This window comes from Corvus kubaryi, unplaced genomic scaffold (assembly GCF_017639235.1).
Source record: "Corvus kubaryi isolate FWS band 111438036 unplaced genomic scaffold, C.kubaryi_AGA036_p1.0 37265, whole genome shotgun sequence".
Classification (NCBI taxonomy): domain Eukaryota; kingdom Metazoa; phylum Chordata; class Aves; order Passeriformes; family Corvidae; genus Corvus; species Corvus kubaryi.
The window spans coordinates 3,093,922-3,165,659 of NW_024581080.1; the positions used below are offsets into that span (position 1 = coordinate 3,093,922).

The 71,738-nt window shown below is 48.8% G+C and overlaps 1 protein-coding gene across 3 annotated transcripts; it reads right to left on the reverse strand.

Annotated features, from left to right (window-relative positions):
* Positions 1-12,431: 12,431 nt before the first annotated feature.
* On the reverse strand, positions 12,432-60,547 carry ZMAT4 (zinc finger matrin-type 4). Of its 3 annotated transcripts, XM_042024940.1 has the most exons (7): positions 60,391-60,547; positions 44,471-44,572; positions 33,470-33,559; positions 28,710-28,866; positions 23,145-23,372; positions 17,624-17,720; positions 12,432-12,877 (listed from the first exon to the last, which is right to left on the reverse strand). In XM_042024940.1, the coding sequence occupies exons 2-7, from the start codon at positions 44,570-44,572 to the stop codon at positions 12,862-12,864; spliced, it is 690 nt and encodes a 229-aa protein (XP_041880874.1). In that variant the 5' UTR covers positions 60,391-60,547; the 3' UTR covers positions 12,432-12,861. The 3 variants fall into 3 exon arrangements, with proteins under 3 accessions (XP_041880874.1, XP_041880875.1, XP_041880876.1); XM_042024941.1 differs by lacking the exon at positions 33,470-33,559; XM_042024942.1 differs by lacking the exon at positions 23,145-23,372.
* Between the last annotated feature and the right edge of the window lie 11,191 nt (positions 60,548-71,738).

Here is a 71,738-nt window from a genome sequence, read left to right on the forward strand (position 1 = left end):
GACACCTTCAGAAACAGCTACACTGGGTGGTGGCTTGAACGGTCTCAAGGCCTTACAGCTAAAAAAGCTTTCATGACCGTAAAAGCTCTCGGTAGCTGCCCTTAAATCCTTTCACAACTTAATGGCATTAGAAGGTGGCTGAGTTATCACAGAATCCCAAAATTATTTGGGTTGGAAGGGACCTTAAAGCTCATCTAATTCCACCCCCCAGCCACGGGCAGGGACACCTTCCACTAGAGCAGTCACTGGCAGGGATCTCGGGCACGGAACAGGGGCCATGTGTTGGTGAGGCTCCTCTGCGCTGCCTTGGGGCTGCAGGTGGAAGTGTGACCCACCCCAGAAAGCATCCCCAGCCTGGACTGCATCACCTGGCTGCCACCACGCTGTCCCTGGCATGTCTCTCCAGCCCCAACAGTGAGAGATTTCCATCTGTTCCTTGGGCACTGCACCAGCTCTTGCCTTGCATGTGACACTAATTATCAGCATGGACTGATAAGCATCATTAGAACTGGGGAAGTAACAAGGTATCACAAGTGACTCCTTATTAAATTAGTACAATTCTTAACCTTTGATGTGGACAGTTTTCTAGAATTGGTAATTGACTTTGTCTAAACATGTCAGAATTTGACCAGCCAGCACTACACCTCTGGAAATTATCAGGAGCAATCCCCACTGGACGTGCACATCCTGGTCTCCTCACCCATAAGGTATGAGCAGGAAAGACAAATGATGGACAAAATAGCTCTTTGACTCCCTCTTTTGTGCTTCTCCACAGTCCAGAGACATCTCCCCAGGGAACAAACTCACTTGCAAGCAGATGAGAGCAATGGGGAGACATACAGGGCTGCAGGAGTCTGTCCCTGAAGAGGTTTTGCAGCTGAAGGAAATTAAAGCAGGGGAAAAGTTGCAGCTAATAAAAGAGCTGAAGCTCCCAGTGTCAAAATCCCACAACCATACAGCTGAGTGACAGGCAGTGTTCATCCTATTTAGGAGAACCACAGACAAATTTGTTTTCCTGCCTTAAAGTATATTGACTTTACAAAAACACTTTTCCTTTTAGTAACTACAGGGGTGTTAAATTCAGTGAAGTAGAAGGTGAGGAGGGCTCAGGCAGCAGCAGGACACCAGCAGAGCAATCACATCAGGCTGGAGGGCACAGCTGAACTCCATTTTCCATTCTGTATGTGTCCAGTTTTTGTCAAGTTTGAGGGCTTGCACCCTCCTGCTGAGCCCCTGAATGCCAAATGAGATACAGAGAAGCTGGGTCTCTGGTTTTAGTCCTGTCAGGCCCATCCAGAGTCCTGACTACCACAAGGAAGTTTCCCAAGAGATCCTGGATATTCTGCTGAGGAAGGGCTCAATGCAGTAACTTAAATGGATGCTCTTTTCCCAGCACTTGCTGAGATTTTATTCCTCAATAACTATTTTTTAATAACAATTTCACACTTCTCCATGGAAAATGCACTATTTCAGTGAAGCAGCCATACCTTCCTAACTGTCTGCAACAACCAGCCTGAGTCATCACGATGTAATTCGTGGGATAAATCACTAATGCAGTAGATGATCTTATGGAATAATTTTGGAGCAGGCACTCTGAGGTTACCAAGCCCAAGATGTGATCAGCAACACTGACATGTGGCCCATTTTTCACATGGCAGAAATATAACATTTGGTGTAAACCAGGAGGAGGTGAGCGATAACAGACGAGTGCAGCCTTCAGCAGCGGCCCCTGTGTGAGGCAGGGCATCGACTCCAACACGATGAGAAAATGAAGAAGGATGACACCTCTTTGTCATCGATCCTATCTATCAGCAATAGCTGCAGGTCACTCCATCCTCCCCAGCTGCCACCTCGCTCATGGCATGGGCTCACAGGGTCTGCACAGGAGGGGATCAGCAGCCTCAGGGAGGTGCATCCTACAGCCACACACTTATGGCCACAAGGGACATTTGAGGTGGGGATAACACATTTACCTTTATAACCCCAGGTGCAAGGGGAGCAGCTCCACATTCACACAGAGCTGGGCTTCCTGCCAAAACACCCCATGACACCAGGAGTGATCCTGAGTGCTGCCTTGTCATCCAATTCCAACTCCGGAATTCAGTTGGATAACTGGAGCCTGGAGCTCCTTCATGAACACACTCAATTCACTTCACCCCAAATCCTCTGTGATCTGCTCTCACTTGGTCTGACCACATGAACTGAAACCTGGACTTGTGATGGAGCCCAGATTAGAAAGCCAGTCCTTTGTGAGATAGAAGGTGGTGTTTGGGGTTTTTTTAAAATCTATTTCAAGTTACAGTTCATGCACTGTGGTTTAATTGCATTTGCCCTCCAGCCTTCCCATTAAAAATAAAACAGAAACCAGCACTTCCAGGATGGAAATGAGAATGAGAAAAAGCCCTTTTAGAGAGGGAAATGCTGTGTTTGGAGAGGAAGAATTATTATTGCCACAGGTATAATAAAGAGGGAAGGAGTCTGTGTCATATCCAGGGGCCAAATCCAAGTTATTCAGACCTTTCAAAACGAGGTCACACTGTTGCTGGAGGCAAAATGAGAACTGCAGGTTATGGCAGAGCTCAAAGATTGATCTGTTTTACCTGAAATTCTGAGATGCAATGGTAAAAGCCCTGAGCTGGAAAGAATTCAATTCATGATTTTAGGGAACTTCCCCTGAAATTCTGTTCCATGACATCACTGACACTAAACAAGGGCAGTCATCAGGAACGCTCAGGGAAAGCTGGACCCCAAGGCAAGAGCCACAGGGGGACTTCAGGAGGATACAGCAGGGAAACTTTCATCCCAGCACCCTCCCCAGGCTCCAGAAGGAGGAGGAACAAGGAAGCTCAGACCTGCCCAGAGGTTTTCCAGCTCAAATGGCCAAGCCCCATCACCTCTCCATCAGGAAGCCCAGGGCAGGAGGGACACTTCCCAGCCCAGCTGGGGTGCCTTGGGGCAGCCAGGAGCTGTCCTGCCACTCTTCACTCAGGGCTAGTTCTCTTGCTTCATACACTAAGAAATAGTTGTGACTCAAAATCTTGGAGGCTTATGGCCCTGAATATTAACCACTACATTCCCTGCTGACCGGAATATTAAAAAAATTCTGATTGTACCTTCAGAAAATTACATCACACTTTCTGTAGTGCTATGAACAGAAGATATTTTCATAAGAAAACCAGGAGGGAAGACACCCATTCTTGCTATATGAATAATATGTATCACCCCAAACCCAGACCTTGGCAGAGAGAAGTAAGTCACCCTGCACAGACTCAGAATAGTCTCATACAAATGACCTTCTCATCACTCTCAGTCTTTTGCTCTATATCCAGTTGTTCTCTCATTAACTTGGGACTTCTCTGCGCTGCTGCGGCAATCACCCAGAGGGACGTCCCATCCCACCACAGGGCTCTTCCCACGCTCCAGTTTGGCTGATCCACAGAGGACCCCCAGCTCCTCTGGGAGAAGGTCTCCAAAGCAAAGGGAAGGCTCCCAAACCTCCAGGTCCCACCACAGTGGGACATAGCTACATCCTCCCACCCAGGCCTTCCTCGCTGCTGCGTGATGACAAGGGCATTGGCAGTGCCTGGAGAACAGACAGCTGCTCCCCAAACTGGATTCTCATCAGCAAAGTGTGCTTAATTAACAGAGGAGGTTTAATTAGCTGATATTTCTAAGGAGCTCTGAGAGCCTGAGGTGAAAGACTCCAGATAACTGAAAAATGTTCTTGTGCTTCACCAGCAGAGGTTCATCACCATCAGCTCTCCACGCTGCTCTCCCCTCCCCATGTTATGACATCTCTCTAATGCAGAGATCTCCCCTCCCACTCTCCTGCTCAGCCTCAGCTCCTTCTCCAAAAGCCATCTTCCTGCAGGGATGGTGCCTGGTGCTGACACAGCCCTACAGAGGGCAGGGGACAGGGCTGGGGCTTCTGTGGAGGACCAGGCTGTGTGGCTCGGCGATGAGGGAGCTCCCTGGGTGCTGGGGGGCTCAACGAGCACCACAGCAAGGACACACTGACACGTGTCACCAGGTTTTGCACTCTGGTAACAGATCTCCAGGCTGGTTTGGTTTTGGGTTGGATTTTCGTGCTGCCACTAGTATGTGCTGAAGTCATGGGGAGCTTTTAAGGCAAACTCACCAAGTTTATCTCATGATGTGAAGCATTTGTTCCTCCCACACTTCCCCTCACTCCCAGCTCCCGCCCAGATGGGCTTTGCCTCAGCCCACTTGTCTGTTAAGGAGGCACCAGGCTTGGCAGGAGGAACAAAACACAGCAGCTTTCCACACAGCAGGATAGAGGCATTTGGAAGCAAGGGGGAACAGGGAGCATGAGTTTTAATGGATTGAAGAGGCACAGAGCAAACCAGGGTGCAGAAACTCATTTTCCTGCGTGGACAAGTTTTAGACTGTAGATTTACAAACTTTGATGCCTAAAAACTAGTAAGCATTAATGTTGCTTTCTCACACCCCAGCTCACCTCAGTGAAAAAGCAGCAGCTACTTTTTTTTGAGTAGAGGCTTTCCTGCCTCTACTCAAGCACTATCCCAAGTCCACACACAGCAGAGACATGACCCATGGGCAGGGAATATTGCTGGGAACCCACTTGAGTAAAAACCAAAACATCACTGAAATAAACATGCCAAAAGCAGGACCCTGCTTTTGGAGGAGCAGTAAGCAGTATGTGTTGGCAAACAGATACGGTCAGACGGAAAACAAACAAGATAATTTACTAAACATTAAAGACATCTCAGCAAAGCACTTCCACCAGAAGGAGACAGACATAGAGAACCAGCTGTAAGGACAGTCTGAAACCTGCAGGTTTGCCGTTTAAGGTACTTCTCCTGCAAAATGCACGTGCAGACATACCTGGACCTTTTCAGCTCATCACGTCACCTGCCTGTCGCACCAGGGAGCACAGCAATACCTGTGACAGTTACTGCCACTGCAACCTCGATAAATCTGCTGCATCACTCTCACCTGACTTGTCACACAAGTAGGTCAATTTACTGCAAGTGATTAACAACAGGGAACCGGGCTGCAAGGTAGCGTGGATTGCTCCAGCACACCAGTCCCCCATCTTACAGTCTGGAGACAAGCGCTGCTCCAGTCAGAGCAGGAGGCCAGCTCGCTCCACAGGTTACACACGAGTCACCCACAGAACAGACCAACCTGCAGGAGCTGGGAGAGATGAGAGGGGACCTGATCTTCTGCTTCTGCTGCAGTAGGATTTCCCTAGCCATCCCCTAACTCTGCCTTAATTAACTCCAGGTGTTGCCAGCGGTGCTCTCCTGACTGAGCCAGAGTGCCTGGCTGCAGTTCTGTGGCAGTGACTTACGGTGAGGACAGACAAGAAATACTCCACACAGGAGTTTCCAGAGGGCTGATCCAGTGTCTTTCCAGCAGAAGCCCAGCAGAATTGCCTGTGCCAACTGGAGCCTCCAAGTGCCTGGCAGACATTCTGCTGCCTGTTCAGGGGGATAAGCCAGTTAATGAGCATTTCTTTGTACAGCCGTGACCAACGTGGCAACCCCTGCAAGTGCTGTGTTCTCACTCCTGAGTGAAAGCAGAGACTGACTTTACAAGGCCACCACTCACAACAGTTCTGGCAGAGATTTTGGCTGATTGGGATTGTAAATACCATTGCAGCTATTACAGCAGTGTTAAACATGCAAAACAATTTTCATAGTTTTAAAGCAAAAGCTGCTGAGGTGGCTCGTATGAGTGGTTTGTGCATGGTGCCTGCACGCCGAAGTCATTTGGGCTTTGTGATCTCACTGGTCCAGCCTGGGGCACTCTGTGGTAGGTGCACTCACACAAATGGTGCACTCCCACCCAGCACAGCTGTGTGCAGAGCAAGGAAACGCCCCCCAAGAGGCAGGGAGAGGACCCCTGCTCTGCCTGTACATCTACTGCAGGTGGCAGAAACTGCTCTGAAGCTCAGACAGCCTCTGCTAGACAATAGGAACAGGAATGTTACGAGCTCATGAGCAGGGAACTACTAAGTATCCCCAAAGTCTGCTATTTTTGGTTGAGGCATGGTTAAACGCTAGCACAGACAGCACATAAAAACCAGCACATTTTGCACTCTGGATTCATTCTCTGGCTGATGTTTTCTTTACACAAGTCACCCAAGCTAGTATGCGGGAGGCATAAAAGCACTGTTTCTTCTTTGCTGGTTATCAAATGGAATTGGAGAGGCCAGGGACACTCTGGGTACACGCTGAGGTGGAGAAGCCAGAGCAGTGAATCTGCATCCTGCAGGAAACAAATGAGTTCAACAGTTCTGCAGCAGATCAGGCAAAGAGCCACCCCTGTCAGCCCCGCTGGGTCAGTATCACCCTGCCCAGTGCCAGTCTGGGTCAAAGTTTCAGGGACTGTGTCCTCCAGCATCTGTGTTGCCTGTATGACAGCACTAGCAACAATACGTTGAATTGCCACAGAGTCTTTCACGACCAAGCCAACCGCCCTGCAGACACCCAGGTGTGGCATTTGCTGCGCTCTGGAAGTCAGCAAGTGAAAAAACGTGCAAAGTACAAATGCAACCGTGGGGGGAACTGCCTGGCCAAGAAAACTGAGGAAAAGTTTGAGGGGAGAACACCCGGGAGATACTTAATGACCCAGACTGACAGTCTGATACAGCACCAGAGATAACGGCACCTCCAGCCCCCAGGGGTGGCCTGCTGGGGTGTGAAGCTCAGCAATGGCACAGGCAGAGCTATGTCATCTGTGCTCTGTCACAGGAATAAATCTTCCCAAGGGGCCAAATGACTTAATAAGCCTTGGGTCCTTCTCAGCAGCAAATGGGAGGGACTTGCTCTGGGGACCAGCATCATCCCCAAGGGCACTGCTCAGCAGGAAGGAGACAGCAGTATCCTGGTGACACACTGAGGGGCAGAGGAGCCACAGAGCATCCCTCTGCAAACTGGATATATTCTTTAACTGCGTGTTTAATTAAATAGAATACTCGTGTTTTATATTAAACTCACACAGCAGCTGACTATTTAAAACACATATATTGAAGCCCGCCAAAAGGGAATGGCTCCAAAGCTGTTCTCTAGATTGACTTTCAAGAGAAAATGCTCCTAAATGTCTCTGAGGCCTTTCTAAACGCCCCTCCTGGGACAGGAGCCTGGTGTTGCTATGCAGAGAAATGGATCTGAACCATTGTGTATGAATTTTAAATATTACTTTATTTCTCACCATGAATATACTGAGGCAACTGGCAAAGAGGGGAGGCAGGGCCAGGCGGGCTGTCAGTACGTTTGCCACGGTGCTCTCAGTGCTGAGAGGGTGATGGATTATTTCCTGAGCTCCATTTGCTATTCCCAGCACTGCTTTCCCTCTCCCCTCGCAGTGGCTGCCAGCCCTGTGCAGGTCCGGCTGCTGCAGGAGCCACCGCTCCCACTCCCCGCAGAGCTGGGGTAGATGCAGGGGATATGGGCTCCTGTGTTAAGAGGAAACCTCAGAGAGAAGCAGGTGCGAGAGGGAAGGACTGGTGTGACCCAAACAGGCATCCCACTGTGCCAGAGCCTCTCTGAGGTGAACAGGGTTTGGCTGGGGGAAAAGAGACGCAACTGAAATAAGTCCTCGAAAACCCAAAATTAATCCAACTATATAGCACAGTTTAAAATAATTTATTTTTAACACTCCTATTGCAATGCATGTCTATGTTTGTGCTCGCTTTAGAACTGGCACAGACAAAAATATCCTGTTCTCAGAACAGAAATCACCACGCTGGGCATTTTCACATACAAATGCACGATGCTGAATGGCAACAGAGGCTTGAGCAAACCCCCAAACACAACCCACAACATGTGCAATCACAGCTGGCAACTGGCAGTTCCAAATTTCTGTCCAGTGCAAAACAACAAATTTATTTCAAACCCTGTGAAATTAGGTGATGATTGTAACACCATTTAAACTTCTCAAATTTGAAATAATAGATTAGGTTTATACTACTAAATTTTACAGGGACTTACTACCTTTTCCCCCAAACTGTCCAATTTGTTGCCATAATTACGTTAAATTGAAGCTGAATTTTTTTCTAGTCTAGATCTAGCTGGAAGCTTGTTGTTCCTATTCCAGATCCAAAGAAGAATCTGTTGCCCTAATGCCTGTCTGGTCTCTAAATCTATTGGATACTCTAATTTCACTATAAACCTAATTATCCTATAGTCTTAGATCCTCACTATTACAACACTAATAGTAAATTACATAGAACTAATTAGAAGTTTGAAATAACCACCTCAACTGTGCCAGGGAGAAGCTGCAGACAGGATACTTGGAGAGGAAAACAACCTTTGGGCACAAGAGCAGAGACTGATTTCACCTTCCTGTTTCCAGAGCCCGTAGGTACTTACTGGTCAGCAGCCATAAATGCTCAGGACAAGAGAGTGAGGGGTTTGGGGTTTTTATAATTAGCTTTGCCTTTTTGCTGAGAGCCATTTTAACGCATCACTGCACTGCTGAACTAGAAATCTGCATTAGAAAGTGAACCAGGGTGGCAGCAATCGAGATACCATTCCCATGGTTCAGAGGTGCATGATGGCAGCTGGACTCTGGACAGACCTTTCCAAATCTGCAGCTGCCTAAACCTGCAGAAACACCAAAGGCAGCACCTGAGCAGCCTGTGCCTCATGCCACTTCTGAGGGAAGAATCCACAGTGGTTCCTGTTACAACCAGAGCGCTGCTCCTGGCAGCCCCAACCAAAACACCCAGAGGCACAAACCTCTCCATCTTTGTGCTCTGCGAGGCCAAACATCAGGCAGCATCCTCACAGCATCCATTCGAGGGTCCCACCCATCCCTGGCACTGCACCATCGTGGTTTTGGCACTAGCAAAGATGCTTTTCCATTACTTAATCCTGTGCTCCTGCTGAGTTCCACATTCCCTAACACAGTAATCATTTCCTCATTAGGAGAAGCTATTGAATTGGTAGCATCGAGCAGTGGGTGAATTGAGGTTGTTTGTCTGTTAAGACCAACACTGTTAATAAATGTGTGAGTGCAGCACTCCCCTCGCTGCAGCAGGGCTTGCTCTTCCTCCAGCTCCTTTCGTGGAGCTGGGCTGAGGCAGTGCTTTTTCCTTGGGTTTTTTTCTTTGCGTTTTCTATTTCTGTAGCTCTCCTTTACTCAGGGTTTGCTTTGAGCCATTCCACGAGCTCTCTCTCATCCCATTTCTCCTGTGCATCCTCCGTGGAACAGCAGCCGTGCTCCATCAGCCTCCTGTGCCATTGGCACCTCCGTGGCCCAGCCTCTGGCACTGAGATGGATGGTGAAGTCAACACCTGTGGAGCTGTGAAAGGCTGGAACCTGGAGAGCGAGCAGCGCCATGGTTCATTACAGCATGTTAATTATTCTTCTGGGTCAGCTGCAAAAAATGGCTCCCAGAGCAGGGCCACCTTTTGCCATTTTACAAGTCAAAACCACTGAACAAAACTGCTGTATTTAGCTTGGAGCTGTCACAACAGGCACAAAATCCTGTCCTAGTCTCCTGTTAAATGATCCTTGTTCTAATAGAATAAAAGGAGTTTAATGAATGCATCCATATGAGCCATTAAGAGCAAAATAAAGGCAGAGATAAAGGAAGATAGAGACAAAGAATGGACGATCCTCAGACATGTTTTCTGCCAATGTCATTCTTTACATAATAGATGCAGTTTCTTTCTTTCCTCAGATAGGAAGATGGGCTTGACACCATCTCATCAACAGCAGCTGTAATAACAGCTCCTTGCTATTAACATGCAAATTGAAATGCACACACTGATTAAAAACATGTTAGACAAAGGCTTTTGTCAGAGACCTGCAAGTGGGCGACAGGGCTCAATTAGGGAGCAGTGGCCCACTACAAAATTTTTCATGAAGTCTCACACTTGAGCCCAGTGCAGTAACTTCAGCAGGGAACAAACACACTGTAATGAACATCTGCTCTCTGTCTCTTGCCATCTCGAACGTTCAACCCCTAAACTGGGTCCTGCTTGTCTCCAGACTTGCTCCAGCCCTGGGGATTCTCCACAGCCTCTTGCTTTGGGAGAGGGCTAGCAGCTGGCCAGGTCAATGACCTCAGACAGGTGCAGGAAGCTGCCAGCACAGCCCAGAGGAAGAATCAGACTTCCACATACTTAATTTGAAGATTATGGAAGGTGGTTTTAAAGGCCAGGACTTGCTAATTAAGTTGATGCAATAGGAACTTAACAAAGGAAGCACCACTTACGTACCAGGAGCATTCTTCTCCCATGATTAATCTCTGCATGAAGCTGCATGTCTCAGGGCAGCCTCATGTTACACCCTGTTGCCATAGAGCTCCATTGCCTCCACACAAGGAGCCAGATAAAACCACGTATTGTTTGTGTTGAGCTGTGTCTGAGCATAAAACACCACTGAAAGTCAGTGTCCTGCCCCTGAAACACAACCTGACACACTCGCACCAGAACCTAGAGAGCTGCATTAGTATGGGCTACAAACTCTAATGAAACACATCTAAAACATTACAGTTTCAGTGTTGGCAGCCACATTTGCAGCTGTCTCCCACTGCCACCAGTATTCCAGTCAGCACTGTCTGTAAAGTGAGTCGGGGGAGAGACCCAACCAGACTGATGATAAATTATTGAGATTTACTTTCTTTACAGACTATCTTGCACAGAATTTTAAGCCAGAAAAACATTTGGCCAAAACAGACAAAATCAAATTGTTACGTATAGATGTTCTGCATAAAAAATGCTGAGAGTGTTTCTGGTTTTTTTTTTTTCTCTTAAGAAAATATACGCAAATGTTTTCACCCTTCAGATTAAAGTAACCATGGGGGATGCAATGGTTGCACTGAGCCATTTTCAAAGCTCTCTAATACAGCTGCTCACACATTTCAGCCTCGGGTCATTGGACCAGGCTTGACATCAGAGATCCGGTGGCACTTCTACAGGGATCACTGACTTACCATGAGGAGATTTGTCTTTTTATTTGTCTTGCTTTGAAGGCCTAATGAACTTAGGAAAAGCAAGAGATTAGAAGGATTTAGGGACCAAAGCATGATTGACTGGACCAGGACAATATCAGCAACAAATGGAAACATTGCACTGCTCTGTCACTCCAGGCAGAAGTTGGAGAGACAGGGAGATGTGATGGGGCACCTCAGCTGCCTCTTGCTCGCCAGGGCTGGGCGGTGTGGGGTGGGATGTGGGAATCCCGTTGGCAGTGCTGCCCCTCCTGCTCTGCAGTGCCACAAGAAACACCATCTACCTGAGAGCTGCCAGAGTGCCACCAACTCTAGGCCAGGCTGGAGACCCAAGGGAGAACAGCCAGCCTAGCATGGGCTGGGAGCGGAGTCTGGGTCCAACCCAGCTCACTGCAGAGCTGTCTTCACACCTGCCTGGGGAAATAAATTGTGTTTGTGCTGTAATTAATTTGCTGCAATTAGCTTGTAGTGATTACGAGAGCACATAGAAGATTTTTGGGTTTGTCTCCTGACAAAAATGCCTCTGCAGCACCCTGGATGCTGCTGGCGGAGGGTTCCTTTGGGGAAAGGAGGCTCAGAGAAGTCAGGCCTGAACCCACATGACTGATGTGCCCTATTTCTGTAAATCATTCTCTCTGTAAAGAGGCAGTTTAGCTTCGGGAACACTGGCGGCTTGTGTTATTACCCAAAACACAATAAATGAAACCGCCCCACAGCTATGAAACCCAAGGAGATGTTTACTCATCTGTGAAAAACCCATTCTCCTCCACACATGAAAGGCATCGATGCAAGAGCACAAATTAATCACACAGAGCTTCTGCAGTGGCTCTAACCGTCCCCACAGAGTGAAAGAGGTGATGCTGCAGCTTGCCCGAGCTGTCCCTTCACAGGACTGGAGGCTCAAGTACAGCCCAGGGGGCTGAGGCTGCTGACCAGGGGAGCTCTGGGCAGCCCCTGGGATACAGAACAGTGAAGGCCTCTCCTCCGACTCGGCTCCTTCTCTCTGCTCAGATCCCCAAACCAGGCAGAGGGAGCGAGCTGCTGCTGGCTGGTGCACGGCAGAGTCAGAGCTGGACTCAGTGCAGGGATAACTCCGTGTCTCCGCTGCCTCTCTGCAGGTGCACAGGTAACCAAGCTTACCTGCATGGGATGGCCTGGCCAGCTCAGCCTCTGCCATGGCTCTGGTCCCACCGTGCTTCCTGCAGCTCTCCAGGAGGGCTGTGTCTCCCAGAAATGGCTGGTGCACAGAGCAGTGTCCGACCTCAGGCTTGCAGCAAAGTCAATAAAGCAAACAGCTTCTGTTGAGCCTGCAGGAATCCTACCAGCAGGAAAAAGAATTCACACTTTCTTTTCAGTGTTCCTTACTCACGGAACCATTTGTTTCTCTAGAGACAAAGAGGGAAGGAAGAAACTCATCCATTACACAATCCCCACGATTCACTGCTGTTGCTCTTTATGTGTTGACACAAACCATGCTGGAGAAGGTGAAGAAAGTGTGTTTATTTCTGACTGAAGACTGATTACATCACTATCATGGATAATGTAGTAGAATAATCTTATACTCTTGGGAGAAATCTAAGAATAAATATGAAAAAGTAAAATAGTTTGTTTCCACTGTCCCTGAAGATGACTGATGAGCAAGTGTTGTATTTACAGGATAGTTATCATACTCTAGACTCTGTGCTGAATAAATATTGTCTTGAAAGGGTAAAAAAATCCATTGAAATATTTTAACTCACCACAAAATTAAAAAAAAAAAATCCATGTATGTGTCCAAAGCGAAGGTTAGTTACATGTTAATTATTGAATCCACACAGGATCACTGTCCAAGAAAGCCTCTTCTCCTGCTGACCCGCTCCCCCTCCACAGAAGCAGCATTAGTGCTTGTCCTCTTCTCCGCTGACGAGCTACTATTGGTTCTTCAGGCTGCAAGACAGAAATGATGCCCGAGTCAGGCTCCATCCTGGTGGCTCCCATTCCGCTCCAGAGCTCTGCCTGGGGACCCGGCACCGGGAAAATCTGCAGCTCTCCACAGAATGACTAAAGGAATGTTCTATGTGAGCCACCAGGAGACTGCCATTCTGAAAAAATATATCAATAAACTCTCTCTACCTAAAGCATATTTACAATTTTAAGGACAGTCTTGTGTTTTATGAAAGAAAACCACCATAGCAATTTGGAAAAAGTCTCATTTCTTTAGGTCCTCAATTTGAATTTAAGAGCCTCACAAATCCTGCCCAACTTGCCTCCTCCATGGCCCAGTGCAGCTCAGCTGATGAAGAATTCCTCACCGGAACTGGCGTTGGCAAGCTCAGGTTTGTGCTTTGAGCAATTAGCCCAATATTTAGGTTTTACATTAAAATAATTAATCCATACATCCAACACCACAACACAATGCTGTATGGGCTGTTCTGGGGCTTTCAAATTATGATCAAAACAGAAGATATCAGAGATATCTTTATTTTCACTTACATTAAAAGGGAAGGGAGACAATTTAAATCTATAATGAGCGGAAGTATTACATTCTCTCTCTTCACAGGCAGTGTAATTATTCAGCTGCTCTCTGGAACTGAAACTATGACAAATTAAAATGCCTGTCAATTCCATCTACCTTTTGTAACTATTCATCTTCTGGAGTTGTTAGTGCTCTAAAGGCTTCTTTAGGCATAAGCCACTATATATTTCAAAAAGCACATAGAAATGTTACCATTACCAAGTGTTACTGTTACCGCGGCCACCAAGGTAGGAACAAAATCATATGGCTTGGGTGTAAAGTACATGATACAACTCATTTACTCTAATTTCCAGAAATTTAGTAGAAATCTTATATCAAAGAATGCCTTCCTTCTCAGTGAGGATGTGCAGGAGGAGCTCAACCTTCTGGCACCGGGGACAGGGCTGGAAACATCCAGGAGAAACAGAAATAACATTTGGCACTAAATCTGACCCAAGTGGAGCGGGGCCAGACAGCCCCAGAGCCTCCCCTGCTGCCACCCATGTGTTGGCTGTGCCAGACACACAGATCCCGGGACATGCTTCAGCCACAACAGGCTGTCAATATTTGTTCACACTTTCTTAAATAGATGGGAAAAGCGATGTAAACGCAACCACGGGAAAGGGTGACATTTCTCCAGGCACGATATTTACAATATTTTGATTAGCTCATTCCTGAATAGCCATGCAGCTTATGTTGATAAATTGTTCCAATTAGACATCTGTGTTCTCAGCCTGAAAATAGAAAAGAAAAGAAAAAAGAAAAGAAAAGAAAAGAAAAGAAAAGAAAAGAAAAGAAAAGAAAAGAAAAGAGGAAAGAGCCTGCTCAGGCCCAAGCTTGCTGTCTCTGCTCCTCAACAGGACATCAACTATCTGGGCTTCCACAGGGCACAGCCCAAAGTCAAGGCTAAGAGTTGTGCAGGAAAGGCTGCAGAGCCACCTCCCCTACTGGATGTGACCATTCTTAACCCCTCAGAATTAATTTTGACCATTGAATTGGTTTTATCCCAATGATGGCTGCAGGATTGGGTCCCCTCACTGCAAAAATCCTGAAATTATCCAGGAAGCCTGAGTCTGAAAGGGAAACCCTTATGTGTATTAGCATCTATGAAAGTGTAAATGAGTAGTTATAAAACCCTGGAATACATTTCTGAGCTCTAGATGTGGCAGAGAGGTCTGGCTGATCAAAGAGACAAAATGAAGGCAAGAAGATAAAATTCTTCTTTATGGAAGTGGGAATCGTTATCCCCACACAGTCAGACTCTTAATTACTAGGGCTGGATCTCAGCCTTCCGTCGCTGCCAGCCTGAGCAGCGGAGGACAGCTCTCAGCTCACAGCTCTCAGCTCTCAGCTCACAGCTCTCAGCTCTTGCTCTCAGCTCTTGCTCTCAGCTCTCAGCGCACAGCTCTCAGCTCTCAGCTCTCGCTCTCCAGCACATTATTGCAGCGGCTGACAGACCCACAGCTGCCCAGGGATGATACTCACCCCAAATGTGGGTCTGGGCTCTCTGCTCTGTGAAAAGCACCTCTGATCTTTCTACCCACATGCCCAGAGGAGGTACTTCAGACCCAGATCCAGGCCCTCTGGAGTATCTTCCCTAAAGGCAGCTATTTTCTCCGGGCCGCAGTGATGACCCAGCACCCGTTCCCAGCCTGTCCCCAACCCCTCCCCAGGAAGTGCTTTTTGCAAAGCCCCAGGGTAACATTCTGCACAAGCATTGCTTTGACCCCAGAAACTGAATATCCTGTCTCCTTTTACAACTATCTGTGGCTTTAATCCCCGTTGTTTTTTGCAAACCACTTTGAGCAGTGATTTTTCATCTTCGCAGTTTGCATAAAGCAGAAGAAGGGAGGTTTTGCTTCTGCCAGCCCATGGCGAACAGTGAGGAGCAAGGCTGGCATGTGCCTCCCCACCAGTCTCTTGGAAGTAACATTCACAACTGGGATTTTGGCTGCTGCTGGTCCCCATAGGAAGGAGCTGTTGGTGCCCACCATGGTTCAGCCAAAGTAGGCACTGGCCCCTCCCTGGCACCCTGCCCAGCACTGCTTCTCTGTGCTTCATGGGGGGAGAAGGGAAGGAGAGAGGAGATTAAAAAAGCCCTCATCTATTTCTGGAAAGCAAGTCAAACAATGACTCAATCATCTCTACACAGTTCATAAATCCCTAATTAAAGGTTTAATGCCCCTCCCCGCTGCAGATGTTCCAGAGTCCATCCACATTCCAAGACTTGCTCCGTGCCAGCACGTGCCCACAGCCAGAGGCATCACCCATCAGAGCCTGAGTTGAGCCCTGTACTCCCCATGCATCCAATGCAGCATTTAACCTTAATTTTCAAATTAAGCTCAAGTACCTGCACCCTGGAGGAAAAACGGGAGCTGGCAGGTACATCTGCTTCGTGTACGCGCAGGCTGGAGGGATAAGGACTGGCTCAGTATTAGCTCCCTCTTCCTGCATCTTTTACTCAACACCAAAATACCAGCCAAGACACTTCCAGCTTCCTCCCTAAGCCCTGTTTTCCCCCTCTTTTGGTCCAAACAAATGCAGGCAGCAGCATTCGGAGTAGCCCCTGGAGCTCCTTTGAATGATTCATCTCTCCTGGCCAGACTACTCAAGGAAGAGCTGCTCAGCTGCAGGGTACAAGCCTCAAATTGTGTGCTGCCCATGGAGTCCCAGGACCCCCAGCCCTCCACGGGGCAGTGCCAGGGTCCTGGTTAACACAGCTGCCAGGCTCATGGTGTGTATGGTGGGTTATTTAAGGCAGCTCTAACTGGGGCTCTCAGCATGCTGCTCTCTGCAGAGCTCTCAGGAACAGTAATAAATAACCACAATGCAGCTCATTCCTCATAAAAGTTCTTCTCTCCTGAAGCAGCTTTCCAGGAAACTCATCTGCCTAGTATTTTTTGGGTGGTATCAGCTTCCATCCTGCAATCACTGATCCCTGTTCACATGTCCCAGAACAAAATCCCTGTATCCCTTCATCCCTGTCCTTCACAAACTGCTGCCCCCTTCTTCAGGTTTGTTTAGTCTTTAACTATATGAAGTATGACAGCTACATAAAATGTTTTGTTGCCTTGGCAACTGCAGTCCAGTGGCTTCAGCCTCAGTTACGAGGCAGAGGACAGTCTTGACATTAACTAACAATAATGAGAACAGCAGAAACCAGTGGGAGAACACTGGCTGGAACAAGCAGGGGACGATCCTCACCTGCCCCCCTGCATGGAGCACACCTGGGAGCCACGGTGCTGCGATGACCCAGTGGGACATCACCGCTGTTGAAACCCAGCAAAGGACCAGGTCTGGATTTCTAAAGTCCTTTTCTTTGTATAGAAGAGGTAATTGCTTGGAAAAGCTAGAGAAACATAGATGCAGCCCTGCCAAAATCTGGTTTTTGTGCTGCCCAACACATTCTTTTGCACTGGGAATGGGCTGAGCCCAGGGCACGTGTGTCATCCGTCACTCCTACAACAGTCAAAGCACGAAAAACTTCCCAGCATGTTCATTCACAGCACTAGAAATTAAGATTTCTTAATCTCTGCTAATTGTAGGAGACTGCACAATAGAGCAGAACACCATTAGCAGTCATTGCTAGTTCTGCTCACCCTGCTCACTTTTCAGACTGCCCTCAAAGCTACCTGAAGCACTTCAGGTATATCCCTTTATATTCCTCTCCTAATCTGGGCAGTTCTGAGTGATTCAGCCTGAAATGGTTCCCAAAGCTCACATATAAGTGCATTAAGAGCAATTAGTTCATTAAACTAGTCTCTGATATCATGTATCTCCATCACTTCATTTTAATAATTTGTAGTAATTGACAGAGCAGACTCCCCCCAGTTCTCAGAGATGGGTAATGCCTAATTACTCTAAATCACAGAAAAAACTGGTTCACTGGGAAACACCTAATCCCCTTCGGCTCATGGTGTCTCTTCTGAGGTTTCACACATGAAAGAAGCTGCAAACTCAGTATCATTAACCACAAATCAGTGGGACTCCAGGAAGCCCATGTGGATTTGGCCCTGCATTCCTCAACCTGGAGGTGCCTCTGGTATCTGTGTTTTCACAGCAACCAGAGCACAGCCCCCCAGTGCTCCTCTGCTGACAGGGAGTTGGATGCAAAGCACTGTTACAGACAATTCCATCTCGGCAGACACAGACACTGGGAGAAGCACAATGATACTCACTTGGTCTGGTGTTTGGAGCCCTTCAGGTGTGCATGGTACTGCTCTATGGAGTTCAGGGTGACATTGCAGATGTTGCAGGTGTAGCTGCGCTTCAGGCCTGTGAAGAAAACCCAGTGTTGATTAACCCTTGGCTCCGGCTATGCCGCATGGTGAGACCGAGGGAAGCACAGGGCTACACCAGGAGGGAAACACTCCTGTGCCTGGGCTACAGACTACTCAGAGTCAAAATGGCAGCTATAAAGTAAAAATAAGTGAAAATGACTGAAGAAAGGGGGAGAAATAGAAAAAAGCACCTATGCCCCAAGCAAACTTCTAATTAATTAGACAGCACTTGGATCCCACATTTCATTTCCAGTTTCACAGAGATTTCTCTTTACAGTGATCCCTCTATTTACTTTTCCAGGCCAGGGTATTCAAGCATTAGAGAAACCTAAAGAAGTATTTTTAGAACTGAGCAGAAGAAAGCCAGGTTCAAAGGCTAATCCCCCCTGAGAGTGTGGTGCCTCTCTCTCCTGTGCCCTCCTCAGAGCATCATCACTGTGTTCACACTAACACGCACTCGAGGTGCCATTTATGCCTCTAGTTTTTGGTAGTGATCACAATACAGGACAATTCTCCATTAGCATATTCAGCAGCCAGATCACTTAGGAACTCTCTTTTCCCCAAAGGGATCCACTCTGATTTATCCACCAAAGTGAACCAGCCAAGCACAGCTGCTGGTCTCCAACAGCCCACATTTGGCAGCCCTTGGCTGAAGGTCAAGGCTGGCAGACCGGAGGGGCACCAGGCAGCCACCCAAAGCCAAAGCAGGAGCTCTCTCACCTCTCGGTTGTCTCTTGGCTGCGGTACAGACCATCCCCAGCTGAACTAAGGGCTCTGCTTAAAAACACCAGAGCCATGGGATTCCTTGCAGGGACTGCTGTGCTCCTTAGGAACCATTCTAATATTCCTTGTAATGGTCTCTTCTGGCTTTCTACAGAATTACTTCTTTGCCGAAATTGCTAAAACAACTCATTTAGAACAAATAACGTGTGGCATTCTCAAATTTGATCAGTCCATGCTCACCCTAATTAACTGTACAGGTAATAAACACACTGACCCCTCCCCAGCTAGACCTACAGGCTCTCAAAAAATCCTTTGTCTTGTTTTGAACTCCAGACACCAGCTACACCAAGAGCCCCACTTCTCTCAAACACTTCATAATATCTCTCACCCAGGAATTTGGCACAACATGAAAATCATCCTTAAATAATATTTCAAAATCCCTCAGATGAGTGCTTGCAAACAACAAGCCAGCAACACTGCAGAGGTATTTAAGTAGTTTCTGTATTTCTATGTCATGATGTGGCACAGAATGAAAATCAATTTACAGATGTGCATATGGATTTTGTCCTTACAGAATTTATTCCTGATAGAGCAGTGATGGTTTTACAGTCACACCCTTTGCCCATTGCTGGCAGCTCCTGTTCCCTTCATTAAACCAACGGGCATCAGAAGCCACATGAATCTACCACAATGCAGGGGAAGGGACGGGAAGGAATGGGTGGGAAGGGCAGTGCACAGCTGGCATGGTGTGTCAGCACAGTGCAGCAGACTGAGAACTTGGACCACATCAGGATCTCCACATGGCAGAGCAGGACTGGGGAACTAAGAAACAGGTGATACTTTAACTTAAGGTAATAAGGGTCTGCTGCTCAGCCAATTTAGCAGCACATTAACAGCAGCCTCAGTGAATCTTAATTACTGGTGTAGGTGGAAACGCCTTCAGCAAATACAGCTCCTAACTGGGGATGATGATTTTCTCCCTCAGCATGTCAAGGCTACTCACAGTGATGAACCAGGGGGAACCCTGTTCCCCCTCCCTGTGTTCTGTGCAGGGGAACTCAGTGCTGTTCCCTGATGCAGCTCTTCCCACAGGCTGGAACACACAGCTGCAGACTGGGCTGATTCCATGAACTGGGATGAAGAAAGGAAACCAGCCTCAAATGAACAGCAGGATCAGACCACAGGCAATAATCACTTCCAGGATATCAAAATTACCAGAATTTGACCCCACTGGAGCTCATCAAAGCTGCTACTCGGCTGAAACTGGTTTCGTAGAACTCCCCAGCCAGTGTGCTGGGGCTGAGCTCAGCCCTACGGGCCGTCCGCGATTGGAAGGTGGTCCCAGCCTGAGCAGACCATACTGGCAGCTGCTGGGCTCTGGCTGTATTCTCATCTCCTTTTGCATCCTCAAGACACATCAGCATTGCCTCCCCTGCAGCGTGACATGCATTCATGTAAAATTGAATGTCCTCCTATCCCCATTAAATAAAATATTAACAAGTCAAGTTATTAATGTCATTCTGCATAAAATGCATTAAAACCCATTCCAGGGGAGTTCTTGTTAAACTGACTCTTACTAACCACAAGTGACAGCACAGAATGAGAAGTATTTATAAGGCATACCAAGAAATTATGAGCTGAGATGAAAAATGAAACTCAGCTCTTTGCCTGATTCTGGAAGAATGCATCTCCAACACCATCAATTTACCTGAGAACACAAAGGCTCCAGGTGACATCTCCATTCCCTTGTCCATCTGTACTGCAGAGGCTGCTGTGCTTTATTTTAGGGATTCAGAGCACCTGTTGCAGGGTTCGTCTTGGCCCCAGCACCAGGCAGAGCCCGTTACAAACCACCTGCCACTGCAGAGCCCCCCTGCCTCAGAGAGGGAGCTGGAGAGCTCGGCCATAGAGGACACGAGACATGAACTAAAACTGGTGAGATGTGCCTTGATGGAGCAAACTTGACATTCCCTCCTCCCTGTGCCTGGCACAGGCTGGAGAGGGAGAGCGACCAGACGGAGCCACATCGCTGCCTCCAACCGAGCTGTGGCCACTCTGCTGCACAGGCACAAGTTGTCATAGCAGAGTTGGAATTTGGGGGTTGGTACCCACCAGGTTTTATCTTCCTATGATCTGTGCCAGGGTGCAGGGGCAGCCAGGGGAGGCAGCTCTGCAGGAAGAAAACTCCCAGTTTCTTCCTCTTTCAGGGTATGTTCACATGCTTCCCTGTCTAGCAGGAGCAGCAGGGATTCCAGGTCAGCCACAGAGCAGGGTGGGTCCCAAAGCAGCTCTGTGCCACGGCTGGAAAGCCACACAGAACTGCTCCAAGAGAGTGGGCTGGACCCTGCACTCCATTCGGCCAAGGGAAAGGGATATGTGTGTGCCCATGCACTCCCCTGTGCTGCAGCTTTAACTCAACACAGACTGCAGAAACAATGCTCATTTCTCCTTTTTTTTTTTTCCCCTCTCCTCATTCTTATTTCTGAGAAGAAAATAAGACTTCAAAATTGCAGGATGAGCTCTTGGTGAGAAGAATCAATGGTTTTGTTTCCTATAAATATAAATTGTCCAAAAATGTATCTCTATTCTTATTTCTCCCAATACACATTCATATTTATCAATAAATATTTTATTACAGCCATTATCAAAACATCAAAGGCTGCTGAAATGTTGTACTTCAACTGACACTGCTTGTTCCAGGCTCACACAATGCATCGAATGTTCATCTCCCACACTAGTCAAAATAGAATTAATATTTAAGCTGTGATGGGAGAAGCCACCAGGGATGAAGAGGAAGGAGATGACTTTGCAATCCAGGGGAAACTGAGGCAGCAAAGACAGTGAGGAGCAGGGAGTATATGGGGATGTTGTCCCCACCATGGCCATGTCCTGCTGCCACTGTTACCTTGTAGTCAGACATGATGTTACCTGCCAAGGTGAGGCTGTTTGCTCGGGCACAAGGTGGATATCATTCCGTGCTGGCCATTGCAGAGACTGCTTTCAACACCTGTAAAGATCTGCTCTAATCTTGCAGCTAAATGCATCCAGGAGAGCATCTCTAGATGGACACAGATGGACAGATGGTCATGACCTAGTTAGAAAAACTGAAAAAGAAGATTTCCCAGCTTGGCAGGCTCAGCCTCCTTGGCTCCCTGGGCCTGACTGCAGCTCACTGGTGCTGTGGAGCACTGGGCACTGCAGACTGAACCCCCGAAACAGCACCCTGAAGTGTCCAACCAGAGGACCATACCTGTTCCCCTGTACCAGGCACACACATAGCCAGGATACAGCTCTGCTGTCCCCTCTCCTGCCATCCACAGACACTGGCAGGACCACACTGGATCCAGTGCAAACCCCAACCATGCATAGCACCACCGTGAAGGTAAAACCCAACAGCTGATGAGGCTGTGAAGGCCTCCAACTTCAACTCTTCCCAGTAGCTAAATGAATAAAACACTTCCCAATTGATTTATTTACAGCTAATGACATCTTCAGCCACTCTTGAGCTTGGCACAGTTCAAAGTACTGAGTATTTCCATGCTATTGTCCCAGGTTTTATTCCCACATATTTCCAGTAGCAAGCAGTGACTCAGCCAACATGAATCATTGATGGCACTGAGTCACACTAGGTAGCACAGGAGGATCTAGACAACCATTACGAGGTTTTACGGGAGATCAAGAAATGCCCAATATACTCTACAGTCATTAGTATCTCAAGAAAAATTATTTCATTTAGCGAGGAGAAAGCCCCAGGAATATCAAAATGGCACTGCAAAGCCTCACTGGCAAACCAGAGCTCTCCCATGTAGTTCTGAATCAGACTTGTCCTCCTTCCTCAGCTGCCCCAGTCAGGTCCCTATGCGCATATGGGATCATAACCCAGACTGTGGAGACGAAAGGCTCGTGCCTCTCCTGCACTTACGCCTTGGAGTAAACAGGTACTTGTCAAGATTCAGTCCTGGACACATCCTCAGCTGACTCAAACTGCACCTCTCCATCACAAGGAGGGCCCGGGGTGCTGGGGGGCTCCAGCTGCTGAGACTGCCTGGCTGTGGCTCTGCTCTGCTTGAGGGTGGCTCCCAAGGGGGTGCAAGGCCCAAATCTGTGCAACCCCAGGGTGCAGTTCCCACAGGGACCCCACAGATGCCAGAGTCTCTCCCTGTGGGGCCAGCATGGATGGACTGACAGACAGATGAAGAAAGGCTGCTCTCCCTTCAGCAGGAACACAAAAAATTTGTGTTTAACATCCCTGCAGCAAATGCTCAGCTCCTCTTGCTGCTGCTGACCCAGGGCCATTGAAGCCTAATTAAATCATGGAAGACAGTTATCCTGCTCTCCATCACAGAGATGTAGGGAGTGCCCTGCCTCCAGCAACATCCTCCCACCTGCACTTCTGAGCTGTAACGGGCTCTCCTCTCCCAGGGACAGGCCACACTTGCTTGAGGACAGGTGTGTGCACTAATGGAAAGGACTGTTTTAGCAGGAGGCAAGCGAGACACCTAGGAAACATCTGTGAAAGAATGCTGCTAAAACTGCAGGCTGGCATTCCAGAGCAGGGGATTCTTTTACAGAACTGGGAACCTCAGGAAGCAGTAACAGCATCTCAGGCTCCCTGCACCACCGGTTACTGTAATGGGCAAGGGTCACGGGATCCCACAGGGAGCAGGTCCCTCCTCTCCATGTGCAAGTCTCTCACCTCTCAGCTCCCCCAGGTCTAGGGTCTTCCCCAGCTGCTCCAGGAGGTCGGCTCTGGCTGCGTTCTTCTTGTGCTTTTTGCCGTCGTAGTGCTGCTGTGCCATCATGGGGTTGTTGAACCAGGCTGTGCAGAGCTGGCAGTACCTGTCCGAGTCCCTCCGCTGGGGCGGGGACGGAACCACCGGGGAACTGTCCGTGTGCGGGGGCTTCAGGGAGCCCAGAGCGGCTTCTGTAAAAGGGATTGTTCAGACATGAGCTTCCCCGGGTTCGTGCTGCCTGAGGAACGCCAGACCCTGAGGCAGATCCCACATTAGACACGGGGAATAATTAGCTGCAGTTACACGGTCCCGGTGGATATTTTGGATGGTGCTGCTTGGAAAGCTACCATTTCCCATTAAAAAAAGCATCATGAAAGGACAGCCCAGAACTGTTCCTCAGCTTTCTGCATTTCACTAACTGGGGAAGGAGGATGCTCCCAGTGCAGTTATACATCTTATCGCTGTTCTGACTAAATCTGCTAAACTCATCCTGCTTGAATTGCTACTCCAAGGAAAAATCATCAGTGGAGAATAAATACACCATGCAGAGCCATCTCCTTCTCAAGATAGAGAGACATATTTATCATTATCTCAGGATTCTTATTTTTCAATTTATTTGGTCTCAGAAAGAATGGGGGAAGCCATAGTCATTGCGAACTGTCACAGATGAAAAAAAATACTCAATACTCAGTCCCATCCTTCAAAGATCTTCACATTGTGAATTGTCAGGTACCAGCAACACACGGCCTTAATTTAATTCCATTTTCCTTCAGATTCATCGAAAGCGCATCCAGGAACACAAACATGACCCCCAAATCATTCCAAAGAAGAGTGAGTGATTAGTTTTTATATAATAGAGTGCACTTTGTTCGACAGAGTTTCCCAACTTCGTACAATACAAGTCACAAACCCATGAAAAAACAGTGTAAAGCAAAATAAAGTTCAGGTAACATTGGGATATAAAAATATACAATGACTAGCACTTAATTATCACACCTCATTCAAAAATTCCCTTTTATGTGGCTTTCCTTTTCTTTTCTTTTCCAGATGAAATGTCTGCTCTTTAAATAATTAACAACCTGCTCTCTCCATGATACCAGAATAGGCACATTTGGAGGTGGCAAGAGGCATGTGGTGGCTGTCTTTGATCAGGAGATGATCCAGCCGAGCCCTGATGAGCACATAGGGCAGCAAATGCCAAACCCACCTCAGTGTCTGACACCAGGAACAGCAACACAGGGATATATTTAGACATATAATTATGCCTGGAGCCCACTGAGATTGACTCCACAGCTTGAGAAAGTTAATATTGTTATAAAACTTCTGCTGACCTGCTCAGTAAGGGACACCCTTCAAGGAAATTCTATCTTACATATAACATTACTTACAACCTTATCAATTTCCAGGGGTTTATAACCTTCTATTGTTTTTGATGATGACTGCCAAGGTATCAGAGTTCCAGCAGCGATGACACTGCCTCTGAAGAGCTGCTCTGGACAGGGCCAGGCAGGGTCTGGCTGGATTTTGCTCCTAAAAAAAAGTCTTTTCTATGGTTCCAGCAAGAGAGACACAGCCCAGCCCCTCCAAGGTGTACGCAGCAGAACTGCCAGTGCAAGCAAAGAGCAAAGCCAGGGGCCAGCACAGTCATTAGGAAGAAAATTAGGGAATTGCAATATTGCCTGTTCAAACTGGGATTACACAGACTTTGCACGTGCTTGACTCACAAAAAACAAGCACAGCTTGCTTATTGCAAACGTGTTTCTGCACTCGCCAAGGAGCCTCCCTGCAGGAAGCAGTCCAGGCCCAGAACCCAGTGATGCCACAGGGACTTGGGACAGCCCTGGGGATTCCAGGGGGACCCAGCCCTCTGCAGCACCCCAGGACAGGGCTGAGTCCAGGGAACCAGACTGAGCTGCAGAGGTATTTGGACCATTATAAACAACCAGCAATTTTGGCAGCCCAGGAGCTCTGTGACAGATCTGACTTGCTGTTCCACAAGCCCCAGGCTATAAAGTTAAATCTATCCAATCTTTGGTCAGCTTTCTCTTTGTTTCTATGTATGCTGCTGCCGGAGGGGAACCAGGGAGGCTGAAGCTCACGGAGCTGGTGATGTCCACAGGAGTTACATCTCCTGCTCACTAAGGAAACCTGACAGAAGCATCTCCACTCTCAGCCACTGGCTGGCCCAGCAGCCCCATGGCTGTGCCTCTGAGCCCCTCTCCATGAGGCTGGTGGCTTGTGCTGCCCCAAACGCCATGCAGGAGGGAGGTTGTCAGGGGGACTGTCACTCCTGCTTCAGGGGATGGCACCAGAGCCCCCCATGCCCACCCCAGCCCTGCTCCAAGCCCACATCCACACCTGGCTGCCATGAGACCGAGGGCTACAGATCCACAGCAGAGATCTCCTGCCTGCGTCACATGGGAGCTGCCATGGGCAAGGATTTCCTCTTAGCACTCACAGTACAAAACATCTTCTTGTAAAGTCACATTCCTCAGGGCCCACTGACAACCCCCATCAGTCCTAAGGTGTGCTGATCCCAGCCTGGCAATTAATGAAAACATCCCACATCTACCAAATTCTCCCAAAGAGAAATAGATGAAAGTTGACTTCTCTGCAAATGTGAATTTATCATTTTGATATGCACTACATAACTGCTACAGAACAGCAAATGCCATCATTCCCTGAGCAGTGACACGAAAATTAATAATAAACATTCATGAAACGTCAAATGTTAAAAATGTTTCTCCATCTAAAACACAAACATAAAAGCTGCGAGTTTGACTATTTCAAGTATTTCAAAATGCTAAATAGCTCATGACAGTCTGCCTTACGTTCCCTTTCGCTGTGGGAGGGAAGTGAGAAAGTCTTACTTTGCTGCAAGAGGCAAAATACAAAGTTAGAAACACTTCAGCACTCCGGCAATGAACTAATGTTTGACTTCTTTCTCACATCCAAAGCTTTTTATTCCAAGCTGGATTTAAATGGCACCCAATTTTTTCCATTGGCACACTCCAGGAACTCAGCATGAGGACAAGAAACTGAGCCTCAACAAGGGAGCACTGAGAAACTCAGTTTTCTTCAGAAGAAATCCCAGAAATCTAGGACTAAGACAGACTCCAGCTGCTGCTGGACAAATCCTTGCACCCAAACCAAAAAGCCATTTACTCAGTCCCTTTTGATGTCCCAAAGCCAGAGCCATTGCCACTTTCCCAGAATGATGTCTGCAGGTCCTCGCACTTGGATTGATGAAGACAGCAGCTATTTCCCCCACAATTCTTTGGTTTGTAACTCATGGTGATGATGGGATGCAAGCTGACAGAGGATGTTGGAAATGACTAGAGGAATTCGTCAGCAATAGTGATGGCATAAAGCCTCTGAGGGCTACAACCTTGTACAGCAGAGCAACAGGAAAGATCACAACTACTTCACTGTCATGATGAGATATCGTTTTTGTGAGAAACCCCGACTGTTGGGCCACTTCTTCTCCTGAAAGCACTGGCACAGAATGAGACATTTGTGTTCCATCTGTATGGTAACAGTGAAGGAGAACGTAGATCTCTGCAAGGGGACTAAGAATAGACATGATTTTCTTCAGGACTGATGAGAGAGAAACCCCAGAATATCAAGCAATAGAATATCCTCCCCAGGAGCATCCAGCACGGTCAGGGCTGCGCTTGGTTGGCTCTCAGGACTCGTGAGCAATGGAGTCTCTGAAGCTCTCTCTGAGAGACTTAAAGCTCCCTGGTGCCAGCCACAGAGGACTGGGACAAAAATCCACTGAAAATTCCTGGGTGACTGCAGGAAGCCCAGAAATGCTGTGTCCAAAGCACATATTTCTGAGAACTCCTGGAGAGCAAGGAGGTGCTTATTAATGTATTCCTGAGCTCGGCTTCATCTTCCAGATCAAGTGGCTGTAAGAGCTGATGAGTCCTTGAGTTACTCCTTCCTAGTGATTAGGATGGCTGAAGAGCCCATTACTCCAGAGCACACAGCATGGCTCACTTAGAGCCTTGTGAGGCTGATCTAGATGATTAAAAAGTGAGATAAAAAACACAGTGCAAGGCTGCAGCTCTTCGCAAGCCCTGCCTTGGCCAGGCCCCACAGCTGAAGGGTGAATCCAAACTGTCAACTTACATGGGAATCAGTCCATGTACTATTCTGAGACCCAGCACTCCTGAGAACATCAGCTCACCTGGACTTAACCAGGAATACCAGGGTTTGTGGCAGGTCCTTCGGTGCTCCAGGAGGAGCTGGCAGGTTGCACATGAGGGATGGGGTTCAAGCCCCGGACAAATAAACACCAAACCTGAGTCTCTGCTGCTCTCTCTGCCGTTGCAGCTATGTGCCAGCTGCAGAGAGCAGCCTGAAGAGCCCGACATGAGTGAAAGACCACGATAGTTCATGTGAGAGCCTTCCTCTTGGCGGACCCAGGCGTGGTCCCCCAGGTTGCCACGGCTGTACCCTCACCTCCCACAGGACACACTGGTGCCGGAGTGTGTCCAGTTAGACTGAGCAAACTACCACGTAACACAATTCCCCACATTCCCACAAGCAAAGGGGCCAACAGTTCCCAAGCCCACCCTGGCAAAGGACAAATTATATTCTCTGTATCAGCATCTACAGTCTGTGAAGTTAAAAGGGCAACAAAACCACACACACAGGGTGCCAACCCCTGTTATCTAATCACATCTAGGATTTACGTGCTAGGCAGGGTCCAGTATACACAGCTCCATTTGTATTTTGTGCTGAAGGAAGTGCCACTGGCAGCAATTCTGGGTCACATCTGTCTGCAGGACCTCAGCCCAGCAATCCTTCCCAGAGAACGAGGAGTGCTTTGTTTGAACATTCTCTGCTTCCACAACCAAAGAGGAATTTTTTTTCACAGATTATTAGTGGTTTTCAGGGACTTTATGGTTAAGCAAACAACAAGATGGTTAAATTGTCCAATTCCAACATTTGACTTCTTAAATGTGGAAGTTAATAGGGTGCATTACTAGAATCACTGCAGAGGAAAGCACGAAACCCATCTGGGCAAAAATCAAGAAACAATCAATCCAAGGGTTTTTAAAGCCTGGACTTCCTTCTGTGGTAAGAGCAGATGATGCTCTGTACTGTACAGTAACACCAAAGGTTTATTAAACATATTAGCTGAGCTGATAATTAAACTGCTGATAATTAAAGTCAGGCTTGGCTATCTGCACCCACTGGAGACATTGTCTTCCACCGAGAAAACACTTTGGAACTGTGGAACTGGAGATAGGGCTCTCGCACCAGGGCCAGTCCCAGCTGATAAACTCCTAATCTACATAAACAAAGCAGACAATAATGAGCATCAGGAATTTTTAAAGGCTGTTATGACAAAAACACAAATGAATAGCCACTTCTGTCAGCCGCCAGCGCTCAGCTGCCTGTGTTGTATCCATTTTCTGCCACACGGAGCCAGCACCTTGGCCAAGCCCCCTTGGCACAGTGAGCCCACACCACTCTGCACCGGCCCCTCCTGCTCCGCTCGCTGCCTCTGGACCTACCTGTGGCCTTTAATGCTGGTTGTTCCCCTAGCAACAGTTTTAACCTTTTGGCATGGATTTTCCCTTGGTAATGCGATTCCGCCACCACTGCTGAGGTAAAGGACATGTTACATAGTGTGCAGCATTTGTTCTTATCCACTGAGTCACCATCACTGCCCTGGATGGAGACAAAAACACAGACAAAAAAAAGAGGTGCATAAGCCCACTAAGCACAATCACAGAGAAAGAAGAGAAGAATAGAAGAGAGGAATCTAGGTTGTTAGCCAAGGCCATGGCTGCCAAGTGTTTCCCTTCCTCGTCTCCCCCAGCCTTGCTCCCGTCTCATCCCAGCCCTGTCCAGTTTGGGGACACCTCCAACGCTCCAGCACCTTCGCTCTCGTCTGCACTGGGAGCTCAGCCTGTCACTGTGTCCCATACAGCCATGGAGCTCCCGGCACATCCCCGAGCCTTTATTCCTGTTCTCTGGCTGAGGGAGTCACACAGACCCAACACCAGCCGTCCAACACCAACCCTTCCTCCCGATGCACTTTTTTAAGAGACCCCAAAACATCTGGGGGGACAGGACTGGGGGTCACAACCCTCTCTGTAAGTGGGAGAAACAAATGAACCATCTGAAATCACACAGGTCCCTCCAGCAGGATCCAGCACCAGCCCTGGGCAAACCTAACACAGAGTGGACACCTGACCCCCCACTGAAGGTCATTTTCTCCCCCCAAAAAAGGACTATTGGAAAAACGACTGATTTTCACCACTTTTTTCTTGCTGATAACTGTAAATCAAACCTTAGGGAGAAATCTCAAGAGGTGATTAGTACTATTCTGAGTGTAATTTGCACTTCTTTTAAATAGCTTTCTCTCAAGATATTTTATGTCTTCAAAGGGAAATCACTTGAAAGTTAAGAGCAGAGTAGAAAATTTCCAGTATCTATTGATCATCAGTGGCAACATATAAAGAGCCTCCAACAGAGCTCGTTTGAAAAGCTGATACACTTCGTTGTTAATGCACCAGGGTCTCTTCCTCTGCCAGGGCTGCTCTTCAGTGACTTTTTTTTCCTTTTCAACCTACTTTCTCAGCTAGACTGCAATTAAAAATAAAAAATTAAAACCCCCTCAAAGAGCCCTCCAATACCTCATGTAGAGTTCAGGGTCCCATTTACACTGACCCACAGTTCACTGTGCAGCTCATCTGGGTCCACCCAAGTCTCTGGATGAGTGTGTCTCTCAATGTGTGGGTAGGAGTTCAGCCACCAGCAGGAGAAGAGTGTCCCCAAACCCTTGGTGGGTCTGCAAGTCCCTCTGTACACGTGTGACAGACCTCTGCTCCCTAACAGCCAGTTTTATACACCAAGTGCCATTTGTTGTAAGTGGGATGCACAAGGTATTTGGGCTCTGCCATTATTAAGCATTTACCAAGGTCTGTATCATCCCTTAGCAGCATCACCTCCCTTCCCTCCTCCACCAACCAAATCCCTGCACAGAGCCAGAGGTGCTCTAGGTTGATCCAGCCCTGAAGGGTAATTATGCCTTCTCATTTGTCAGAGGCTGTTTTACCTGAAACCAAAGAGGCTGGGGGAAGTCAATCCGGGTGTCTTTTTGTCACCCGCTGAATGACACCACGCTGACAGGATCGTGCAGGTGGTGAAATCACACGGTTGCTCACCCAGGATGCCTGAACTGGGGCACAGGGCTCTACACAGGGCAGGTGGCTGCTCCCTGGGGATGTTCTGCACCCATGTGCACCCACCCATCCCTTCTCACCACTGTCCAGCTCCCGGGGCTGAAACAGTGAACAGGCACTAACAGCTCCACTGAGCTTCTGTAAATCTACACGGCAGCTCCTTAACCCTGTGCTGCCAGACCCAGCCAAGGAATATTTCTACATTTTGTTTCTGCAGCTTTCTCCAGCCGATCCTGTCTCGCCAACCTTCACTACAATGCAGCACAAAAGCCACTGGCTTCATACAAACTGAAGCACAACAGAACACATCACTGGCTTGGAGTTAAAGCATCCATCTCCCAGCACTAACATCCCTTCTCTTCCCCCACTCCGTAGCTGTACCGAGCCAGCCTAATTTATAGGGCTTCTTTTTGTAATATTAGAAACTTCAAAACCAGTCTTGTATATTCAACAGAATTAACTTCAGTTATTTGGCTGCCTGTTGACAAGCTGCTAAAAGGCATAATTCTCACTCAGGGCCAGGCACTTGCAGTCCTTTGCTAGATGTTCCTTAAGAAATCCACAGGAAAAGTAAGGATTTTTGTTCCACAGAAACAAATCTGCTGTCTTCATTTCCTAGGTTTTACTAAGAAGAAAAGATAATACAAACCCTAGAACACAGCAATATAAACCACAGCATTAAAGTGCTGCAAAGTAACTTTAAAATTTGAATTAATTTTCAGTGCATGAAGGTGCTGCTGTTAAAGAGCTGCTTTCTGTACTGCTCCATAGGAAATTCAGGACATTTCCATTCTGGAGCCTGTTTTTCTCATGGGACGAGCAAAGAGCAAGTACCAGTTCATGGCTCTCTAAAGCTGAAACACTAAGTTTGGAGCCCCTTAGGCCTGAATATCCTGAGGAACAACCAGCCCTAAATGAAGTGCAAGAGGTGTGACAAGGTCAGCATGTGTCCCACGGCATCCTCTCCAGCAGAAACAGAGCTGCTGGCAGCCTGGAGAGGATGGGGTGACCCAGGATACCCCCCACCTGCCACTGCCCAGACGTGGTTCAGTGAGCATTTAAACCTGTCAGAGAATGAAGTCTTCCATTGCTAATTTCTTTCACTAAACCAATACCTAATGCTTTGGATAGAAACCTCTGGTTGGGTACAAAAGACAGTAAGAATGCTGGCCCTAAAACCAGGCGCTACACCTCAGTCTCAGGGTAGGTGCTGAAGATTTCAGTTGCAGCACATGGTAAAATCTGCCCCAGAAGCATTAAATGCTCTGATTTCCTCATTGCTTGAGGCCAAGCCTCCTGAGGCAGCTGCAGAGAGGCACAAGCCCTTGGCTCCACCACCCCCAGCACCACTTTGCAGGACACATGTTGCCTCAGCAATAGAATCTAGTATCATGCTACCTTCCCTCAAACCATTCATCCTCACTGTTATAAGCCCTTTCCTCTTTAAGGAAGACGAAGCTGTTTAAAGCAATTTACTATCTTACAGTACAAGTAGGACTAGAAGGGATTTGAAGGCTTTCCTCCCACCCCAAAAAAAGCACTTCGTATCACATCAGACATTTTCACCATGTCTGTTCTGGTCATAAACAGGGTTAAAAGCAGTGAGAATCAGGATTTAAACCTGATTTACCAATACTGGGACTTAAAGAAATAACTCCTGATTTCAGTAGGGCCCTGATACCTTCTCAGATTACTTTCAGTTGAAATGTCAGGCAGAAATTTAAAATCAAAGGTCAAGACATGAGGTTTTTCCCCTCCTCCACACCAAATTAAACCAATAATGAAGAGCACAACAATCGAGCTGTTATCCATTGGAAAAGTACTTGTATAAGCCTTCTACTTCTCACTCCAAAGGGCTAGTGGGTGTTTTGGGAACACAGTGTTTTTGCAATCCTCAAACAACAGCCAACCCCTCACTTCGCCTCACAGAAAGGTCAGGAAGCAGATGCTGTTTCCAATCCCATTGCACAGAGTATCCACAACTCCAGCCACCTCTCCCTCCTGCTGCCACCTGGCAGAAGGACAGGGTGTTAGTTCTGTGGTCAGCAGAACACCAACCCAATGGCATACAGCCATGTAACAGTTTTGATGAAAAAAGGCTAATATTCCCTTTTTAGTTGCAGATACTTCTACAGGAATTTAATTGGTTTTCACAGATTGTTTATAATGCTCATTAAAGTCGCTGTGCCATGACCTGAGTGACACTGCCGGGATTGGGCACTGCACATGCATGTGGTAGGGGTGTTACTGTGCAGCACTGGAGATGTCCTTAGAGATGTTCTGCTCTCTCTAAATGCAAAGGCTTGTATAATATCTGATCAGCAACAGGCCTACTTTGAGCTGTAAATGTTGGCAGATTTTCCCTGCTATATTTTTATAACACAAATAATTTTAGAATTTAGGTCTGGCCTAGCCTAGCATTCACCTAGAACATGAGGACACGTTAATCCACCCCCACTAGGGCTGCCCTTGGCAAAAGCATCAGCAAGCACAGAATTACATTCCTTCTCCATATTGCCCTTCACAAAAGCAGTCGGAAATAGTTCAACTTTGACTTATTTGAGGTCTGATTGGTTCTCTGTCCTCCATATCCATGCTGAGGTGCACATGCACCCTTGAGAGTGGTCTTGGAAGTTGGGTGAAGGGGTCTGACCCCAGTGACCCCAGTGCTGCTCCACACACAGCAAGCACAAAGGCCCTGCCAGCAGCACCCTGGAGTGGCCATCACCCCTCACCTGGAGGCACGAGCTTCCCGCAGGCATCACCCCTATCACCTGCCCCAATTGCTCACCAGCAAACCCAGCCATCACACTGAAATGGAGTAAGCCCTGAGTATTTGCTATCAGCATATTTTTTCCTATGAAAGAACATTCGAATAACTAAAACCACAATTACTGTTGCTGATGTACATAATAATTCTTGTGTAGTTTATTGAAAATTATTTCCAGTTATTCGCATTTCGGCTAATCTAAATGTTACCTCTGGGCACCTGATCATCTGTGGCTGTAACAGAGAGAATGTTGTAGCCCAGAGTCAAAGATTCACAAAGCAGCTGAATAAACAGGGACTTGGATTATACCCACATTTTCTGACCGGAGCTTTTTTGCCGGGCAGCCTCCATCGATGGGGTGAAGCATGTAATAGAGGCGGACTTTGCTGGCATGCTTCCGACTCTGGAATGCAAAAAGAAAAGAAAAAGGAGAACTGAAGTTACAAGGAGCAAGAGGCTCTGTTGCTGTGCTCACTACACCAACCCACAGTCAGATTTCATATCCCCTTGATGTATATATCCAACACCAGGGCAGAAAAGGGGAAAGGATCCGGGCGAGGAGCATTTGCACTTCTCAGAGTTTTCACAGAGCTCTGCACCCAGCTGAAATGAGTTATGGGATGAAACCTGCCATTAGCAGAAGAAGTGGTCCACCCTGGCCCCTCTCCAAGTCCCGCTGCCTGCAGGCCCTCCAAGACACAGCAAGGATCAGACGGCGAGGGAAGGACAGCATTTGTTATCAGACCATTTCCATGGTCAGATTGAAAGATGGGGGTTACTGAGCTTCAGCCAGAGATACAACAGCATCCTGAGGTGTCAGAGGCACACACACAAACCAAATTCACAGCTCCTATGCTTCTAGAACGATAAAATGTAAGAGGGGTAAAAAAATCTCCCATGAGGGAGACACGAGCAGGTTTCACGCTGCCTTTGGGCACAGCTGGAGTTCACTGGCAGGTGGGGTTAGAAGAGACAGGAGATCCCCTGGTGACCCCAGCAGCAGCAGCCAAAGCAAATCCTTGGGACTTGCAAGACTTAAAGGAAGATTTTAAAGCTCCTACAGCAGGAGTACAGACATAAACCTTCAAAACCCTGACTTACATCAGGTCTTGTCTTCCAGCATATGCAGGGGGGAAAAGCCTGCAGCCACAAAGTACCTGCACCCAGCACATGGGCAGCAGACACATGGGGAGCTGCTACCATGCAAATGTTTCCTTTGAATCACCCTTTCCAACTGCCCCACAGAACAACAGTTCTAATGTTATAATTTCAGATCACAGAGCTGCAATTTAAAAATATTAAATTATCATTAGCATGTTCTGGAACATTCTTTTTCCTGTGGTATAAACTTGGAGCTAAATTTGCAGGAAGCTATATTTGTATTCACATGCAGAAATGTGACTGTGCAATAATTTTTTCCACAGAGCAAATCAGTCAAGATAAATAATGTCAAATATCTGTCCCCAGCTTGTCTTCCTGCTGCATTTAGCAAATGTGCCATGGTCAGGGTGAAGTGCAGGAAACCCCAAAGCTCCAGCTACCACATGAGCAACCCAGACAGCAACTGCATAATTAGAAAATGACAAAATGAATGTTTGAAATGCACAGGACAGAGGTGCAACGCCACTCCTGGTGCTTGGCCGCAGTCCCAACTTCCTGCCTGAAGCGACGCTTGGCGGGTCCCTCGCACCACACAAGGCCAGTCAAACATATTGTAAAGGCAATGTGGCCAGAGTTTTTCAGCTGAATTTCTTCCCTGAGCATTGACACCCCGCAGAGCAGTCAGCCTCCCTCGAGTCATCCTCCCCATAGTCACGAGGCTCTTCCCTCGGTTGAGTTCATCCAGCACGTCATGATGCCCACGCGCACACAGCCACAGCCTGCTCAGTTTAGAGGGTAAAAAATTTGGGAGGGGTTGCTGGGTGTGTGTAATCTGCAAAGATGTTAAGAGGAATAATTTTTACGATTCTGCTCTGTGGAGCTCAGCTGGACCATAAATGATGCCCAAATGTCAGTTAAAAGACAGCGAAGCTTCAGCCTTCTGTAAAACACCTCTCACCTTTCTTGACACATTTGTTTGGATTTGTGAAAGCCAAGACAAAGAAATAACTTATGTTTGGCGTAATTTAAAACTACACAGCTCCTTACGCAACCTTATTATCTTACGGTCATAAAAGCGGAGCTTAAAATCATCCCTGGCCTCCGCACGCATGTGGTGAGCATCTCCTTCCCTCTGAGGAGCAGAGGAAGCACAGCCCATTTGTCATCCATTTTATCTCTGGCATTTTCTACATTTACATGTGTATTTATCATCCCAACACCCCAGCAGGAGCACGGCAGGAGCACAGTGATTATTCTTAGCGTGCTGCTCACAAACAGCACTGCGGGTTATCCTCTCCCTACTGAAAATCTGCAGCTTCAAGGCACAAGGAGGGCAAGTGCCAGACACACGGGGGGCCAAAGGAAGAACCACGAACAGGAGCCAGAAAACTGGGATAAACTGGGATTAGGCCACCTCCAGCCCCCATTTTGATCCATCTCACCACATGCGCAAGCCTCAGGAAAGACAAAACCACACCTGTAAATCCTCAGTCCGGAACGAGCACACTGCCTTGTTGGAAGCACCTCCAACAGCCACCACAACCTCATTTTGGGTGCAATAAGGGTGTTTCTGTGCCCATGAGTATTTCTTTTGTAGCTGTACAAAGTGTTATGCCAAAGGCATTTTTACTTTCCTGTCTAGTGGGAGCAGCACCTTTCAAAGGCACTAAGTCTGGTTTAATACTGCAGGCTTGAAAACCAGCCCTGACCATGCAGGGAGCTCCAACAGAGTCTGTTTTCACACAGCTGCTGCAGAGCTCTGCATTGCAAGCTCATTTGCTACTGTAAGGCTCATCAATAAAAGTAAATAAATGGATCATTTCTATCTCTATCAAATCTACTCTAATACAGAAGATCGTGGCAGAGACAGCAAAGTTCTGGCAATTCAACCCCAAAACATAGAAGGGCAAAGCAGAGCTAAATTGTGCTATGAAATGCAATTTGATATTGCATAAATCAGGTTTTGCAGCACACTCTGCCTGGAGCAAGCGGCGAGAGCAGGCAGTGAAGTCTCTGCGGGAGCAGTGGCAGCTGGCAGGGCCCTGGGAGCTGTGGATGGGGCTGGTTTGGGACATGCAGCCCTGTTGGCCCTGTTTGATGGAGGAGCTTCTCATCCCTTCTCTGTGGATTTACTAACAGCTCTGGGGAGGACTGACCCATCTCCCTTCACACGGCCAGAAGTTGCCAGCTGAGGCATTATAGCCCGGGGCTTGCCAGGTCACACAGACACCCAGATCCTCCCTTCCCTGCGTTTGTCCGGGGGTCTGGGAGAGGAGTCCTCTCACCAGCTGCATGAGCTCAGGCACCCCACCACGGCCCCAGAACGGCTCCCACTTCACGTCACTGATTCAAGCTGACCTGGCAGTCTAAAGCACTTTGCTTGTAGAGGGCCTTCTTCCCATCTCCCGTCATCAGGTTCGCATCAACTATCTCTGCAGCTTCCCTCAGGCTGTGCTAGCATATAATCTCATTTCCCAATTCCCCATATATCCCTTCATCAATCCTTGCTCCCTCCTGTGCTGGCAGCTTTATGGTTTTGGGCAGTTTACCTTTCCTCTCCTGCTCCTCCTTCTCTGTGACCTCTTCTCCAGCCAAAGGCCAGGGACCCCCACACTGGAGAGCACGTGGCTGCACCAAGTACCAGCAGAGACATAGGTGCAAGATGAAGGAAGGAACCACCACGGCAGCCCAAATGGCTGCAGCTTCTGTCTGTAATGAATTATTCTTCAGAAGGCCATTGGTTGGGTTTTAATGCTTTTAGCGCACATTGTGTTGATTTTTTTGTGTGCTGGCAATTTCTTAATTAAATTGCCATGCAACATGCAGTCACATGATTATATCAATTTTATTATCTGTATTGGCCCTACTTGTAATCTCATCAAAAGAGAGAAAGTTATTTTGGCTGGCCCAGTTCTCCAAACCTTGAGCAGAAACCCAGTTACATCGTTCTCCAGCCCCTTTCCTGAGCATGCTGTGCCCAGGAGTTGTGCCAAGCTGGACGGCTCCGGCTCCCCGCACGGGACCCCCGGCACTGCCGTGCTTGCTTCCTCCTGGAAACTTCCTCCACTTCCCCACACCCACAGAGGGTGAGCAGTGACAGTGCACAGCATGTGGCCAGTGCCCTTCAAGCACCCACTTGTGAATTACTGGACCTGCTGACCTAAACGACATCATTCTGGAATTTGTAATCGCTGCCTAACAACCTTCCAAATTTCTACTGGAATAGAACCAATCTATTCCTTCCTCTATGATATAACAACATCCTCTGCATTTTTTAAATAGACAAGAGAAGTATTTTCAGCAAATGCCTTCCCTTTTCTGCCTCTACTACCCACACAGCAAACACTGTCAAGATCCCTGTGGCTCGCTGCAGAGCTGAACTCCCGGCTGTTATTCCAGACACTGCTGGATGCCAATGTCCTTTTTCTCCCTTTGTAATTTTTGAAAAGCCTCATTTATAATTTATGGTCGTCTCTATCAACTTCCCCTTTTTCCTCCATGAGTTAATTTTTTAAAAAGTGTCTACTCATGCTTTTGCCTTCCTGGGCAAAAAGATATGTGTCTGCAATTCCCAAGTGCTCAGCTGAATTCTCACCCCCATTAAACCAGCTGCTACAAAGCAACAGGAAGGCACGATATTGGTTTGGACATTGATTTGTTTACACATCAAGGCAACTACTGAGGATCTGTTCAGCCAAGCAACCACTAGCTCCACTTCCTTACATCTGTGATCATTCCACCTGGCTTGCCAGGCTGACTCCAAGTGGAGATCCTGAGCATGAATTTTCTGTCTCAGGAATCACCATTGTGATCTTTAGCTTTACTGCTTCCTATATTGGTTTTGACTGCAGCCAAAGTATCTCTTGTCCAACACACTGCTGGGTGCCCTGTGGAGAGGAAGCAACTCTTCTCAGAGGCTGTTTCCAGAGCAGCATGGCAGGAGCAGCCGGGCTCAGCACCTGGCTCACGTGGTGCTGCTGCTCACAGACCTGCACCCCACACCCGGGGCTACCACAGACACCTGCTCCTCCCCAAACCCACTGGCAGTCCCTTCTAACATCACTCCCTCACATTCCTTCTGCAGGTGGATCTTACATCTACACTAATGCAACCATGCATTTCCTTCTCCGTTGGTATTAAGGGATTTTTCCAAGCAATGTACCTCCCTGAGCAACCTGATTGAGCTGAAGGTGCTCCTGCTCTTGGCAGGGGTTGGACGAGACCTTTAAAGGTCTCTTCCAACCCAACCCATCCTACGATTCTGTAAACATGTCAAGGGAAAGGGGATGCAGGGACAGAGCGAGCAGGCTGGGAACTTCTGAAACGTGCTCCACACAGCAAGCTAAATTCTCGCTGCTCACCTGCAGCTGCAGCTCAGGTCCCTCATCTCGGACCACACTGCTGCTGGATACCGATGTTCGAGGTGTGGGTGGGCTTCACTGCTGGTACAGCCCCACCATCCCAGTACCAGGTAGGCAACAGAAGAGTTAATGTCTGCTGTGCATGTGAGCTGCCCAGCACCAGCTCCGCAGCATGGCAGCACCAGCAGCAATGCTGTTGCTCCCATTCCATCGTCACTGTCTGAGACAAATCCCTGTTACAGCGCGTCAGTGCCAGTCACTCCTGAGAGCCCGTCAGCCCCGAGCGCACGGGGGCGGGTCTGTCACAACACACGATAAGAACTAAAGACTCTGCTTTCAAACACCAAGAACCCCAATCCAAACATGGGTTGCAAGTTTAAAATATTAAAGACAAGCAAGAGTGAATACCCTGAACAAAGAGGTGCCCTCCTGCGCAGCAGGATCAGGAAGGGAATGCTGCTGCAGGAACTTGCCTCCCGGGGACACTGGCCAGGGTGAGCCAGTGCAACCTTTCTTTGTTTTCATTCCATGTAGCTTTAATGTGACATCCCTTATGCCTCTCCATTACTGCTAACCCTGGGGTCCCATTTTCCCAGTGTGTTTTATGGCTGCTCTGGAAAGGCCTTTTAACTTCAGCTATTTTTAGACAGCAATAGGCCTCTGTGCAGAGGTACCTGGGAAGGGAGCTGTGCACAGGGTTTCATCTGCTCTGCTGTTGCTGCTGTTTAGCAATAGATTTTGACACTGGGAGTGCATTAAAAATAATGTTCAGCCATTAATGTTGACAACAGAGCAGTAACATAGAGCCTTGTAAAGTCCCATCCCATCTCCACTGGTTCCCACAGCCCACCGTGATGCAGCAGCTGCTGCTGCCCTGTGTGCAGGAAGAAAGCTCGAGCCTTGTGCCCTAAAACACTGGCACCCACCTATCTCCCTCATCTGCAATGGGTGGCCACATTTACCTCAACATATTTTAACTGGGGCTGTTACCATGACACAAACTGCCCAGGAATATCCGCAGCAGGCCTGCATGTGCACACAAGAGAACAAAGCAGCACATTCATCATCTCTGCAACACAAATACGCTCTCTTTAGCTTTTTCTCCTCAAGCCAAGGTTCTTCTATCGAACAGCAGCATGATCTGCAGGGTAACAGTAATGTTTGAGCAGCCACCAAAAACCGTGAATACCACAGCAGAGCAGATTCCAGCAGTGGTGGGGACATGGGAATAATGGGTAGGATGTCCCCTCCTCCTTCATCCTCTGAAGGATTTACATGCTACTGCCACCAAAGCAAGACACAACACGGCAGGTGAGCAGCAACAGTGGCAAAACATACGAGAGAGATCATGGCCAGCAAACATCACTTTCCCTTCCATGATCACTGACAGCAGAAGAACCTGACACACAACAGCCCTGTGCAGCCTTTATTTTCAGCTAAAGCACATCCTTTCCACTCCTCCATCCTGGAAATGCCTGCAGCATCTCACACAGGGAGCTGGGAGTAGAAACATAACATTCCAGCTCCTTGCTTTCTAGCATAGCATTTATTTTGTTAAATAGAGTATGTGCTCTTGCAGCACATTAATATTTCAGACACAGGATTGCCTTTCTGAGCACACACATCTTGATCCTTAAGGCACTGATGTGCCAATAGTAAACAATGTTTATTATTCCTTCAGACAAGCCATCGCTTCATGCCGTTTGCAGCCAAGGACAGCCCAACTGGAAGCAGATTAACCCCAGCACCACTCCAGCCCGTGCAGACAAGGAGTATTGATGAGGCTGTCGATATCGCTTGCCTGCTTCGCTCTGGAGACAGAGTGAGAAATTCCAAAGCACACTCAGCTCCAGAGAGGAGTCAAAGGGCATGGCACTGGATTTGTTCTCCCCAGTTTCCTCTGCGTTAGAATTTTAATACACTTTGCCGCTGCCCTCCCCTGCTGCTCCACCACAAGCATTCAAGCAGCATTCCCTCATCCCATAAGGTGAGCCGACGCTTGCACGGCCCCCTCCTGGGCTGCTCTTCCTCCAGATCTGGCATCTTCCTTCATTTTAAATGGAAAAGCAAAGCACTATCTGAACACCTGAAGCAATAAAGATTATGGAGAAAATGGAGAAAAGCATTGCAGCAGCTTGAGGAGCAAATGTGGTGATGAAAGTGCAGCTCAGGGTGAAATCTGAGAGCAACTTTGTATATGAGGTAATTTTCCTGCAGGATTTTCAAGGGGAAACATGAAAATAAATGGTAACATCTTCCTAATGGCTGTGAACACTTCTACATAGAGATGAGGACTCAGAGCTAACTAAGAAACCTTAGCTCTCTTTGTTTTAGCTTTTTAATTTACAGAGCAGGTCACCAAAGTGATTAATACAACCTCTCTCAAAGACAGAGTTGGAAGGAAGTGTTCAATTATAGGTGATCCAGAGAGAATCCAGCAGCAAAGAGGCTTCCAGCTCCAGAGGGAGGAAAGATGCAGAGATACAGAAAAGAAAAAATCAATTTCTGGGGCACAGACTTCCAATGGCACTGCAGCAAGTGCGGCACACTGTCGCCCCTTGCAACTGACAGTGGAGCACGAGGTGGGAAATACCCTCCCCGCACTGGCCATCACCCCATGTCTGGCCACCACCCCCCTGGCACCCAGCCACCACCTGCAGCGTGTGGATTCTTCATCCAAACAGCCACCCTGCTCCCTTTTGTTCCCTCCAAGGAGGAAAGGGTGGGTAGCCAGGGTACCTCAGGGACACTCGGCATGTCACAGCAGCACCGTGAATGTCACCCAGGGACTCAGGCATCCGTACTTCACTGCTTTATTCCAGAAGCAGAAACGGGAAGAGAGTTTTCTGATACTTCAGGGGACAAATTAAGATATTAATTTGCTTTAAGAATTAAAATATGCAAATGCACAGTCTTTTGGGCATCAACACCAACCAGTAATATTTGTCTCATCTCCTACTCACGGCTGCACAAAAGCTGCCCAGCATCACCCCCTTGAGACACTCGACACCGCAGTGTGCATTGAGCTCGTTAAGGCATTTCCTCATTCAGGAACGTCATTACAAGTCAATATCCCAAGGCAGCTACTGGGCTCAGCTCTGTCCTGGGGTGAACCCTGGAGAGGAGGGCAGGACCTGGCAGTTTCACCAGGATGGGAAGGAGAGCCAGGGCGCATCAGACACATCAGACAAAGCCAGAAACACAGTTGCACAAAGCACATGTAAAAAAGGCAGTATTTGCTGTATGTCAAGTCAGAAGCAAAAATATGCTGCAAACACTCTGATCCTTTTGCCATTTTTCCACTACACTTGCCCTTGGAAATAATATCGCTTAATACTGCGTGACTGACATAAAATCATTTTTCATTCCTGGCAAAGTAGCACAGAAGGAAAGTTATTGGTTGGTGATTTGGAGAAGGAGATGAGACAGCGATTGGAACTGACTATTCCTGTTTGGCAAGATAAAAACGTCCCCCTTTCATAGGCTGTTTCCCTCTATTTTCTTACAGAGAAATGTCTTATTTTGCATGCACAGAGAGCCAAGATCCCAGTCCCTGGCACACAGGCTGTAGAGCTCACTTGACTGCGCTAGCAAGGCAGTGGATCAATTCCCTTTCTCTCCAGGCTCGCTCAGGAAGGATAAGGATGCTGCTGACCAAAACAAACCCAGACAGAGCCCTGGCACCCACCATCCCCGGCTGCACCATCACCAAGGGTCCTCAGCGCCCATGGGAAGCTGGGGTGACCACCCCCAGGACTCCTGAAAACTGATTTGCAGAAAATTTAGTCTTCTGAAGTTGATACTTCCTTTATGAAAAGAATCAGTTTTTAACTATAGAACACTTTTTAAAAGTAAGAAGGAAAAAAAAGAAAGGTGTGAAAATGGTGACCAGCTACTTTGATAATTAGAAAGAAGCAGTGAATTTTACACTCTTACTATTAACTAATGGCCTGCAGCAAGGGCTGGCAGCCTCAGGCAGGATGGAGCCCCCAGCTTCACCTCCCCAGAAAACCTCAGGGGATGTTTTTAGCCTCTCACCGTGCCTGGGGGCTCTTGGGACCAGGGTCCCAGAAGGTTACCAGGAGAATGAGCATCATGCTCAGGAGTAGTGACCAAAACAGATGCCCTAAAGGGACACTGCTCCCTGTCGAGAGCAGCAAAGTGTGGCACAGCCACGGGGCAGGGGCACTCCCAGCCTATGGGCCACCAGAGGGGATCCTAACTAGCCTTTACAGCTCACTCACTCCATGCCTCTGCTCTGTGTTATGCAACCCACCAGCAAGGTTTGGAAATGACATTATTGTGCCGAACGTCTACAGCGTCTGCTGGGATTTCACAGCGGATGACAAACGAGCACAACACCTCGTACTAAAATATACAACAGAAAACAGTGTTGTTTTCCACATTTCAAAAACATCTGCTATGAATTAATGATTCAGCTCATACCTACAATGACAGGCGCAGAGGAGGCAAGATTGGCTGAGCACCCTGTGGCTCACCAGGCGCTGCTCCTCTTTCTGCAGCAATGCTCCTGCCTCCTGTAGACAAAATTTGGCATCTGCAGTGCCCAGTATCAAGATCCAGAAGGTGTCCCTAAAACTGCAGCCTTCAGCTTCACAGAGTTGCCAGGGTTCCCTGCTGCACACAGAGGGCAGCCAGAGGAGCAGCTACAGAGGAGCTCCTGAGAAATTCACCAAAACAGACATGTAAAGTGCCCTACAAGCAAATGTGCATTCTTGTTCCCATTGTTAATTAATGCAGCACAGTATCCTCAGATCATGTACATTAAGCTTCCCGTACATTCTCCACTGGCCACACACGTCTCCCTCGTGTATCAACTGCAAAACGCTCGAGTCAAGCAAATGCTTGGGATAAGTTCATCTTCTAGGTCCCTGTGCACAAACTCTGCACCTGTTGGAACTTTGCAGACACTGGTAGTCTCCGTGCAACCAAAACCAGGAGCAAAACACACCTCACATGAGTGCAGAAGTCCCTCACCCCCCGGCTTGTCACACAGAATCACAGAACCATTTAGGTTGGAGAAGATCTCCAAGACCATCAAATCAAACCAATTATTCCATATTATCTCCATATTATATATGATGACTATACAGAATTAATATATTCTCTATATACACACTACGTAATATAGATAATGCAGACATGCATCACTTCTGGAGTCCTCCAGGACAGGCTGGACCATCTCACATGCCCCCAGGGGAGGACAGTCCCTCGTGCACAGCCACCACACAGTGATCCTGCACCTCTTCTGCAGCTGAACCTGAAAATCTCCGTTCTCCCATCGGGTGAACACCAAGAGTCCCTCACTGTGGCAGGATCTACACCCAGGCAGTGGGTTTCCTTTCCTGAAGGATTTTACAGCACCATACCCCTCCATAATTTCCTCCTTGTTTAATAGAAATGTATGTAAGTTTGTTTTGAAGATATGCAGTGCTGTTAATTGCTGTTCTAACATGTCTCTAATAATCCATCCTTTCTAATTATTCATTGCTTGCTACCTCTTAAGTGCTTAAATACATCCACAAATTCTAATCTGTTCTCTGCACAATCAGTGATTCCTACTCAGCAAACCACAGTGCAGCACATTTAATACAACCTGAGCTTGTTTTGCTGCACTCTTAATTGCTGTCCTTGCTAACTGTGTTTCTTTCAGTCCTGATCAAATTGCAGGCTGACTTGGCAAAAACAGAAGAAAAAGCCAGACACGCAGCAGACACCGCTGCAGTGACATCACTGACAGAGCAAGATGCCACCAGTAAAAACAGTTCTTCGAATCCTGAGTCTTCAGAGCAGAACTGCAATGGTGGAGGGACAGACCAAGAACATCCTACCTCATAATGGGCCACGCGCTGGGACTCAGAGATCAGCTGAGCACTGCACACCTTGCAGTAACTTTCAGTGAACAATTCCTGGTCGATGTCAGAGGATTTCATCTGTTCATGAGATGAGAGAAGAGACAAGAAGCAGAGTCAGTTACAGAAAGCAGGCAGATGTGTCTGACAAGGCTCCTACAGAGCCAAGGGCAAGGCAACACTTGAGCCGAGCAGTTCTTGTCACCATGAGGGAATGAAACCAATGTTACACAGGTGCAAATGTGACACAGAGACAGTCCCCACCACATCCCCAATACCTCCCATTCAGAGTCCCCAGGTTAATGCACCAAGAGCCCATGTCAAGTGTTTATTCCTCACCCTGGGCAGTTCCTGGGCACTGCTGGGGACCAGAGTGTGCCCCCTTCTCTGCTGCAGTGGAAGCAGTCGGACACAAGAGGCCAGGTGTGCCCAAGCAACACCCGTCCTCTGAATGCCTTCGGCCACAGATGCAGCACAGGTTCCATGGCATGGCTGTCCTGCCATGACATCCATCTGTGAGCTACTTGGGAACAGCTGTTCTTCATTACCTTTCCTATCTAGAAACATCATGCACAGAACCAGCTGTAGCAGAGATCACCCATGGCTCAAAACATGCTCTTATGTTACACAACATAAAAGAGCTTATAAAGACTTTTATAGAGAAGGCAAACAGCATCACAACCTAGAGGAAGGTGGTTTTAAGCTGGAAGAGCACTCTTCTGTATTTCTCAATTTAGATGTGGAAGAAAATTGTTTGGATGATTTACTGGGCTGTGCTGTTCTCCAGAAGCTGGTTAAATATTTATGTGTTCCCCAGAACTTTCTATGAGGACACTTGCACCTTTAAAACCAACTTGCTGAGCACCCTGATTCACAGGAACACGTTGCTCCTCTGTTCGTAGCCTCCTCCTTGTGCCACTGCAGGTATACAGCTCTGAACTCACAATCAAGGGGTGTATCAGGAAGGTTGAGGCTTAAAACAGACTGAACCCAAGCAGAGCCAGAAAACAACAGAAGCAGCTACATAGGGAGAATATTTAAAACCAATCCCTATGCAAAGAGGGAAAAGAGAGGCTAGTGCCTTCTAATGCCAAGATAAAATCTATTCATTCACAATCAAAGCAAACCTGAACATAATGAAGACTGATAACATAGGTTTTATAGAGTTCATTCCACTGATTGGGAAGAAAAATAACATGGAAATGAACAGGCTATGAGATCTCATTAGCAGACAAAGTCGGGTGGAGAAAGGCTGGTCAGTGCTGGGCTGTGCAGCGGAGCTGGACGTGGTTGTGCCAAATCCCCAGTGTCCTGCCATCCCACGGTTACTGTGGTCCCTGCATATTTGATGAAAACAAGCAGCTGAGCTGACACCAGAAACTGCCAGCCTGGAGAGACCAGCTGGCCCGAGCTTCAGGAAAGGTTTGCTCAGGTGTTCTGGTTTACCAGACAAAAGACAAATCTCAAAGCTCCTCTGCTGCTGCGCTTGCTCTTTGTTTGATTCTGCAAAGACATTTGCTTGTTTTCTCTTGCTATCTGCCTAGTTTTAATCCTCATTTACTCTGTCCAGAGAGATATTGCATTGAGAAACTTTCAAAGACACCAAAAGACCCTTTTAGGAATACAAGAAGTGTTGCAAAATTGCATCAGAGGCAAAACAAAGTGGGAGGAAGAAATCTCACTTAACTCCAACAGATTGACACAAAGGAAACCAAAGAATCTCATTAAACCTCAATCCAGCAACCAAGCCAGAGACAGGTAACATCACCTTCATTTGCATGCAGCCTGCAATGCTAGTACAAACCCTCATTGCAAAAATCAGAGTAAATCAACAGCTTCTCAGTATTAGTTCAGCATTCTGTGCTCTGGTAACAGAGTCTAAGTCTATTGTCCTTAAATGGAATCATCTGTCCCCCTTTATAGCAGCAGGGGCTGAACAGGCTTATCCAGGAACTGGATCTCAGGCATTTTCTCTAAGCAGTAAGTTCTGATACAGGTGTGGGATGTGTTTCCCTCGATATCACAGGTTGAGCACCAGGAGAACATGGTGGTTCTGCTGATGATGTGACCGTTGTGTACCACGATCCATGTGTAAATATTCGAGTTACCTAATGTAAGTCTCTCTGGAATAGGAGACCCTCACATAATGCACCCAGAGCACAGTTACACATGACAGAAGCTCCCGCTCTCCTGCCTTGCTACCAAATCCTGGTGCACCTTCCCTGCCGCTCTGCCTGGCATCACTTGAGCATCTCAGTGAGGCACAGCTCCTAGCTGCCTCCATCCCACTCTGTGGAGGACAGCCTGGCACTGGGTTGCTCTGACCCCCCCAAGCAGTTCCTCGGATCCCAGTGCTGCCTCCAAACTGCCACACTCCCGTGGAACCGCTGGCGGAAGGATGGGGTGACCCTTCTCTCCCAGGGCAGTTCAGGGACCAGCTCTCTTCGCTTGGCTTCAAGCACTGGATGCACAGGTGAGCAGCAGCAGATCCTGGTTACCTGAAATCTCCCTGTGCCACCGGGAGGCACAGCAAGCCTGGGATTGACAGAGCCTGCAGCATGGCAGGGTCCCCTTGTCCAGGTGCAGAAATGTAACCGGGTGTCCTCATGCCTGGGATCCTGGCAGAGGGTTTCACTGTTGCTTTTTTCAGGCATTGCTTTTTCACCGTGATGAAAAGGACAGCAAGGCAGAGCAGAAAGGAATAGGGATTAGGAAAAACAAAAGAACAAATGGAAGCAATGCCTCCTTCACACTTTTGCATGAATATATTAGGCTAAACTGCTATGAGGATTCAAGCATATGTAACCTTGGCTACTTAAAATCATTAGAAAGCTCTGGTAACAATAATTGCTCTAGGCAAAACTAAATTTTGACAAAAAATAAGATTCACCTTAGCAAGGAAGATTTCCACACAAGCAATCCACTACCAGCACCCATTTATAGAAATCACCCTTGCATAATTGCCACTGAAACCAAGACAGAACAAGTTTAAACTCAAGCACGAGTCACTGACTTGAGAAAACAGACAATTACCTGTCCCACAGAAATGCAACAGAGGAGCAAAAGTCTCTTCCCCTCCTCAGCAGCCGCCAAAGGATGTCCAGATAACACGCAGTGAAATGAATGCATGAACATGCCCCTCTCCACCACCCAGGTTTTAAAGCTGCCACAGTCCCCAGGATGGCACCGGCTGGTCTTGCACCAAGACCACAGGGAAGGTCCAGGGCTGGTATTTGGGGATCTGCACAGGAGCCCTGTTGCATGCAAGAACCAAATGTCTGCTTCCTACAAAGGGATTGGTACAGAGGTGCCACGGCCACAGCAAAGCTGGATGATGGGTTCTCTCTCAGAGCTGCAAGGGCTCCCCTCTGTAGCAAGAGGCAGACTCTAGACAAGAAACCCTGGGAAAAAGAACACAGCTTTGTGATGCGAGTGCCCGGCCTAAAACCAGCACTTCTTCCTCTCCAGAAAAGCTCCCTTCCCTGTTTCTGTCTCATCTCAGATACCCTTTGCAGTACTCTTCTGTGGGTTAATCCGAGCAGTGATTTATTAACTTCTTCTGCCTGCAAGTGTGATAAAGGGAGTTCATAAGCAATTAATATTCATGTATTTCTAATCACTTAATACCACTGTGACTCTCCCTGCCGACACATGCCTAACTACTCCAGGACTGACCAGCCCTCAGCTGACCTCACCACACAGCCCATCTGTCAAAATGCAGCACAGAAGGGAGGGGTTTCCCTGCCACCAGCCATCGGCATGTCCTTGGCTGTGAGGGACACTCAAGGACAACCGCAGGTGCTGAGCAGGGTGGGACATGTCCCTGAACACTCTGAGAGACTTTTCTTCCCGAGAACTGAAGAATTAACACGGGGTTCATAACCTTGTCACCTGGACGCAAACTGTCATGCTGAGCAGAAGCACTTGGTCTGCACACCAAGGTATAAATATCTGAAACTCCTAGTGTCCTCCTCCTCAGGTGGGGACATGACAGGGCCTCTACCAAAAATGCCAATTGCTTTGTCTCTTTCAGTGGGGTTTATTACGGCCTCCTGTGCCACACTCCAGTACCAAGTCCCCTCCCTGCTCCAGATCCATGGCCTCTGCACATGTCAGCTCAGGCTCATTGTGTCATAGGAGACCTCGTTTGCAAAACCTTGTGCCATATGGTTGCGATTCTTCTCAGCAGTTTCAGAGACTGTAACAGCTCAATGAAAATCAATTTGACCAGACTGACTCCGGTTTTTGGCAATGTCCAGAAAGGTGCTAAGCTGCACTAAATTTTAGAGGATAGCAACCCATAATTGACATCAGAAACATATGCAAAGTCCAATTCCTTTCTAAGGAAATGCTTTGCACCACCTGAATCCCACCAGATGCGGTGACATGCTGAATGTGTCCCTGCCACACAGGCGAGTGGTGGAAGTGCCCCTGCAGTAAGTGCTTTTGGGATCCAGACCCAGTAAATGGCTCCAGGACCTCAGTCAGGGCTGGAGCTCCAGCAGCAGGTGCAGGTTGCTGCTGCTGCCATTTGCTACTGCCACAGCACTTGGGCCCTGCTCTCACAGCAGCAGCAGGAGCTCCTAGCAATGCCAGCAAACACTTCCCATCATGTTTCTGACAAATGCTGCTGTAATCTCCTTTCCAGCAATCCTCCCTTAGCAAGACACTTCTATTTTTACTGTTACATACCCTATTCTCAAGTTCATTGCCCATTTTTCAAGCAATGAGCTCAGTGAATAGTGAAAGAAGTTTTTTATTAATGGGAAATTCAAAACTGGTAGCAACAGTTCCAGAGTACATGACAAACACGAACAAGATAGAGTCTTTTTAATTCCAAGTTTCACCTTTTGCATCACTTCACAGACCACCCTTGGTGGCGTTCCCTGTCAATTATTTCTATATTTCAACAATAAGCAGAAACTCATGAAAATCCTGGGAAGCTTCAGATGACTTCATGTCACTGCAGGGCAGGAGTTTGAACATCCAGCACCAGCCCTCACCTGACCAGCCAGCAGCAGACAACCCATAGCTCTTCCAAAGGTTCCTCCTGTGCTGCTCACAAACCCTGTCAACTCGGAGCACCCGCTCAGGAGGGGAAGCCTTCAATGGGGACAACACAGGAAGGGCCTAAATCTGAGACTGGAGCCAAGACCCTGGTTAACTGCTGTCTGAACTCTACAGCACACGCCTCAGGACACACGTAGAAGGTACCAGCAGACATCCTGGGAGTTGCTGACTTGGCTGCTGCAGGTGCAGAGCCACACACCCAACCTCTTCCTTGCCCTGCACTAGGGCTGCCCTGGGGAGGGCTCATGGAAACACAGAATAGTTGAAGTGCCTTTCCTGGAGTCTGCTCCCCAAGGTGCTCGGTCCATCACCTGTTGGTTGCAGGGCACCAGGAATTCCTGTACACTTTCCTGTTTTCTATTGCCCAATCAAAGACAAGGAGTCCCACAGGAAATACCAGATTCAGCAACTTGTTTTTTTCCAGTCAAGAGGAAAGAAAAAAATTGTGGTCCCTTATCTGATTTACTCTTGAAGGCCTATAATCACCTTTTCCAAAATTAACAGCTTCTGAAATCTCCATATTGGAGCACAAGAGAAGCGGCAACTGAGCACATGCACGAACGCCAAATGCAAACAACAAGTCAAAAATTAAATGTCCTGATTTTCATGTTATGAATTATTTGTGGCTTTTGCTGCTGTCACTCTCCCGTGGATTAACATCTCGTGTAACACCTCCTGTTTTTGTCTGTTGTTTAATTTGTCTTGCAATAAAAAGAAAAAAAGCCTTTACTAATAATTAATGTGCTTTGAGCAACTCTGTCACTGCACTTACATCGAGGCATCTGAAGAAATGCAAAACTGCCTTTTGAAGTGCCTGATTTCCCAGCACAACAAGACAATGGCTGAGCCTGTTCCATGAGTGCAATTCTCCTCCTGCTTTTATTGCCTTGAGACAGTCTGGGTGCTGGAGGCCATGGCAGCCAGGACCTGGGCTGGGATGAGGCAGACCAGGGCAATTCTGTGCTGCTGGCTCTCCCTGGCAGCCACAGACAGGACAGAACAACCCATCCCATGGTGACAGGACTCTCTGCAGCCCACTCTGAGCTGATGCAAGAGCCCAAATTCAAAACCATGGGATCTGCAGACTCAGCCTGTACCAGCTCCTGAATTTCCTTGCTGTCCCTCCATAGTCCCAGAGAGGTGGAGCAAGGGCCCGTAACGGATAATGCCGTGTCCCTACCCACAAAGAGCTCCCTACGAGCCACATCTCCAGAGGATGTGTGTGCTATTTTCAGTTTTTCCCATTCGCCTCCCAAATCAAAGATGTTCCATGTCCCTCCAGCTGTGCTGCACATCTGCCATCTCTACCATGCTTCACCTTCCCTGCAGTTCTTGTTTGGTTTGGGGTTTATTCCAACTCCCTCCATTCCCTAAATCCTCTACAGAGTCAATTTGCTTCACTTCTGCACTGAGCCTTTGATGCATTTTGACACGCTTTATTGGAGCCTTGAAAATCAGAACAAGATTGTGTGTGGCATGAGCTGGGGAGCAGGAGAGATCCTGCACGTGGCTGCTGCATGTGTCAGCACAGAGAAGAGAGGTTGTGGAGAACAACAAGGGGGAGACAGAGCCTCAGTGCAGATGAGGCTCAGCCTCAGCACCCCAAATGCCTAACTTCACACAATTTCCCCCAGTGTAAGCAGGCAAGTTGCTCATTTACCAGGGTTGACTTCTTGATAGAAGTGCCCAAGGCGCCAGGCTGGACAGGACTTGGAGAAACCTGGGCTAGTGAAAGGTGTCCCTGCCCATGGCAGGGAACTGGAACAAGGTGATCTTTAAGGTCTTTTCTAACCCAAACCATTCTGGGATTCTGTGCTTGCCAGGAGTAAGAAAGGTACAGTCACACATCAACAGTGCCCTCTCAATGGATGGAGATGGTGTTTTTGAAAAGAGCCTCTCAGCTTTCATGCCACTGTGGGGAGGAAATTGCCAGAGATGTCTCACTGAATTCCCAAGACTCACGAGCTCTGGGCTAGAGGGAAAGCTGCCAGATGTTCCCATCTCCTCACCTGATCATCAAGGTACCCTTTATATAAATAGAACCAAGAAAGAAAACAGCCTGATGAACACATCAGGAAAAGCAGTGCTCTCTGGCAGAGGGAAGCCAGGAGAGACAGGCAATGTCCTCCAGGCAGAACAACAGTAGGGCCAAGTCTCCAGGTGTGCCTCTGTAGCTCCTACCTGCACCACACCAGGCAGCACAGCACCCACCTGATGGGGGAGCAAAAGCAAGAGACTCAAGCGTGGCACTAAAATCAGACAGTGACTTTTTGATCTACTGCCTGTTTGAAGTGGGAACAAAAGGCAAGCAACAGAAATTACAGGCACATAGATTCAGAGAGCAAAGGACAGATCTGGGCGTGCAGCAGACAAGCCCTCCATGCCCCAAATTGCCTCAGGGGAGATGAGGGAAGGACACTGCCAAGTTTAGAGGGAGCCAGACTGCAATTCTGGGAGTAGCATCATTCCTTCCCTACAAATGCAAGTATCCCGTTAAGCACATGAAGTTTTCTAATTATTCACACTGCACCATGTAGCAGGGTTTAATTGCAAACATGTGCTGATTTGAATAAAAACGCATTTTAAAAAAATTTGATATACTGTGATTGTTTTAATACAGTTTGTAGAAACTCAAGGGAGAGCAATCACATTTCACACCTCAGGGTATTGATTCTGCGTACTGCACACTTCAAGGACGGGGCTCTGTCACTCACTCCAGCATGACCAGGTGGCACAGCTCAACCCTTAGCAGTGGGCACAGCCTAGAAACCTCCTGAAATAAGGATTAAAGCAGACCTGTGCAGGTTTCCCAGAGACTACACTGGAGACAGAGGGGCTGCTGGAGTCAGATGCAGAAGGGAGGGACTCACCTGCATTAGGATGGCTAGCAAAGGAGGGACCCTGACCCAGGACCCAGCTGCTGCAGGCACCTCCCTGTAGGAACAGATTTTCCTTGACTAAGCCCTGGCCAAACCCCAGCCTGGGGAGGATGCCTAGTCCAGCACAGCCTGCTCTGAAAGCCTGGCACCTGCTCCCGCTCGCCTCCACATCCCACTGCTCTCCCTCCACACCTCCTCCCATCCCACCACCCAGGGCATGTTTTTGGCAGCTCTCAGTGCCCCCGGTCATGAGCACTGGCTGCTGCAGCCCCGCAGGGACCCAGGCTCCCCAGGGACCCTGCCAGGCGTCAGGGCGTCGCGGGGCCGGAGCACGGGGTGCAGCGAGGCATCTTGCGGGCTCACATGCTGCAGAGCCAGGGTTACCATGTGATGCTCATGGTTGCTATGGAAACGGTGGTTTCTCACAAAAAGATGCATAAATAGCCTCTGCACTCCTTGAGTGTGGGCGCAGCCAGGCTGTGGGCACCCCGGTACCAGGGGTCACTGCTGCCCGGTCCAGGCCCCGCGGCGCAGGTGGAGCAGACAGCGAGTGGCTCTCGCACAGCCCCTCTCTGCAGTTATCATCAGGACAACACGTTTATTTTTGGATTAGCAGGACCTACTTTTTCCAGTGGCTCCCTAATAACACACAAAATGGCAGGAAGCAAGGCAAACTGAATCCCAAGCCAGCAGCCCGTTGCCTCTGGTACTTTGCATAATCAGGGCTTGTCAGTCCCCATCAGCTTCAGCTCAGAAACCCAAGAGGAAAAGCCATGTAAGGTGGCAATGGACTTAGAAGAAGCCTCCAGAGAACAAATCTGTCCATCGCTGATGGGGGATTATTTTAATTCTGGATCCCTGATAAAAGCCTGCATGCTGGCCTAGCTGGCTAAGCTAAAGCACCTCTTCCCAAAACCACAATCAGCCTCAGCAGCACTAACCCCAGATCAGTTTACTGCCCCTGCTAACAGCACTAAATGCTCCCTGCCCAGCAGCAGTTAACCAAGTTAGAGATAGCAGAGGCAGAGATGCTCCTGGTTATCCACGAGTTTTCAGCCGAGGTGAAGCAGGTGGGCTGAGCTCCTCTCCCCTCCCTAGGATGGTTCCTCTCCCATCCTGTATTTGCCAGCCAGAGATGATTCACCGAGTGCCACCTGCTGAGGATTTACAGGAGCTCAGGTGCCACCAAGGCAGCTGAGCAACTCTGGCCAGGAACCCTCTCTGCTTGTGATGATTGATGGACTCTGCTCCCTTCAGCCACAGCTCCCTGCTACAGCAGAGTCATCGATGAAATGATGTAGAAACAAGACACCAGGAATGCAAATGTTTCCAGAGTCCCCCAGTTAGCACAGAGCAGCTAAACCTCTAGCCTCATTTAACTGCACATGCAAATTCCACATCCTCTAAAGGGTATCAGCAGATTTCATTAAACTCCTTCTTATTATCATGTAATCTGCCAATTAGTTTTGTGAGCACCAGCAAACAACAAGGAGCTTTATCTTAAGTAAAACATAGAATATTTACATCCTTCTTACAGCATTTTCTTTATCTTTGCCCATCCTTGGTTTAAAAAAGAAAAAACAAACCCCTCCTTTTGTCTGCATTTGCTCTCTTCTAAGAAGCAGGAGCATCCCCCACTCTTGGCCACACTAAGCAGAAGCATGCTGGACTTTTAAGTTTTATGTCAGACTTGCCTTCCTTGTGCTTGGGAGCATCTCAGCAAGACACTTGGATAATTCATGTTTCATTTTCTCCTCTGGAAAAAACACCATTCCATCCCTTACCAATAGATGAGCAATGAGAAATGGTTCATCAATGCCCACCGCAGTGCTCCAGCCCCATGAACCAAAGGGTCTCCAGAAATGCAAATTGTTCTATTTTTGTGAGAAATTAAACTGCCATTGCAGAAAGGCTGGAGCTGGGCACGCTCCGGGGTGGGCACCGGCTGCTCCTTTCAGAGACCAGCTCTGACTCATAGGTTTGGAAAGGTCTCCCTTTCCCTGCATAGTCTGGGGACTCCAATTCCTACAGTATTTATTAGGCATCCCCACGGTACTCAGAAGCAACAGAAAGGCATTAAAACAAGTTAATGTGTTTCATACATCAGTTTTCCAAGTGGAGTTTGCAGGTTATCCTGCAACCATGGCTGTCAGTCTTACGGTCTGGCGAGGAGGAAAAAAGGCTCAAAAATGCTTCTCGTATGTTCTGCAAAAGCAAAAACATCCCAGCTGCTTCGTAATGTCCTTTCTTACCCACTGTCAGAGCAGAGCACTACGAATCAGCTCCTCACATCCCTCTGTCTTCACTACCCTGTCCCCAGATGTGGGGATCTGCTGGGACCTCCCAGCCTGTGCCTCCAGGAGCAGGCAAGGAGAGCAGCCCGACACCTCCTCACAAAGGCACAGCAAGCTGAAAGTGCAGTAAAACCCTCTGATAATTAAATAGAGACAATAACAGGACCCCACACTCTGTGTGGCTCCTGTCCCCACCAGACTAGCATGAACTACAGCTGTGGGCTTGAAAATTAGACAGATTAATTATTGCTACAATTAGTAGTATCGTGAATCATCTCTGGTGGCAGGAAATAATATTGTCATAAACTTGTCTAATTGCTCAGTATTTTCAAATGAGCAGTTGAATCCGCAGTTATCATCTTGATGCTTTCACTAGTGACACTGTGGGATGGAAAACACAGAATTGATTAATTAGTTTTCATTTTAAGTCAAACTAAACTCTGGCTTCCCTCTGCCACGTGCTGTCACTGCAGCCAAGACTGAAGCTCGGAGGTGGCAAGCACAGACGTGGAAGACACCACCAGCGTCCTGAGATACAGGGTTACTGCTGAGAGCAGGGGAACTGCCAGCCTGAGCACCCTCGTCACACACCGAGGCCACAACAGTTTCTGCCTCTAATACAATCAGCTCACATGTGCTTATTATGTATCAAATAACAGAGGGGCTTGCACAGCATTCTGTACAACAGAGGGTTTAACCGACTAATTTATGGTTTCAAATGCAGTGGGTGTTCAATTCCATCCCGTTCCTGGGGGTTTCTGACAAACCACTCTAGGTGCTGCAGATCCAGCACTCCAAGCTTTTCCCATTTTCTCGGTGAATTTTGAAACCAGAGCATGTCTCACCTTCACAGCTCACTGCTGGGTGTCATGTCTCTGGCTGCATCCTCAAGTCAGCTTTAAATACCAATGTCTCACTTCACCACCAGGTCCACCCACTGTTTTTAAGTGGCTGGATCAAATTTAGGAGCAGTTTTGAGTTCACAGAGCGGTTCCCCATGTCTCCTCATGTTCATGTCACTTTCTGCGAGCTGTGCATGCAGCTCCATCACAGCCAGCTCACAGGCAGTGGGGACCTTGCTCAGGTGCCCTTTGTGACACACACAAGTAACATGTATGTGACATATAAGCAAGCAGATCAAAGCAGGAGACAAGTGACACCTCTAAGGCCTCAACTGCTGATGCTGACAGACTGGAAAGGTTTATTTATACTCTCCCACCTTCAGGATTTGTTTAACCAACAAAGATGCATTGGCAAAAACCAGGTCTAAGCTTAACTATACCTTCTACCCCATCTCCCCTTAAACAAGGCAAAGTAAATATATTTCTGCTTCAGAATTAAGAGCAGCAATATTCTTCTCCCCTATCGCTTTCTAAATGAAGCTCCTGAAAACTATTTTTGAAGCTTCCCAGATTCACTTCCAGACCTGCTCCCTGCTGTGCTCAGGAGAAACGGATTAAACAAGTCTTTTGAAGAGCAGCTGCCCATAAGCTGCTCTGGGGACAGCTCAGCTCAGCTTTTTCCATGTCTCCTGGAAGCAGGACAGCCACCAAAACTCCCAGGGCCAAACCTCCATGTATCGGCAAAATGCTGCCATTGGGTGAGCACTGCACCCCAGGCTTGAGTCCCAAACATCCAGGGCTGGTGAAGTCACCCATGTCCCTGACAGCACAGTAAAGGCCTAAAACCCGTCAAGCATTGCAACAACACGCGAGTCTTGATACTGCAAATATCCATCTCCAGCCATTTCTAGTTAATGAAACAAAGCAAACTGTCGAGGAAAATGGGAACACTACAGCAAAAACAACAACAAATTAAACTCTAATGCAATTAGAGAGTAATTAGGGATCTATCCTCCGGGAGCATTTTGGAACTCTGGGTCTTTCTCAAAATCTGATCCCTCTGCAACTTTATTCCTTTCTAGTTAATAAGGAAGAAGTGAGTGGCATGGCTCCCCCTAGTTCCCTGCAAAATGCCATCTTCTGCTCTGCAGGAGCAGGAGGTGGTGGCAGGTAAAGCATTCACACCTCCGGGCTGAGGAAAATGCAGGTGTCAGCAGAACAGGGTGCAAAGGGAGAACAGAAACCACTGCCTGCGTCTGCTGCAAGGTGACCAGAAACACAAAGACCCAAATGCTCTTGTGCACAAGCCAGGCTAAGCAGGCACAAGCTGACAGCAGAGCATGAGCCACCCCAGAAACCCCTTTGTTTTCCTGTGCACAGCTCTGATACAAGCCACAACCCAGAAAAACATGTATTTATTACCTCTTGACTTTTTAAATGTACTCACAAATGTACTCCTATATATGCTTTAACCAAACCTCTCAAGCTTGCTGCAGGACAGAGCAGGGCAGCCTTTGGACGTCAGTCCCTGCAGTGCCCTGGGCAGGGTACAGGGAGCCCTCAGCACCCACAGGTGCCCCACAACCTGCACACTGCCTGAGCTGCCTCCCTGCATCCCAGCAGATTTGCAAAGGAGCGTTTGGCATGGCCTTCCCCAGAGGGCAAGGGACATGGAGTGTGGTACCAACAAAGCATCCAGGAAATGGCACGAGAACTGAAACGAAGAGGCAAAGATGCACTGTCCCATTCAGCCATTTCTCCATCCAGGCTCATCCACATGGTGCCTGAGGGTTACAGCAAAGCCTGGCGCTGTTAAACCTTCCTCTGGGGGATGCAGACACAGTGAACGCTCTCTTCAGAGGGTGAGGTGGTACGGCAAGAAGAAAAGCTTTCTCTCCATTCCCTTAGGCTGCTGCTATTCCTGGGGGCAGCCCCGTCTGCATTTCACAGCTCCAGTACCTCTCAGCAAGGGGTGTTTTTCATGCTTTGAAAGGAATAATAAAGCTATGTCCTGCCATATGTGCTGCTACCTGCCCAGCAGATGCCAGGGAGATAACCCCCTCCACGTTCAGCAGAAGAAGGCACCTGTGCAATGAAGGGAGGTGAGAACCTTAATCTTCAACTGTTTCTGTGCCCAAATCTGCCCTTGGGACACCCAGAGCCCCGTTCTGGCCTAGAAATTGGCCCAGTTCCGATCTCTCAAACCAGTTCTGGATCTCAAGTCACACCTCCTTCCTTGGGAGCTTAACCCAGATAAAGCGAGAACCCCAGATTCTAAAGTGCCCGGGGCAACAGGGCAAGGACCAGCCAGGACCAGCCCCAGGACCCCTCTCAGACCCCACAGCCATTTCCTAGAGGGTTTGAAGAGCCTGCCCAATTGTGAAAGAACACCTTGCAATGGAAAAGGGTACGATTAGAGACTCATGGGTCTCAAAAAGACACCAACTCTTGGTCAAAAGTTGCTTCTTGCAAAGGAATAATTCTCAGTAAACCCTCGCTATTGTCATCTGCACTTAACCACTGACATGAGGCATGAGGGCTGTCTGTTGGGGGGCCTGGGGATCTTTCCTTCCTCCCTGCAGGGAGGGATTATAAATCCACCACCAGATCAGCTCCGCCATCAGCATTCCCAGGTATATCCCCAGCATGACAAGGGGGAGAGGTGGTGTAGAAGCCATAAATCCCCAGAGAGAGGAAGCCAGCTGCTCCTTGTGAGCAAGGTGCTCAGTCAGCAAGGACCAACTGGCTGCACCAATTCCTCTGCAAACTGGAAGCAGCAAATAAAACAAATCCAGGCAAATATCAGCAAAACAACTCCTTACATAGACACCTTTTCAAGTGGGGGCAGTCAGCAATGCTGCAAATAGCTGGGGAGGCCTCTCAGGGTGCAGTACACCTGGAAAAGTGAAAGGCAGCAGCACTGCACCTCCTCTGTGCTGTCCAGGGCAGGAGAAGGCAGAAAAGCCTGAGGAAGGAAGGCTGGATGCAAAAGAAAAGTTAAGACTGAGCAACTCAGCGCCAAGGGAAATGACTTCTGAAACACCCCAGCCAGGCACACGCAGAACCATGGTGCAATGTATGGACAAGGATCAATTATTTGGAGTGACTCAGAAGTGACTAAGAATGATCACATAATATCAACTGTGAGGGCTGGAAATCACCCCAAATTTTGTAACAGTCCCACCCCAGGATGTGGCCTGAAGGCAGGATCCTCCCCAGGGACAGGGATGCAGGAGGTGCTGGTACACGGACACTTGCATCACGAGGTTTATAACCTACACATCTACACTGTTCTGGGAGTAAGAAAGGATTCCTGACCTCCTGCTTCTGATAAAAAAAGGGGGAAAGACCCATTTGTACTCTAGAAAGCTCCTGTGCTGCCTCTCCTTCTTGTCCCTTCCTACAGTAGATGAGTCACTGTCTAGAACCTTTAGCAAAACACCTCTTATTGTTTATCGGGCCCCTGCTATTCCCTGCCCCACAACACAGTGCAGTAAGTGTCAGGCAATGCTCCAGGTCAACCATCCCCTTCCTGTAGAATGACGAGAGCCCCAAAGCTGAAGCCCCTCTGCCCAGTGTCCTCTTTTCCAAGCTGCTCTTCCCCAACAGCATCCCCCTGCTCACCGTTCACCTCTCACCTTCCGGGGCCGGTGGTTGTGTTTTGCAGAGGGATTGCACGTGCTCCTGCAAGAGCAAACAGCACGACCTCATGCAGAAAATGCAAACTGATGATTTTTAACTCAACACTCCGCAAATCTTGTTCTTCATCAAATACCACCCACTCAGGTCACTTTACCATCGCGGGAGGTTAAAAGGCGTGTACGGCTGCCCCAGGGGCAGCCACCCAAGCATGATTAGCATCAGGAACCAGGGGGGCACTGCCCAAGTCCGGTATCACTAACTGAGGTATACAAACCGCTAGCAATCCAGACAGCACAAGGGTCAGTTGCCAGAGATCCTTCACACAGCCCAAACCAGGTTAAGTTCGCTCACGCTGTGCCAGGGACAGCTCTGGCTGGGCTCTGACCTACGGACACCCCCAGTGCAACACGTGGGGCCAGGCAGCCCCACGGCGCTGCTCGGACCGATCCTTTCGTCGGCCGGAACAGCCGCTGCAGTCGCTCAGGGCTGTCCCCAGGGACGGCGGCCCCAGCCCGCAGCTCAGCTGCCTCTCTGCAACGGAGCTTTTGGTCTCCAAGCCCTGCTGGGTTAGGAAGTTCTCCAAACTTCCCAAACAACACAGAGAACGGGCTTGTTTTTCCTGCATCTACAGACATCCACGCTCGTATCCCAACAGCCCCGGAAGCTCCCGTTCCCACGCCGGACCATGGGGATGCCTGTGCACAGTTCATTTCGGCAAAGAACCCCGAGGTGCACCAACCACCAGCACAGGGGCTGCTTCCCAAGAGTCCTGCACCCAGAGGCCTGGCTGCCTCCGGCCGCCGCCTCACAGGTGAATGCAGCATTCCGTAAAAACTCCACCGGGAAAACACTCCTAGGCTTGGCTCGGGTCTGGACCCCTCGCAGGGCGTGCGCCGGTCACCACCGACCAATGCCGTGGGTCTGGGGGCGGCACGGGGGCAGAGCCGCCCGCTCCCTGACGGGTCGGACCCGCATCCCGGCTCCATCCGCAACAGCGCTGGCATCGCCCGAACCGCCCCGGCCGCCGCTCCCAGCCGGTACCGGATCGCCTCCCACGGCCCGCACTGACACGGCTATTAACAGGCTCTGATTTCTCTGCAAACTTTCCTCCAACTCCCATCAACAGCTCCCCGCAACAACCCCCGCGCGAGCCGGCGGGTCAGTGTCGGTACCTTCGGGTCCGGCAGGTGCCTCCGGGGCCGGTGGCCAGTGACTCCAGGGCCGGTGCCTCGGGCGCGGAGAGGCCGCTCCAGCCGGGCGCCGGGACCGCTCCCCCGGGGTCCGGGGCCGCCGCAGCTGCAGCCGCAGCTCCCGCCGCTCCGCCGAACCCAGGCCGAGTGCGGCGGGGGGCGGCGGGCGGGGCCGGGCCGGGGCCGCGGCTCCTCCCCGGCAGCGCCATTGGCTCCGCCGCGTTCCGCAGGCCCGCCCGCCCCCGGCCCCGCAGCCCCCGGCCCCGCGGGCAGGTCGGGGCACAGCGGAGCCGTCCGGTCTGGTCGCTACCCGGGGCACAGGTCTGACACGGGCAGAGAGCGACAGGACTCGAGGAAACGTCTTTGAACTGAAAGAAGGAAGATTTGAATCAGATGTGTGAAGAGATTCCTCCCTGTGAGGATGGTGAGGCCCTGGCACAGGTTGCCCAGAGAACCTGTGGCTGCCCCATCCCCGGAGGTGCTTGAGGATCGGTTAGCCGGGACTTGCAACAACCCGGTCTAGCGGAAGGTGTCCCTGCCCATGTCAGGGGGTTGGAACTGGATGATCTCTACTATCCCTTCCAACCCCAGCCATTCCGTGAGTCGGTAGCTTCCCCCACTGTGAAAACAGAAGGATGTGCATATCTGATTTGCAGGGCAGTGGCTGTGAAGGGTATCACAGTCGCCAGGGAGAACATACTTCCAGACTCTTACTTTTGCAGATGAGACACACTCATTTTAATAGCCTGGATTTATGGAGCGAGCATGCCTGGCACTGCAGGCGCCCACCACACACAGCACGCGGGGACAGTGGGAGGCAAACTCCTGCACGGGCAGGAGCGGCTTCCTCAAAGCAGCGGCTGGAGGAGAGCGACTACCAAAGGGAACTGGATGGGTTCGTCTTCAGTCAAAGGTTGTTCACGGCCTCAGGGGAGGCAGCAGGCAATGAACAAGTGCCCCAGGCCAGGGTCAGAGCAGAGGAGCAAGGCAAGGATCAGAGCATGGCAATAAACAGGGGAAGGAGCAATCGGGGGACACAGACCCCTGCAAACTACAGGATGGGAAGACAATCCCTAGAACAGCGCCAGGCACACATGCCTGGGAGTCTGGGATGCAAACTCAGGCTCACACCAAACTGTCTCCCCACTCTGAATCCACTAAGGTGGATTTCCCTTATCTTTGTGCGCACTATCCCCAGGCAAAGCCACTTCAGAATGCAGACTGACAGTCCTGGAAGCCCAGGTTGTAGGTGACCACAGTCCTGTTTTTGCTACCAGATACCTGGGGCCTTACCTCAGTGGTGAAATGGACTTCAAATCACCTTCTATCACACAAACATTAGATAGAAGAGAAAAGACTTCACCAGCAAATTTTCCATTTCCAGCTTAATCTGCTTGACAGCAGTTTTACAAACTATCTGAGCTTCATGATCCTGCTTGGCTCTTTAGCTGTAAAAAAATGAGTGCTAAGGAGCATTTAAGCGATGCAACTAAGCCTCCAAAATTGACACGAACTCTTTAGAGATGCCACCTGGAGTCTCAGATACTTCAGTCCTAAGAAGGGCAGATCAGACAATATTTGCAATGATGCAGCTGCCATTCAGGGAAGAGCTGGTTCTGAAATCTTTTGCTCACATTTTTTGGGATTATATAATTCCCAGGAGCATCCCATGCTCACTGGCAATAAATGGCAGCATCAGCACAAGAAATGTTGGAAATAATGTTGAAAACTCTGCTTTTGCTCTATCCCAGCACCCTGCAGGGCTGAGGAATACATTTCCTGGCCCTGAGCTGGGCTAACTTTGGAACAACCCAAAACACATCAAAACAAGGAGCTGTAAAGCAGCAGCTGTGATTGATTAATCACAGTAGTGAAGCTGAAGGGTTTGATCATTTTCATAAGCTCTTTAAAATCTTATTCTCCAAAGGAGGAGAGGTTACCACAGACATGGAACAAAGCAAATAACAAACTGGAGCAGATTCCTTCCTGGAAAGGCTCTGGACGTGCTGTGTTGCCTCTGACAATGCTTCTGGATGCAGGAGATCAGGACAGATGAGCGAGTTTGCCAGGCTGTCTGGGAAAGAAATACTCTGATAACATCTCGGGCCAGTTTTCCAGACATTCCAGTGCCACCTGCACGGGCATTCTGCTCCCAGCACTCACAGCCTGGCTCTGCACACACCCCAAGCCCGATGGGTGCAGCACCCTGAGCCAGCCAGGCTGTCCTGCACCTTGGAGCAGCCTGGTCAGGCCAGGAGCAGCCCATGCCCCGCAGCAGGCACTGCCGGCGTGGCCGCTCTGCTCTCACAGCTCGTTGCTGCATGCCCTCACTGCTCACTGCCAGGACCCAGCAGGACGTGCTGTTGGATAATCTCCAACTCTCCCTGGGCCTGGGTTACTCTGCCTAGAGAAGGAGGCACTAATCTCCCTCCCTCACAGCAGACGTCCACAGCCTTTCAGCTGAGGGAGGAATTGAATTTCCCATCAAACCTCCTCATCCAGAGGAATCTCACCCTTCCTCTCATACAGATTATGGCTATGAATTATTTCAGATTCCCTGTATTTTTAGAGGAAGACCACATTTTTTCCTTCCATAAGAAAAAAGCCATTTCTCTCTAGTTTTACTCTGGTGGGCAGTCACATTGATTAACTTGACTCCTCCACCAGCTCCGTTTCCTCCCAAAAGCCAAGCTAAGCACTGCCCCTGGCAAGAATATGGTCCAGTAACCATCACCCCACAGGGCTGCTCAGCAAAAAAAATTTTCAATCACAGATTATATATGCAACTGTTATCTGGTCAGAAATTAATTGACATTAATTAAACCTCAGGGTGTGCAGTGAGCCAAGCCCCCAGAGCAGGCCCAAAAGCACAGCCCATACCCAGCACAGCAGCGTTGTGGGGGTTCCCCACATGGGACCCCCAGCCTTGGGGCAGCAAGGAGCCCAGAGCACAACAGAGAACCAGGCTGTGCAGGACTATCCATCTGCCTTTGTGTAAAAGCTCTTAACCCCCCTTTCCCCAGGGAAGAAAAAGAGAAATCAACTTCTTTAAAGCCATTTTCTTAATCAGCAGCCATGGCATAGGTTGGGCATGGCAAAGGCACCACTGGAAGGGAAATAAGCAAAGGGAAATTAATACTTGGGTTTTTCAGGAGGCACAGGCAGGCCCAGCTCCTGTGTGCGTTCACAGCCCAGTGCCTGCACATCAGAGCCACCAAAGGACACGGCTGATGCGCCCAAGCACATCAGCACCAGGACTGGGAGTAGGTCACCTTGTCAGACAGAGGGGGATTGCTGCAAGGAGCTGCATCTTACACTTTAAAAATCTACTTTCTATCTCATTCCAGTAAAACAACTGACACATGGTGAATGCCACATACTCCAGGGGACATCATTCCAGGCCTTCCCCTGGAACAATCTGACGTCAGCCTGTGGATTCAGAGCGAATTCTGAGGAGAGGAGAAATGATGCTTCACCATACAACATCTGGTGTTCCTGATGCCATTTTCTATTTCCCCTCCCTCCCTTGGCCTATGCAGTGCTCTCCAGGCTCCATTTCCTGCACTCTCAGGCATGGGGGAATGAAGAGGAGAGGAAACCATAGGCAAGGGCACAGTTGCTTGCCCATTGTTTATCAGACAAACATCCTTGCAGGAAACCCTGCCTGAACTGGGACCTCATTTCCAATGCGATGTGGGACAAACAGTGGGACAAAGCGCCACCGGTGCCACTGGCTGTGGGCAGATGAAAGCTACCTCCAGTTCTGTGCCACTCCTTTCCCAAATCCAATTCCTGTTTCCATTAAGAGCAGAGATGGCAGATTGATGCAGAGCACAAAGCAGCACTGGCGCTGGGCACAGCAGCTCCTGGGCTTATCCAGAGGAAGGAGATGGAGGCTTGAGAAAACTTAGCATCGGAGTTCCCAAACCCTGCAGCTGTGAGCACATGTGGGGCTGCCCAGGGGCTGCCCAGGTGTGATACAGCGAGGAGCCCACACACCCCGGTGCCCAGAGAGCAGCTGTCAGCAGCCCTCACTGGGCCTGGGCAGTCCCTGTGCCTCTGCGACAGCCACCTCTCAGATTCTCTTCTGTGGCACGATGAATTTTGGACTTCTCCTTTCCTGACATTCAGCAGTGAAATCAGAGCAGGCAGCAGCAGGTTCTTTGCAAGCCAAAGTTTGCTGAGGATGTTTAAAATATTCTGTGCCTCTTCACTGAGGTTTGTGGGTCCCTGTCCTGGGGTCCTCCTGCCAGCTCGTGCTGCTTGAAACAACCTGAAGGAATGGCTGACCCTGGCTCCATCACACTGCCAAATATGCCCTCGGGATGTCCCTAGATAAGTTCCTTTGATTTCATCAGCTCATCCCCAACTGCAGTTTTTAATCCTCAGGATAACAAAAGGCTGATCTGCAGCCTCCTCCCAGGATCTCAGGCTCTGGCAAAGCATCGTTAGCTCTGTGCTAGAATTGCAGCACCCAGGGAGCTTGAACAAAGAGCTCCAGGCAGTCCCAGCCTGAAACACTGGGAACAATGCCATCGTTCCCAGAGAGGGGAAGATGTTTGGAAATGCAGTTTCCGAGGTCACCTTTTATGATCCAGACACACCATGGGCACACCACAGGCACACCACAGAGCCTGAGCACTCCTTCTGACAGCCAAAGCCAGCGCTGGGACTTCCTGCAATGCCGAAACAGCGGGTGCCCCATTTCCAACAGGTCCTCTCCCTCCTCCCCGTTGCCCACCTCAACAGCAGGGAGCTGCCCACCAGGCCTCTCTGAGAGGGATTTCAGTCCCATTCCCGAGGAGAGCAAGGCTTGGTCTGCTAATCTCAGAGGCTAAAATAATTTTGTGCTTTCTTTGAGAAATCCTTCCAGCAAAGCCTGGAAGATGCAGCGAGCCCAGACAGAAACATATTTCCCTTGTGGTTATGCTGCTGCCTGACTGCCAGCACACAGACAGGCTATTTGTGCCTCACTAGGCAAAACCCAATGAAGTGTTTAACTTGACAACAGGAGCGTTTCTCTGAACGATGCCACCTCAGCTGACCCCAGCACAGCTCCCCCAGGACCTCACCAGCACCCACTACTGCAGCTGCCTGCAGCGCTCCACTTACAAGCAGTGGTTGCCTCTGCACCAGCTCCACAGGCTCCTTGAGCGGTGTCCAACATCCAGCGGTTGTCCACTGCAGCCTCTTTTGCTGCTTCAGAAAGTTCGGACTTCCTCCCACCCCTCTTACAGCAGCTGGGTGGGCACCAAGGTGAAGCTCAGGCACTGGGAGATGATTGAACCCCTCAAGCGGAAATACTGACTCCTGTACAGGAAAAACATGGACTTTAGCTCAAGCTGAGCTGCATGCTGGAAGCCTGTAAATAGCAGCTTCCCTTGCCTGTGATTCACTGAGCATCGCCAATGCCCCAGTTTCTCCTCTGGCTCAGAGACCCGGGGACCAACCTCAGCCCATGCCACCAGCATCAATCTGGAGGCAGAGAGCAGTGTCACACCAATGAACGGTACAGCTGCCACTGGAGTCCGCAGGTGGGAAGAGAGTTGAGTAAAAGGCTCTTACCAGCCAAAACATCTCAAAAACTCCCTGATGGCTGAGTCCAGGTGTGAGGAGCGGGAGGTGGGATGCAGGTGCAATCTGCCAGCCCTGAGCAGCAGTGCAGACATGGAGGGATGCTCCCAGTTTGCTCTACCTGCCCTCTGTTGCTGCAGTGCTGCCGGCACAGAAAGTGGCCAGGGCTTTGGGCAATCAGGCCGGTGGCTCTCAGTGGTCTGCCAGGACAGTCCACAGCAGTGGGAAATGCAGACCAGCCGGGAGGACAGGGCTCTCCCCAGGACCCCCAAGCCTGTGATGGTGACAGCCTGCAGGGGATGTCAAAAGGGATTCCCCACGGCCAGCCCAGAGGGGGATATCTCAGTTAGAGGAGGCAGTTTTCACTGTCTCCATCTGGTCAGAAGGGGAAGTTCCCTCCTGGAAGCAAATTTCCTTTCTTGATTTGGGCCCCATGACACACATGGCATCAGGAGCAATTTCCATACCCACCCTAGCCCCATGTGCAGGGCTTTCTACCTTGCTATAAATAGTTTCTAGCACTGCTGAGCAAGGATTAATGACTTTTCTAATTATGCCACCATTAGTTGGTGACAGGGGAATGATACTGTGCAGATGTCTGAGCCCACTCACCCAGCACGGCTGGATTGCTCTGTGCAGAACATATCTGTATGTTACCTCATAATTTCAAAGAATATCAAGTCACAAGTGCAGGAAAGCAAAAAAAAAAAAAAAAACAAAACAAAACAACAAAAAAAAAACACCCAAAAAAACAAAACAAAACAAAACAAAAAAACAAACAAACAAACAAAAAAAAGGGTCTTTCTTAATATTAAATAAGAGATGTCTGGAAACCATACGTACTCCAAGTTCCTAAAAGGAACCCCATCAGCCTTGGGTGGCATCTCACAGAGCTGCAATTCCATGTAAACATTACCCGTGATTTGTACCATCTCACAGTACCAGTCTGGAGTGCACAGACCTGTTTCATATTGGCTTCCTGATTACCCTTGATTTTAAATTGGATTGCCTTATTTACCAGGCAACTGCTTGCTTTGTCCTACTGAAAAGGGGTATTTTTCACATGGCCTACCCTGCCAGGATGCCTGCATGGTCACACTGTCACACATCACTCAGCCACTCGTCCTGGCAGTCCTGGCAGACCCAAGCTGGAAACCAGCTGTCCTTTGTCCAAACAGTTCTTTTCCATACGACTTGCTAATAATGCACTCAAGAATTTCTGTAGAAGGGCTCTTACTTCAGAAAATCCTAATGACAGGAAAGCACATCTTGCAACACCTGATGGAGGTTTCAGCCCACCTTCTGTGGTTTAAGTTTTCCCATTTATGACAGCATGAACAAGGTGCAGTTTTGGAGGGCAGTACAGTATTTCAGTGCCAAAATAACTTTCTTTTTCTGAACAGTGGATGGATATGGCAATAAACATTTTCTCCTGAGGCCATGGCAGGTGCTTTGTTTGCCTGGGAAAATTACTGGAAAACTTAACAGCCAAGGAGCAGTTAGCTCAGCAATGTAGCACTGCAGGTTCCATCTGCAGGACCCCAGCAATGTGGCAGGGGACCCCAGCTCCTCTCTGTAGCCCAGGCTCCGAGATCTGGATTTTCCATCCACTGTGCAGAGGCTGAGCGCCTCTCAGCAGACTCTACTGGGCTTCTGACAGAGCTGTTCTTTGCAAGAGCCAGCAGAAGGGAAGAAATCAAGCAGGTTCTTTTGCCCAGTCATTTGGAAACAATCAAAGTTGCTCCTTGCAGCAGACATCTGTGTGGGGTCCCATTTATGATGATAACAATTCTATTAGTTCCACAAGGCAACACCTGTGTTCTGCAGAGCAGGTTAAAGGAACTGTCGTGGGTTTCAGACATGGTCACAGGGATGTGGTCCCCGAGGTCTGTGTGCCTGGCTCCCGCTGGGCAGTGGCCACCAGCACCCTCAGAGTGACCCAGCAGCCCAGTGTGGCACCAGGACGGTGGCGTTGCTCTGTCTTGGAGCCACGCAGGTGCAGGGAGCCATCACCTGCCTTGCACTGCTGCCTTCCCCGCCCCTTTCCCCAGGAAGCTGCAGTGCACAGCCCTGGCCCCCATCACCATATGGCAGCTCCTTGTCCTCTGGCTTTGAAGCGTCACTTCATTTCTGTTCCACCGCCAACCTTGTCAGAGTGCTCCAGAAACCACTGTCGCTATTTTTAGAGGGTTAACAAATACCTCTAGGAAAAAATAATCCACTGGTACGTGACTCCCTTTCAGTCCAACATTCAACAAACGGCCACAGCATCAGTACAGTAGCTGTAAAGATGAAATGAGACTGATGAACTCTGATTACCCTCACCCACCTGCCCACAGTGAAGGAACATGAGAAAACAGCCAACCTTCTCTTTGGTTGCCAAGGTTTCTCATTTTTATGTATAGTTACATATATTTATAGTGCCCCTTGCTATCAAAAATGAGCAAAGGGAACAGCAGATAAGACAGCCCAGCAGGATTGTTTCTCAACAGAATGTTTTTCACTTTTCCACGAGGCGTCAGCAGCTCTTTAAAGTCTTTTTATTACGTTCTGCATTAGATGCAAAACCATATTTCAAAGACGCTTTAACTTTGAAAAAGAAAAATGCAGATTCTGTACTGTGCCACCTGCAAATATGGAGGCATGACCCACATTAGAGAAACTTGGGAGGGAAGAAGGCAGGGAAGGAAGGAGGGAGCTCTGTGGACGAGATCAGGCCATTTAAAACACTTCAAAAATACAAACTCATGGGGAAATCGCTGCCTTCCTAATTATAGCATTTAGGGGAGCTCCTCACCCTCTCCCTAGTGAGGCTGGGGAGGTCTCAGGCACCCCACATTCTGTATTTAAAGTCATGTAGCAAAAATTAACCAGCTTGGATTTTCTGTTAAATAAAACCAACAAAGCTTCCATTATTTTTTGTTCTTTCTTAATTAGTTTGTTAGACCACAAATTACAAATCAAAAGTCTTCTCATCTCCATTCCTTCCAGTGCAGAGACTGTTATCAGTTCCTGAATTTTCTGGGGATTGACTTTCACTTTTTTAAAGTATGAAAAGCTTTAACAGCCACAAGCAATTAGTGAAAGGAATAAAGCTGCAGCTCGTATGTCCAGATTAGTTATGCCACAGAGAGGCACCGACCTCATTAGGCCAGACTGGGAACTCTGACAGCTGTGCTCAATCCCAGAAACCAGGACAGGTGCAGAATTCAGCAGCAATTTCTCACTGGCACCAGTTGTGATATCAGTTGTTACCTGGGCAGGGGAAAAGCAAAGCACTGCTGCTGCTGTTTAGGCTTATCCTTTAAAAAATACAGTATTTAGGACAAATGGATCTTGCCAAGATTCACTCCAGAGTGGCAATTAAAAACAATAAAATACATTATAAATATATTGTATGTGTATACAGATAATGTGTATAAATGCATTATAAATAACGAAAATAATGGAGCTTGACCAAGGGAGCTGAGCAGGACCGGAGGAGCCGCTCGGCCGGGCCCGGGGGCGCACGGGGGTGGCCCCAGCGCTCCGCCCCCCCCGCGCCGTTCCCGGGACAAACGCGCCACCGCGCGGCTTTGGGGACAAATCCCGGGATCCCGCAGCCCGGCGGGGCGGGGGGGCTGCGGGGGCACAGCGACCCCTGCCCCGGGGCCGCCCCGCAGCAGAACCTGGGAAATCCTCCAGAGTGGGGAACGGGGAGGCTTCGCCACCCGACTCACCCTACCCTCCCCTCAGAAGCAGCTTCGGGAACAGAAAAAGCCTCTGGCACTAGCTCTGGGGCTTCATGACTCCCGGGAACAGTGAGCCCTATGTTCTTGCAAGACATGGAATCACAGAAACAGGATCACAGCATCATGGAATCAGAGAAGCATTTAGGCTGTAAAAGACCCTTAAGACCAGCAAGTCCAAGCATTACCCCAGCACTGCTGAGCCCACCACTGAACCCTGTCCACAGGCACCACAAGTGACAAACCAAGTTTCCAGTGTCTGTGATCCCCCTCCACAAAGCTCCCAGAGATTTGAGAGTCGGGGTGCTGGGCAGGCTGGTGAGCACCGATGTCCCAGCCCTAAAGGAATCCAAGTCAAAAGCTGAAGTGTAATCCCAGGCAAACCACATCTGACAGCTCATAGGCTTCCCTGCTGTTAGACAAATCCTCCTCCTCTACATGCCTTAAACAGGGAAAACTGTGTTTTGGAGGGTCAAGTGTAAACCAGTGGGTTTGGGGCATTCTGCTTTGGAGCAGTACCAACTGCATGCTGCCCCTTCCCCTGGCAGCTCACTCACAGCCCAGCACCTACTCCTGGCCAACCAGCCCTCCACCAGGCCGGGAGAAGTATCTCTGAGCCCCGGGATTGCTCCTGTTCCCAGTGTGCAGCTCCAGCAGCATTCACAGCTGGTTTTTCCCAGCACAGGTACTGCAGGAGGAGCTCCTCTTATTCATAAAGTAAGATGATCTGCAGGGAATTAACTTTGGACCCCATCCCAAAGCTGAAAGAAAGAGCAGATCAAATTCTGTCCCACTCTGGAAGACACAACAGTGCTTTTCTGAGAGTGAACTGAAGAAATTTCGGTATCTGCAGGCAAACAATGAACCTCTTTATATTGTACAGGATTCTGTCTGTCTTCCCATTAATTCAGTCATCTAATTGCAGACAATCTGGTTTCTAGGCTGTAATCTGATATTTGCACAAAAGTGATACAAGTGTCTCACCACTGAATCCTTTTTACTCAGAAGAAACAGTTCAGGTATTGAGAGATGCTTATCAAAGAGCAGGAGCTCTGTGTTCCCAGCTGCAGCTAAGCTATCCTACCTCAAGGAGAAGGACCTTGTTGGGGAAAAGCATGTATGCCCATCTGGATAAGCCAAGGATGCCCTTCTCCTTCCCAGAAGTATCTCAGCCTGTACCACATAGGTGCAGCAGGAGCTAAGTGACCAGTACAAGGCACTTAGGAGAAGCCCCAGGTGAGACAGGATGACTATAGGCAATAGAGAAGGTGTAATCACAGAAAACAAGGAGCTTCAAGGATCAGATGTGGCTTGTGAAATATTGTATAGGGATTTTGAAAGTGACTCAAGTTTTCAGTTGGACCAATCTGTTTGCTCCTGCTAGATATCTGTATCACTTCCATTGTTAACTGAACAGAAGGGACACTGAAGAAAAACAGGGTGGAAAAATGAAACTGTTTCAGTTCTCCCACTGTACAGACTTCTCCATCTCGAAGATTTTCTAAGGCAGAAAGCCCTAGTTTCACAGGAGAGGGGAAGTGTTTGGGGCACAAAGGTCAGCAGAAACAATGCGAAACGTTAGAGCCATAAACAGAGCAAGAGAGTCCCCGGCCCTGCTGTGCTGGGACTCTCTCAGCCATTCTGCCAAGAGGGAAACAATGGCTTGTACCTCGCCAGCACAGCACAAATTGCAGACTGCCGTCTGGGAATTCCAGACTGCCATTCCCTGTGCTGCCAACTGCCAATCACGGAGCCAGGCTGATCCGCTGGGATCTCCCTGCAGGAGAACGAGCGAAACACTCAGTTCCTGACTGCGGGGGGAAAAGGAGCTGTGCTGTGCGTCTGGTCCCGTCTGGGTTGTTATTCGGTCGACTTCAGTCACGTGTTCCAGTAACTGTACTGGGATAAACTGGGAATTCCTCCTCAGCTAAAGCAAGGAGGGAGTGTTTTGCATTGGGATAGCACCTGGTGCTGATCTCCGCCAGCCTTACCTCGGCAGACACCCAATCCAAGCACACAGTTTCGGAG

Excerpts from the sequence above, each read along its gene's own strand:
- ZMAT4 (XM_042024940.1), bottom strand. The coding sequence starts at position 44,572 with ATGAAATCCTCTGACATCGACCAGGAATTGTTCACTGAAAGTTACTGC. Across the intron at positions 28,867-33,469 it reads AAAAGCTCCGGTCAGAAAAT|GGCAGTGATGGTGACTCAGT; the intron begins GTGGGTATAATC and ends GTCTCCATCCAG. Across the intron at positions 17,721-23,144 it reads AGACCTGGGGGAGCTGAGAG|GCCTGAAGCGCAGCTACACC; the intron begins GTGAGAGACTTG and ends TTTTCTTCACAG.